General features: G+C 33.8%; 2 protein-coding genes and 1 pseudogene across 3 annotated transcripts; 1 reads left to right on the top strand and 2 right to left on the bottom strand.

The window, feature by feature from the left end:
* Positions 1-2,672: 2,672 nt before the first annotated feature.
* Positions 2,673-3,474, bottom strand: LOC119642436 (annotated as a pseudogene).
* A 17,259-nt stretch (positions 3,475-20,733) lies between these two features.
* Positions 20,734-57,971, top strand: LOC119642325 (dual oxidase). Its single transcript, XM_038041446.1, has 11 exons — positions 20,734-20,780; positions 21,944-22,287; positions 49,638-49,718; positions 52,163-52,717; positions 52,779-53,182; positions 53,240-55,166; positions 55,233-55,356; positions 55,767-56,017; positions 56,081-56,913; positions 56,977-57,105; positions 57,169-57,971. Exons 2-11 carry the CDS (start codon positions 22,152-22,154, stop codon positions 57,295-57,297), a joined length of 4,569 nt encoding a protein of 1,522 aa, XP_037897374.1. The 5' UTR covers positions 20,734-20,780; positions 21,944-22,151; the 3' UTR covers positions 57,298-57,971.
* Positions 57,972-63,152: 5,181 nt separating this feature from the next.
* Positions 63,153-65,178, bottom strand: LOC119642375 (glucose-6-phosphatase). 2 transcript variants are annotated; one of them, XM_038041516.1, is made up of 5 exons: positions 65,072-65,178; positions 64,834-65,011; positions 64,120-64,600; positions 63,770-63,888; positions 63,153-63,719 (listed from the first exon to the last, which is right to left on the bottom strand). In XM_038041516.1, the coding sequence occupies exons 2-5, from the start codon at positions 64,953-64,955 to the stop codon at positions 63,533-63,535; spliced, it is 909 nt and encodes a 302-aa protein (XP_037897444.1). In that variant the 5' UTR covers positions 64,956-65,011; positions 65,072-65,178; the 3' UTR covers positions 63,153-63,532. The 2 variants fall into 2 exon arrangements, with proteins under 2 accessions (XP_037897444.1, XP_037897443.1); XM_038041515.1 differs by having other exon boundaries at positions 64,834-65,178.
* Positions 65,179-72,089: the final 6,911 nt, after the last annotated feature.

Raw genomic sequence — 72,089 nt, 5'->3', positions numbered from 1 at the left:
ACCCAATTCCTCTTATTAGTTTTTTCCTTCCTCACTTTCCTTTTGCTGACAAAATCAATAATTTCAAAATTCTAAGACATTGCTTATTCAATATCCCTTCTGTCAGAAAATCCCCACAGTTACTTCGACAGAAGCGCATCATTCCAACTCGAACTTGATAAAATCGAATGGAAGCATTTGTCACTCATGTTTACTGATGGATCGAAAACTGATATTATCGGCAGCGGCTTTTTTCCGAAATTAACGTACTTACATACAATCCAAAAGGCCATCCGCTTAGAGAGTACTCCGCTTCAGAAGAAATTTCTTATAGTTTCAGGCAGCAAAACTGTCTCATCCGCTTTGCAATCATTTCCCTCAGGTAAAAACCACCCTGTCATATTAGGAATCAAATCTTTACTACCACAGCCTCTTACTTGATGCACTTTGTTTTCATTTCCTGTGGGTGCCCAGTCACATGGGCATTATTGGCAGCACCACTGCAGATAATATTGCATCTTCCAGACCATCACCTTTAATGATCGTGCTTTGATTTCTGCTGATTTGAAGCAATCGACAAGAACCACATGCATTTTTCTTCGCCCCTAACAATAACTCACCTTATCGACCGATATCGATCGGGTTACTGGTCATGGCAGTGGTAACGTTGTAAATTAATTCCACATATTGCTGAGGTTTCAGTTTCAATTTGTCCAAAGTTTTATATGTAGATCCCTAATCGGGTAAATATTTGAAATTCCTTGTCTTTTTGTATTGAAGAAACTGGTGTAAGTTTTTTTCATGCTATATGAGGTATGAGTACCATCGTATTTACTATAAAAATAATTATGAAGTGTAAAACTATTTACTATGAAATCAAATTGAAGTAAAATTAACGCTATTAGAAATATTCCATTCAAAAATATAAATGAATTAAAATATCCAATAATTTGTTTCACCTTGTAATATTTTATTACACCATAATTGTCTCACAAAATTTTTATTTTGCTTTTGCTCAAAACACTTGTAGCATAATTCTTTGTTCAAATCAAATTTCTTTATGTTTTTCAAAAACCAAATTAAAGTAAAATTAGAAAATTTAACAAATATCAATTTATTCAATTTTATTTTACTTGGACAATTTTCAAAGTTTGCAACCAGTTTGACCGTTTGGACCATTGACGACCTTACAACGGTAAACCGCTCTAATTCTGATCGCAGGTTTTTTCGAATAAAGTATACAACACGAACGTCTTTTCATCTATTAACTGATGCAATGTAACAATTTTCCAAACTTTGCGGGCGAAATGAGAAAATTCTTCGGTCAGATTTAAGACCGTCCATTTTTTAAAGTTTGATAGAAATATGTCTCATTATCTTCCGGCTGATCCGCCTGAGTGGACGAGTAGGCAAGACTCTCGACTAGCAACTCAATGGTCGTGGGTTCAAATCTCAAGTGCGGTAGAGTTTTTAATAAAGCCGAAAACCTTAGATGCTAGTGCTTTAAGACTTTAGTCTTAGAATTTTTTCTCTGGCTAAATTTATAATAATAATAATAATATCTTCCGGTAATTCTTCGTTACTTCTTTCCTACATGATACAATGCCAACCGTCTTAAGTCGATTTCATTAACATGATCGCTCTTGAACCATAAAGAAAGACCATCCCACATTTTTCGATGTTCGTATCTGTACTTTTATTGTACTTATATTGTAATGTACTTATCCGAAAAGTATTGGAATTCTTTTAGTTGTCGCATATACTCTTTATTTTCGCAAACAAATAAATTTCCTTGATTTATCAATTACGAGCTCAGACGAAACATTATTCGCCTTACTATCAGGCTTATGTTTTATCGCACAAGATGTAATCTACTCAAAATTAATATAATGAATAACCCTTCATGCGCATGTGGGGTTTTGCAATCTCCTGATCATATTCTATTTGTTTGTTCGAATGTTACCACTTCTGTTCGCGATTCGACACTTCACAAATTGTTCCTGATCACAGCGTTTTTGACATTTTGCGTTCCCACAACTTAACGGCTTACTCCCCAATCTTATCTTGTTTATCAACAAGTTGTATAAACTTTCACAGTCAGATTATGAACCTGCTTCCTTTCACACTCTTTTTACATACGCACTTTTCACTTCTTTCATATGTCACTTCAAACACATGCATTACATTATTTCTTACAAAATTTACTCTATCTATAATCTGTTCTATCCTACTTGGCGGGCGAATGCAAAATTAATAAAAAATATAAGAAAAAAAATCGCCGCGGACGTACAATACGCAAAATAAACAAGTCATTAATCATGTATAGTTTAAATACGAAATGCAAGGAAATAATAAAATAAATAAATAATTAAAATTATGAAGTGAAACTACTCCCAACTTCGTTACGGACCAAACCAAGCACTTTGTGTTCACATTGATCCTGATTTGCTGAAGAACAGAAGAAGAAGAAGAAATAAATAAGATGTCAAAAATAAACAAAAATACAAACCATTTAATACATTCATCTAAAAAAAAAAATTAAAAGAAATTGCAATTTAGTCGCTGGAGTTGAAATTTTGAGATAAAGAAAAATACAAATCAAATATTCATTTGAAATTTCTACATCAACGGTTTAAGACGGTAAGATCGAGTAAATTTCGTAAGCCAGATATTTACACATGTCTCCTTGTATACTAGTAAGCTAATGTTGTTTCCAATCCCAGTATACTGAATACTCCTAATAAGTAAGAATTTATTAAAACTAATATTATTAAAATTTTTAATATGATAATAAATCCAACAACGTCTTTATAAGTAAAGTAAGGGTGAAATGGAATTTTGTCTGCGTTTGAATTTAATCCTGTTGGGTTATTAGAACCAGTTAGAAATATTAATGAATTATTGTTATAGCTAAAACAATACATGGTAAAATAAAATTAAAGGGAAAAATGGAGATGATGTAGCATTATCTACTGCAAATCCTCCTCATACTCATTGTAAATCTTGTCATACTAAATCTTGTTCTAGATAAGGGATTGCTGATAAGACATTAGTAATTACTGTAGCTCCTCAAAAAGATATTTGTCCTCAAGGAAGAACATGTTCTATAAAAGCTGTAGCTATTACTAAGAATAGAATAATTATTCATACTAATCAGGTGGGAGTAATTAGATATGTGTCATAATATTTTCCTCGTCCAATGTGAAGATAAATACAAATAAAGAATAATGAGGCTCCGTTTGCGTGAAGCGTTCCTAACAATCATCGATTATTTACATCTCGACAAATATGATTAACTCTATTAAACGCTAGATTAATGTCGGCAGTATAATGTATCGCTAAAAATAAACCTGTTAAAATTTGAATAATTAAACATAATCCAAGTAATGACCCAAAATTTCATCAGGCAGAGATATTGATAGGAGCTGGAAGTTTTACAAAAGCATTATTAGCGATCGAAAATAAAGGGTGTTTAATTCGCAAAGGCTTGTTCATTAATTAAATATAGGTCGTAAAGGACCTTTTGAAATTTTGGTAATTTTTACTAATGCAATTAATTTAATTAGTAAATAATTTATTAATAAATTGTAATAAAATTTTTTGGGTATTTATATAATTTATTTACAGGTGATGTATTTTCAGATTAGTAAATGTATTTTCATAAAATAAAATAAAATTAAATATTAATAAAAGTGAATAAAGAATTCATAGAATAATTTCAAGAAGTAGTTTAATTAAAATATTAATTTAATTGAAGTATTAGTTTTTTCTTGATATAATTTCTTGATATAATCTTGTTATAATTTAATCTTGGTTTACAAGACCAGGGTTTTTAATAGGCTATGAAAACTAATGATTATTAATTTATATTGAATTTTTCCAAGAATTTTGCTTTTAATATGAGTATTTAGTTTCATTTCTAATCGAAAGAATTTATAATCTATATTATTAAGATTAGAATATTTGGTTCTAAGATTATTTTTTTTATTATTTTTATTTTTAAATATAATTGCATATGAATTATTTTTTAGAATAATATTTTTGACTTTTAGAGTTTGCGAAGGAACATTAGGCTTATCTACTTTAGTGTCTACTATTCGAACACATGGTAATGATTATTTTCAAAGATTTAATATTTTATAATGTTAAAACGTATTATATATCTTATATTCATTTTTCTTACTTGTTTTATAAAAAAATTATACTGTATGGTTCAAAATTTAATATTTTTGTTAATATTTATATTAATTATTATAAATTATAAAATAAAGTAATTTATAAATATTTCTTATTTATTTGGTTATAATATAATTTCTTATCGGTTAATTTTACTTAGAGTATGAATCAAAAATTGCCTGTAGATTGACCATGAAAATACATGGCCGGATATCAGGGCAGGGAAGATTAGATCGATTTACAGAATGCTACTGATTCTAAATCGATTGAAATAACAAAGCGAGAATCTGTTGCACATATCACACAACTTCACACAAATATCGCACAAACTTATACCCTGCATCACAAGAGTACAAAAAGCTTGTGGTTTCTGACTGGAGCTCTTTGTGGCAATTCTCCGTTCTTCTCTTACTTCCAGCGGCACTAAGCTTTAAATTTCATTTACAATTTAAGTAATGCGAATTCGTCCAATGTTATTCCAATTAGTCTAGATTCACTTTTGACTAAGTGAGGAAATCTTGCACCGTAAGTGTTGTTGGATATATTTAGTAGATTATGACTTTATCAAACGCCTTACCGTATGCATGTCATTTTTACATGACTCAAAGATATGACGAACGAAATCCAAAGGATTAATTAGTAAACGTGGTCAGTAATAGAAGTCGATGCCATTCACGAAACTACTACATTACAACTGACAAGGGTACACAAAGGAATAACGTCAGGACCAGGTAGGCATGAAAATTTTAACCATTAAAAAATTTCGGAAAAGAAGAATTTTATATCAGAAAAATACCACAATTCACAATATGTTTAAGATAGCTAGCAACCTCCACGTGCGTACGGTTGCTAAAAAAGCTTTGCGAATAACTTAGAAATAGCCTGCAGCTCAATTGCTTGAAAATCTTCCTTAGAAATGGAGTAAAAATAATAGGTCAACTGCTCTTTTTGCACTTTTTAAAACGTCTATTCTCATAATTTCTAACATATTTGAGCTGCCTCGCTCACCATGGAAGCTCCTAAAGATAATGTCGCTTAGATTTATGGGCATACTACATGAATATCTTCATTGTATCATAAACGAAAGTTGAAAGGCTGTCAAGATAAATTTCGTCAGAATCCGAGTTTCTTGCACTTAACTGGTGTATAAAAAGAATGATCTAAAAAAAATTATGTTGTACTTTGGCATCACGTTCATCCTATTTATACAGCTCAAAATTAAGAGAAAGATATATTATCTTCCATTTGAATAAAGAAACTAACACGAGATATTGATAATTATACCTCCAAAAAAAAGAAAATCATAAAGAAGCGATGAATAATGTGGGGGTCCACTTTATACACGGTATGTTAAAGTTTTCCAGAATGACAAGAATATTATTTGGTTCCATGGGCACGGACGATACACAAATGAAAGTGATATGCTATAAGTAGGCAGATGAACAAAGCGGTAATGTAAGGATTATGTGTAGATGAATAATGTGGGGGTCCACTTTATACACGGTATGTTAAAGTTTTCCAGAATGATAAGAATATTATTTGGTTCCATGGACACAAACGATACACAAATGAAAGTGATATGCTATAAGTAGGCAGATGAACAAACCGGTAATGTAAGGATTATGGGTAGATGGTTTCTCAATGGGACGTAAATCAATTCATCATTATTCTAATAGGAAACAGAGCACAGCTTAGCCTGGATTTCGCTGTACAGCAACCAAGAAACCACCACTGTAAAGTCTAAACGCTTAATATTCCGCGAAGGAAAGTTCAGAAGTATTTATTTCAAATTTGAAGCAAGTTTCTACGAAAACGACAACCTTAAATTTGCAGGCTACAGTGTTAATATACAGACAGGTCCTTTACATAATATTCCAAACCTAAGTGATTGGGCATCTAGTTTATAACGCAGTTTCAGACGGTAGTTTCTGTAGACCACAGTTTTCCTAAGAGTACATGTTTTCTAGCCATGGCCATTTCGAATAAGATTTACCTAACAAATGCGAACACAGAATTTTGAATGAGGAAATGTCCATTTTCTGCGAGACATTAAATTTGGCTATACTTTTCCTTAAAAAGTTGGCTTCAGAACAGGAAAATGAATACCATACCAGAAGCAGCGTGTCAATTGACTACACTACTTGAAGCTGGGCAAATCCAAAATGAACCAAACGAAACGTTACAACGTGCTGAACATTACAACGTGATGAACCTTTACTTATCACAACATTAGTACGAAATCGACGAATAGAGGAATGAGAGTCAGTGTGTGGACGATTAGAAAAAGGCTAGCCGTTTACTCAAGCAGAGGTATTGAATAACCAAAACTATAAACGGGTGTCATGGCCGATGTGAGATTTTGATTCATTGCCGAAAATTATCAGTTCCATGAAGAGTTCGTCAATATGTAATGATCGGCCTTACCTACTGTAATGTTTCTACCTATCTTTTTACTTCTTACAAAAGCACGTAGTCCTGTAAGTATTTTATGACAGTTTTTATATGGGATGTGGCTCAAAAATTAGACCAACGTAGACGAAATTTAGTATATTTTTATATGAGTTTACATTACGGGCCAATTTCATAAAAAAATATTAAAAACTGATCTTTCCCACCATATGAAAGGTTCGTATCCTTATCCTTAGGAATTGTTACATGGGAACCCGCCTGACAGATTTTTTACTCCAATTTAACGTGACGTAATACTTTTATTCAGCGATTTTTGTCGAGCAATTGCGAAAATTGCAAGCTTCTTTCATATATGACAACTTTCCAAAGTGAAACATTATATGGAAAGGGGTCGCGAAAATGGTTTAATCTAATCCATTCTCAATAGGTATAGTCTTTGCACCAACACATATCGAGATACCAAATTCAAAGTAGCTCAAATGTGATCTCATCCATTAGAAAGAACAAGTAAGAAAGTTATATTTGGCGGGGCCGAATATCGCATACACACCGTTATGCTTTTCACATTACACCCTTCGATTTCTTTTATTTGATATCGCTGGTATTATTCAGAAAAAAGTAATCGCGATGTCTAGAATATTCTTTGAAAATTAACCCATTTTTATGCGGATAATATGTCTTCATTTGAGGAGCGTACAAAATAGTTTTAAACATTCTGCCTTGTTTGCCTTATGATAAATAAGCATAAAACCTCAAAAAAGCGAAAAAAAGAAAATTTAATAACTTGTAATTTCGCGTAGCCTTGGCGGTTTTCTTCTATTTTTACATAATGTGAGCTTTCTTGCGAGCGTGTTACATCCAGTTTTTAACGCAGTCTTTTATATCTGCAAAAAGAGGTATAGATTTCACCCCTCCATGTCGATGTTTATGACTTTGACCATTCCAATTGGTAGTATTTCATAAAAATAGGTAATGACCTATTGTTAGATTGTTGCAAATGTTATCAAAATTGTAGAAAGGACTTTATTTTCTATAAGTATCTTTTGTAAGTAGAAACAGTCAGTATGGCTGCTTGGACAGCTCTCGTTAAATAATATTAATATGCAGTTTGCATACTTCGAAATTAGGGACACGTGTGAATTTGTCGTTCTGATACATCTCTCAGTAAGCACCATGAAGAGCTTTGTGCATAGAAACTTGTGGGAAACTGTAATTCTACCGCATGCCGTGGAAAATATGCCACCGCTATAGAAATGGTCTGGAACGTTCGTGAAAACGTGGTTCCACTGCATAACTTGGATTTCATTGAACGGCCAAATCAACCTCCTGACTTCAACACTATTGAGGGAGAACTAACGCGTCAAGTTTTCTGTAGCAATAAGAAAGCATTGAACGAAATATACAAAAAGCAAATTATAATATATCAATAGAGACAGGTCACAAATTAATTTCATTCACACCTAGAAATATGGGAACTGTCCTTAAAAACAACAAGTTATAAAAATGGTTACCTTTAAGTACAAAATATTGCGTTTATTGTTATGTTTTTGTATATACACCTATTTTACTGCTCACTAGGAAAAATGTGATATTTTTGCTTCTTTTAAGATTTTGTTTATCCTTAACGTAAGTCTAAAACGATTTTTAAATGCGGAAATGCTCGTACTTTATAAATAAATGATCAATGTAAAATATAACAGAAGGAAAATGCAAAAAATACCCTTCACCAATATAAAACAACATACGTCTATTTCTCCGTAGAGCAGATTTAATAAAATTTAAACACATTCTCCTCATAGCATGCAGCATTTAGCATACAAAGCAAGCACATCAAACTGAGTGTGGAAGCCAGACAAGTTGAAGCAAAGCAGTTTTGAATGACTTTAAAGGAGCGACAGAGGGTCAAGCATTCCTCCATGACTAGTTTCAACTATTCACATGGGTGAGAATAGAACAAATAATTCGGTGGTATAAGGCTGAGCGTTCACCGCTCTGAAAAAGTTATGCGCAGACATTAAAAAATTAGTTAGCAGAATGAAACTGAGGCAGCATTACCAACTATCCTTTGTAAAAATATAGGATAAGCTGGCATCAGAACATCAACCACTCCCAGAACATTTTGAAACATAAACAATTAAGATAGAAATACATTTTTACTACGAAACGACTAGAATAGTTTATAATACGGCAACCGTTTTAATCCGCGAAAGAAAGAAAAAACTTTTTAATAGAATAACTGCATAAACCTGGTACTTAATTTACGATAATTAGACTGGAAGCTGATGCATATGTCTTTATATATCAATACCGCAGTACCTATAGTAACATGACAACTATATAAAACAGATATTTCAGCCAATTTATTAATCCTAAACCAATCTAGCTTTTAGGGTCAATAAACTAAACTGCCGCGTATCCAACTTTCAAATTAATTAAAATTTGTCTTGATTGCGTCGGTAGCTTTGTGTTAGCCTCACTTGGTTTGACTGTTAATTTGTTAACCAATTTCAAAAAGCACTAATGGCCTTGTTATCCATTTCACAGGTTCTTGCTTACGTAGCAATAAGATCGTTGCCTACACCAGTTGGGATAATTTCATATGAGGCCTGTGCGACTTATAAGCTCTACTTCACTATGTTTTATACATCCTCGTGACTCTGAGAAAGAATTTTATTATTATTTTTATTATAATCGTCATCGAAATATACTACATGCGGTAGAAGTTTTATCTATTATCATCCTCGTAATCTATTCTTTCGCCACCTTCTGAAAGTCGAAACCAAATCGAAAAAGTTTTATTAGAAAGAAATCATCAGTACGTTTTCAAGTTGTGAGAAACGTCCACTTATCCCTTCCATCAATGTTTGTACCCATACGATTAATTTTCCTGGTTCGTAGAAGGACGGCATTTAAGTTTCGACTTTTGGTGAATGTGACTTTTTAATTATTTCATGTTACAAATATGCAGCTTAATACTCAATCAATGTTGTTAATAAGAAAAAAAATTTTTAATTCAATGCATTTGTTTTTATCAATCTATGAAACAAATAAAGCGATATTTTGTTGTTCATTCAAATTGAAACTTTGTGCGTTTTGCTTTTAACTATGAAAATGTCAACGTACAAATCGATTCTAATGGACTAGAAAAACCAAACAAGTATAAGTCAATTATAATCGACTAAAAACACAGACGACAGCATTTTCACAAAATGAAATAATTGCCAATGTATCCATAAAAGCTTTAAGTATAGATCTCGTTATAAAATTCTAGAAATCATTATTCCTTGAATTTAGTCTAGGCATGCAAAACTGAAAAACTAATACTCTTCTTCTATTAGTTTGGGGAAAAAGAAATCCATTATTTTTTCGGTAGATGGCTGCACTGATAGATTTCTCGTAAAGTATCGATCAAACAATTTCAGATTTATGCTCGTTGGATAGGTGACATTTCGCAGTAAAAAAAATTCTTTTGCTGTTTTTTGTTTGGTGCATTCAGTTGTGAGTTACAGCGTGTTAAAAATGGAAGTGAACAAAGAGAAAATTCGGTACATTTTAGTTTTTCTTTGACAAAGGCGAAAATGCAAACCAGGCGGCTAAAATTGTGAATGGTGTTTATGGTTCCGATACTGTAACAGCCAATTATACGCAATTTTGGTTTCGTAGATTCCGTTCAGGAATTTTTGATGTTAAAGATGCACCTCGCACAGGTAGGCCGGTCGACGAAAATGTCGATAAAATCGGAGAAATGATCGAAGTTGACCGGCATGTTAGCAGTCGTAACATCGCCCAGGAGCTAAAAATCGACCATAAAACAGTTTTAAACCATTTACACAAAGCTGGATTCAAAAAGAAGCTCGATGTTTGGGTGCCACACCAATTAACAGAAAAAAACATGATGGATCGAATTTCCATCTGCGAAGCCTTGGCCAAACGGAATGAGATAGACCCATTTCTTAAACGGATGGTGACTGGAGATGAGAAATGGATCACATACGATAACCCTGTGCGAAAACGATCGTGGTCAAAGAGCGGGGAAGCCTCAAACGGTGGTCAAACCAGGACTAACGGCCAGGAATGTTTTGCTATGCATTTGGTGGGACTGGAAGGGGATTATTTATTATGAGTTGCTTCCATATGGCCAAACGCTAAATTCTGATCTCTACTGTCAACAACTGGACCGTTTGAAGATAGCGATTGACCAGAAACGGCCAGAATTGGCCAACAGGAGAGGTGTCGTGTTCCACCAGGACAACGCTAGGCCACACACATCTACAGTGACTCGCCAGACACCATACAGTCCGGACTTGGCACCAAGTGATTATCATCTTTTTCTTGCATTGCAAAATTTCTTTAATGATAAAAAATTGGAATCTAGGGAGGATTGTGAAAATCGACTACTAGAGTTTTTTGCAAATAGAGACCAGAACTTCTATGAGAGAGGCATTTTGAAGTTACCTTTAAAATGGCAACAAATCATACAACAAAACGGTGCATATTTGACCCAAATCGGACAATCCGAAGCATGTTAAATAAAGTCCTGAAGTTCATATAAAAATAATGGATTTCTTTTTCCCCAAACTAATATTTCGCTTACTTTCTTTAGTCAATGGTGGTAGTTTCAAAACTTACAAAATATTTTAAGTGGTGCATTTTAATCATTTTCTACTATGTGCAAGGTAATGTCCCCAAAAATCATGACGCTAGTTAATTGGATTCAACAGGGTTCATACACGCATCTATTCACGTAATCAGCAGTCGGATTTTGTTTATACAATTTAAAACATCATTGAGCACCTCTTTTGAACTCCTTGAATAAAACTTGTCTTGCATGAAGGATTTACACGGTGTATATTCATGGTATACATAGTATGCACTCTACATGCAATTCATTGCCAAAGTCAACCAGAGAATTGTGTGATTATGTGTTATTATTATTATAATATACTATAACACGTAAACAAACACAGACCCGTACACAAAGAGAGAATGAAATAACAAATTTAGTAATTAATTGAAGTTTACAATGTACATTATACGATAAATGTAATGCGCACAAAGCATGCTTGTAGAAATAGAGCTTACTATTGGAGTTTTATATATAAAAATACGGTAGAAGACGGCGGCCTGCGATACACATTATTCGATATGCGATCTAATGCGCGTGGGCAGGCTGAAAGATTAAAATTATTAAAAAATTTTGATGCAATCGGTTATACGGTTTGTCTTTGTCGTTTAAAACCACTTCCTATCTGTTGCTGTTTAAACTCGAAGATGTATACTTGTCAAATTTTGAACAATTTTACTTCACGCCTTTTCTTAAGGTGATAGAAGTGTGTAAGCGTTCGTACAGTTTCTAATGAATAAATGCAGTGCATAGGCATAAGTCTGTTAATATAACTTTACATTTTTAATAATGGTTTTTGTTTTGTTGAGGTTAAACATTAATTTCAACATTTTTTTAGCGAGACAATTTTATTAATGATGTCAAAAGTGAACGCACACGCGACACAAACAACATTTCGTTTTCGGTTTTCTCAAGTGTTACAGTACGTTTGCCATTCACGTTAGTTCCATACTATGAGTATATTATCTTTTTTGAGCGATAAAGCAATGTACAAGAATTAATATTAATGATTAGATAAGATTTGCGGTAATAGGTAAAAGATTCCAGGAATAAGTCTTGCGAAACTCGCCGCAAACGATATTTTTAGCCCATCGCAACTTAGCGGTTTTATATGTACCAATGTTCCAAAAAGTTTCATTACTTGAGTACTGTAATGTGACCGAAGATCGAAGAATTATTGTTTAATTTGTAATGTAAAAACAAAACAAATTTAGGGTTAATATTTCAATCGTTGAGAATAGAAAAAAGCTTACAGAATTTTTGAAATGATCTGATATGATATAGAATTATTTACCGCACATTTTCCAGGCTTTTTTTCAGAGTTGATACACAACATTAGCCATATGTTAATATTGTGCGCATAGCATTAAAGTATCTCGGTATCTGTATTCTTGAAATAGATGAGCAGCATTAACCGTGTGTGTCGGCGTTACTTGATTTACAGGGTAAAACTGGGAAATTTGCCCCTTAAGGGACATCACAATAAATTTTATAACATACAAAGCTTTAAGCTTTCAAGAATGTGTAGAAAAGAACGTGTAAAAATATTTTTTCTGAAAATTACGGGCTTTTTTCTAAGGTGTTCTGAATAGGCCATCTGTATAAAATGGACGCCTGCTGAAAAGGTGCATCTGAATGTTTTTTGCGTGTTTTCTGCGTGATTTCTAACTTTTCTAACACAGCGAAGAACGTAAACATGGACCTTCAGGGAAATCGTTCTTTACTTGAAAATTTTTCTCCGGATCCCTGCTCATGCACTTATCAATTGCTTTATATTTGTAGTACTTACCACTAAAGATGCAAACTATCGAAGCCTTCTATGTCTTTTTCTGGATTCAATGTTTTCAATTACAGCTAACTTTGAAGTTCCTATTTAATGCGATGAGCAGGCAAAGTTTCATGCCGAGCAATACGCGAAAGTCTACAATTAATTGCGTAAGTAATATGAACCTGCAACATACGCAGATAAAAAACTGCTTCCTACATATTTATACTAATGCTTTCATTCTAAAAAATGTTTATCATTTTCACTTTAAAAAGAATGATATAAAATTGCTTTGGATCTAATTTTTATTTTATTTGCCAATCTCATTATAATCGTCAAAGTCCATCGGAACAGTTTTCATGGATCAAGGAAGAAGATCAACACATGATAAAAATACGTGGCCAACTTTTTAAAATTATCTAAGGACTGCGACGTTCTTGCATGACCTACAGCAAATAATATAGCTCCATAAGGTTAGGATCGTCAAAGCAACGTGACTCTAGAGCTGTGGCTTGCGTGAAAAGGCCACGCACTTTTTTTTAACTTATTTCCCATTTGTCGAAAGCAATAAGTTATTTTGATATTTATTTTAATTTTGTTAATAAACTCAACTGAAATAAATGACCTTACTTTACCTTTAACTATTTATTTTCACCGATTTATTGTAGTAATTACAAGCAAGACTATATACTATAGTATATCCAATTTAAGTGTTATTTTTGAATTCCCTCGATAATACAAAATAAGCATAAATTGCTAACTTTCAAAAGCTTCGAAAAAAAAAATATCGTTAACGGAATTATTCCTCACGTTTTTATTTTCAGACGCTAATGAGCACAACATCCTATAATAAATAAAAAAGGAAATACGTAAAAAAGTTGTTTGGCACTGAAAGCAGCAATCCATCCAACATTGTCTAAACCATCATATATAGCAACATCAATCGACTTGATGTTTTCATTGAAACCTATTGGAAAATATGAACATATCAAACAATTTATATCGTTTTCTATGCTGTTCTATGGGTTGCAGACTGCGGAATGGAGTCTTTTAATAGCCACCTTAAAAATTTTAAAACAAAGAAAAGTAGGTTTTCTTTAAAAGAGAATTAGTGTACATGGCCAGATTCATTCAAAATGCCATGATAATAATAAAAAAATATTTACGGAGGTGAACGTGGCAAAACCAACTGCAAAGCTAAGAACTCTACTTGATACAAAAATCGCAATCCTTCTTATATTGCAAAGACGTTAGTTGCATAGAAAGTTACATTTAATTGAGACTAAATCTTTTGTGTCCATTTTACCCAATTACTTTCAGTACAATATATCAGTGTGTCTTATATTTTATCATTTACTGGTAGATGACGTATATTACATATACATTAAAAACACGATTACCAACTTTTTAAACTCAGTATATCGATGATTCTACGTAGCTGAATCCATTCTACTATTCGCTCTAATCAAAATACATTTACTTGAATGTCTTCCTTAAGTTCCTTTTGTTGCCCATTTTAATTTATGAACAATCCTATGAACCTCCAAGAATCCATAATTCGAAGGAATTAGGGTTTAACTTTATGTTTTATGACAGGTTTGTGGTACAATAAGGGTTCAAATTTTGAAAAATTATTGTTGAAAAATACGTGTTAAAATCAGCTCATACAATACAATGGCGATGTACTATACTTCGCTTTATTACCTTTATCTTAAAGCACTTAAGATAATTACTTTCATGTAATCATTTTCAATGACCGCGGACTAATTTGGACAATAAAGAGTAACAATCGATATGATTCTGTCCTAAATGTATTATTATGAGAAGTTTCAAATATTTATAAAGCGTGATGAGCAATCTGCTAGCATTTATCGGATTTGTATACCTTCGAGTAGCGACTCGGTATTCTCTATGCGAGCTATAAAAAAATTCATTTCAAATTGTTTTGAATTTTGAGTGCGAAGATCTTTCGATTGTCTCTGAACGTTGAAAAAGTTGAGTTTGATTGTTGCCGTATTCACTCAATGAGTACGTGTATAACACTTTGCCCATAACTAGTTACATGGAATTGCAGCCATCTCTTAAAATTGAACACCTGATTTACTTAATTAAAGCGATATTTAACGTTTAAATTAATAAATGTAGAAGACATATATAAATCAAAACAAGTAAGAAAATTATATTCGATTGGAACCGAATCACGCATACCCACCGCCATTAAAATCTTTAACGTTCATGCTTTCATTTATGGTCTTAAAATATAACGGGATAAAATTTATCTTTCATCTTTTAGTTCACTAAGACCTATTGTTAAGAACAATTAATCTACCGGGTCGTGGCGTCCACCGTAATTAATTTACAATTATTGCATTTTTAAGCACATAATATATATTCATTTGAGAAATTGATGGAACATCCGACGGAATAATATGACTTGTTGATAGCATCTGATCGGGTTTATTTTGTGGTACGCATAATTTGCGTCTCAGAGTTGGCACTCCTCGAACACCGTGGAAAAGAAAGCTTCCGGTTTCTTACAAAACCCTGGTCAACCCTTGGATAGATAGCTTGACTTCATATGGATCGACCTATCTCCCGGACGACAAGGACAAAAAATTTTTGTTGGTGAGATTAGAAAAGGATCTGGCGATTCGAGACAGCTTTTCTAAGTTCCAGTTTAGCTTTATGAAAAGATGACCCAATGAGAATGCAAAACGGTAGTACACGTTAGACACCAAAAACACCATTTTCATAACAGAAACTTACTGGATTACACAGGTGATGATATTAAAGAAGACGCCATTATAGCAGGGGCGCCAAGAGGCTTCATCGTAGTCCCTTCCCGGGAAACCTCATGTAAGACGGCCTCCTCAAAATGGGGCTTTCAAGCGGAGGTAGATTGGTAGGAGCAAGCGTTAGATTAAGCCGAACAGTTAGATAGCCGTATAAATCCAAATTAAAACTTGCTGCGGAGAAAAGTGAAGCCATACTAGCGACGGATAGGAAGATAAACCAAGTGCCAAAAATAAAGGTTGCAGTATCGAATTTAGATATTATGAAATTAAATAGGAAATTAACTTTTACGGAGCATATTATCAAGGTATGAATAAACCACTGGCAACTACATACCCCCTTTGTAAAATGATGCCAAACTTGAACGTACCAAAACAAGCCAAAAAAAGCTCTTATGTAGTGGAGGCTATGCCCAGCAGCAATTTCCGTGGAAAAAGTACTGCAACATAACCTTCTGCTACGAAAGCTTGAAGCAGTTCAAAGAATGTGCATAATGAGAATCTTATCAGCCTGCTGCACAGTTTCAACGTCAGCAACGGCAGTTCTAACAGGAATGTTACCCATTGAGCTACTGCGTAAGGAGCAGCTATATATCCGCAAAACGAAAAAGGAAACGAAAATAGCTGAAGAAGCTAATGCAGACGTCCGCGAAATTAAAACAGCTATGCGACAGAGTATTTTAACGGAATTGCAACAACGTCGAGAGACCGGCACGAAAGGAATGTAGACCTACACCGTCATCCCAAACCTTGAAGAATGGGTAGGCCAAAAATACGGAGAAGTCAATCTTTTGTTTTCGTCTGTGCGCTTCCATTATGTCCAAGAAAAAGGAAACAACAAAAAGACCGACGGACTTGTCTTAATAAAGAGCTTCATTACGAAAAGACTGTTCATGTACTTGGTTAGAGCCATGTGACTTTCATATTTTTGCTCATTGTAGACGAATCCATGAAAGAATGTTCTAACTAAGCTTCTTTTTCAATAGAGATATAAACAGTGATATCAACCGTCATGAGACGAACTTAGCTCAATGGACTACGCCATGCAATCTGCGCTTTGAATTTCTCGCAAATATCTGAACGGTCAAGAAAACATTATAGCTTATTTTTCTTAATCCTATATTATATTTTCATAACCATCACAGAAGAATGAACACGTATACACTTTATCAAACCACTTGCAACATCCAGAAAGAAATTTCAGAGACGCAATAAAGTAAATATATTCTTGGTAAGAATCAAATTCTGGGAGAATATAGGTGTGTTCGTTTGCCCATTTGTTCGTCTACCCAAATATCGAATGTCGAATATCTGTGGTAAAAATTCTTCTAAGCGCCATGACACTAACGGCTTTAAAATTTGCTGAAACATTGGGTGTTCTTGCGCGCAGGTTTTACGTTTTAAATGGCCCAAATTTGTGAATGATCAGTGCAACTTAAGAATACCTTTACTTTATGGATTTTTTGGTACCATTGCTCATTAATTACAATAGCCATATGAAACAAATTTTCACGTATATTCTGCAAAAATCGATCAATTCAGCCACATTCATCCAATGTTGTAGACTATGGAAATTTAATTTCTCCTTTTTTTTAACGTTTCTTAGGATTAAGGTGGGCGACATAAAAGATACGATCACAGCCGTGTATTGTTTCCTTACTTGTTTATCTTCTGCTTTTTATCTTGGAAAGAAACACGTTTCATCCGCGTTTTATACTCCTCGTTATACTTAACTTTTATTAACTTATTTTAATAAAACTTCCATGCCGAAGCTCTGAATTGATTACTTTTGATGAGTAAACACTGCCGGCAAGGTATTAGCTCAGTTATTATCACAAGACATATGCATTCAAGAAAAATTCTTTATATACTCGACGTTCGAATCATCTAGGTCACGACTGTCCTGAAGTTACAAATTCAAAAATAAATGTGCTAATAATTCGAAGTAGTACGAATCTGAAATTTGATACGGATATGTGGCAGAGTTTCAATGACTCTCACTATTTTTCTATTATCAGTTTCTCTTTTCTAGTACTATACTATGGTAATATTGGCTTTTCTTGCTCGAAAAAAAAATAAACGCTTGTTAAACGCTTGTTGTCGAAACATAAAAATGTATTTTACTAATGTGTACTAATAGGGAGTACATATTAATATATAAAAAAAGAAAAAACAAATAAAACATTATTTCAGTAGACAAGAAATCTAAATAACCTCAACAACTCATAAAACATAGCGTTTTTTTCATATAAGGGAGGGTACGAAGAAAAAAACAGCATATTATTCAAAATTAATGTTTCGTGGGGTTTCCTTTTTGCTTAATAATCTCATTTAAATGTTGTGACATATCTTGTTTAATTTTTTTTGTATAAGAAATAGGCATCTTACTTCATTCTTCTTGTAGTCTACTTCTCAGTTTCTTTTCCTATAATACTATATTTATACCTGTTGCTGAGAGACTGACCAAAATTTTTAGCAATTGTAACTGCGTATTTTCGGAAGAATGAAAACTAACTTGCTTACTTTTTCTCCCTCTTTTACAAAATTTGTCTGTTGAGAGACGGGGCGGATATTAACACTGCCATCGAACAATGTTTATTTATAAACTAAATTAATAGTCACCGTAACCGTCGTTTGTCATTAATTCATAAGTTCTTAATGCAAAAAAAAAAAAAATATTGTGCACATTGCTGCTGGTAATTTCTTTGGATACTCATCCGTTTCGGTATCTTCTTCATTGGAAACTAATTTTCTATGCTAACCCTTAAGGACCTTCTTTTTGTTCGCACCTCTAATGGAAGCATTATCATCTATATCTGGGTAAAAAGTGTCTTTAGTGTTGAATAAATTCGTTTTATTCATACATTTATCGTATGTATTGATCCTTAGTTACATTAGCCTGAAGGGATGTTATGTAAATTTCGATTTACGGCAACATCTTACGCGATTTGCAATTATGGCAGCACCACTCTTCTTTTTCTTATTTCTCAATTCGAAGTTCAAATGCATTGCAACAAGTTCTAATTCTGGCTCGCTCATTCACATCTCCTTTAATTTGCCAGAATTCGAAGATAAATTGCTTACTTCTCCTAGGTAAGTCGAGCATTTTATATTTAATTCAAACTTTTTTGTATCAAGCCTTTTGATTACTTTAGAAATCTTGAACAACTAATGAGGAGGATCTTGTGGAACAAACCATCGAACAAAATTCGAAAATCATAAATAACATTATCGAATGCTGTTTAAAATGTATTCCTTAAGTTTTACTCAACATTCTTGTCAGAGAACAAACGCTGCAAACTGTACGTATGATGACTCAACTCGTTTGAATGTATTTGAACTTCGAATTTGGTATCTTGAGAGAGTAACTAAATGTGCGAACTTCGAATTTGATAACTTGAGAGAGTAATTAAATGAGCGACCACCATTGCTTATCTCCAAGTTTAGAAAGTTATTATTGTTATTATTATCAATTATAAATTTAGCCAGAGAATCAATTCTAAGACTACAGTCTTAAAGCACTAGCATCTAAGGCTTTCGGCTTTATTAAAAACTCTACCGAACTTGAGATTTGAACCCACGACCATTGAGTTGCTAGTCGAGACTCTTGCCTACTCGGGCACTCAGGCGGATAGAGAAAGTTATAGCTCCGATTATAAGCAAACTTTTAATTTTGCTATATACAAATAAAATATTTTTTTATTTTCACTGACTTGATTTTCACATCAATGCGTACTGGATAGAACCTAAAAAATTTGACTCCTAGATTTGCACCTAATGTGGTTATGTGTACTTTGGCAAAACAAATCGAACACATACACAAAATTAATTTAAATAAAAAACCATCCAAAAGAATTTCCGAAGGGCAAACTTACGTCTTTTCTTACTTATGCTTCTTCTGGGCAAAAATGTTTCAAATGCTGTTAAAGGAACTTTCATATAGTATGAAATACAATGTAAGAGAGAGATGTATATTCATCGCGTATGCACAGAACAAAAAAATTAAATGACTTGAGATACGAACTTGCCTTATGTGATTGTTGGTATAATAATTGAAAGCTTACTACAGAAAAAACTTATACTCTTCATTAGCATGGGAAAATTAACGACAATATAGGAAGTGATGCCGAAGTAGTTGCTTTGGGTATAGTGTCAATTATTTATTAAACTCCGGCTGAGTCAGGCCTATTAATTCCACCTTCTTCGTATCTACGAGTTGCAACTAAATTAATCAATAGTAACGAAAATCTTTCATTATTTATTACAATCTCACTAACAGCTCTTCCATATCATCTAAAATTTCTCTGAGAAGCCGAAAAACTCTCTCCACAATATTGAGACCATAAAATATTTTTACGATGGTTCAACAACGTTAAACGGGCCACAGTTCATACGTACTACACAGTAAAACTAAAGTCGAAGTTGACCATAGATTACTAAGATATCTTCATGTGTATAATACTTAGACTGCAGCGTTCTTTTCTATCAGTTCTTCGAATGACGTAAACGAGATATATATCGTCATCAATTGCGAACGCATCTTTGTAACAATGGCCACGAAGAAGGCAGCAAGATATGTAATGATATCATAATTAATAAGAGTAGGAAAAAGGTTGGAAACAAATTCAAGAAATAACATTTATGTTTTATCTACATTCCTGGCCAGTTATAATTTTTGGTATAATTGCATACTTTCAATTACAAGTTTGTCATTCCAAGAAAAGTTTGAGAATCACTTTTAACAAAAAAATGCTTAGTACCGGTTTTAACAGGTATCAAGAAACTCTGATATGGTTGTTGTTGGATTATAAATTCAATCTTAGCTGGAGCAGAATGGTTGTAAGGAAAGAGAAGAGCTTGAAGCAAACATAAAACTCAATTAGACGTTCAGTAGTTAATGAACCATCGACGGTTTTGGTTGAGTTTTGGTAGGTGAATAATCGGTAAAGAGAGCTGTGGGTGTGTACTAACGGAAAGCGGATCTTTTTAAAATAATTCGATAGACCGAAATTGTGTTCTTAGAAGAGCGAACAAAGTAAGCGTTCAAAACAAAAAAGTAAATCCGTTCTAGAAAGTGACTTAATCAAATTTTAGTTTCCTTCAACCAAAGTGTTACTTACGTTTTGGGGAAGTAATTTATAAAATGAATAAATAGCAAAAAATAAAAACTAAATTTGTACGTCAAACACGACGCTTTCTCGCTCGTTGGTCTTCTCTTAGCCTTTTTTATCCGCTATCATTTCCTCTTTAAGAGGTTTCTATCAATATAAACATATTTACGGGCTTTTACATTACACCAAAACAAAACAAAAAAAAAAAAAAAAAAATGAAAAGAATTGGTTTATGGCTGGAGAAAAAAATATTTAAATTTAAAAATGTATCTTAAACTATTCACAAATTATCTGACGTGATCTGTTTTTATCGTCTCTTCTTCATTTACGAAACGAAAAGGAAAAAATAAGTTAGGAAAAGATGAAGAAGAAAAGAAAAAGTCATTGTCTAATTGTGGTATTATACTTTATAAATTTGATTTTGTTAATTGTGGTTATACAAGAGGCATTATATAAGACCAGTTGCACAATATGTGTCTAGATTATCATGGCAAACATTTGTGTTAAATTTCAAATCAGCATTCTACAAGTTGAAACCCATTCACGAGAACAACTTAGAGTTACTCGTAAATGTTTAATATAATAAATCGATTGCCACAGCGACGGAAAAATTTTTTTATTGTAATAATATCACATAATATCCGGTGTTTTTCAATAATTCAGCGTCAGCGTATTGTAGACTTGATATCGGAGATTTTAAATGTTTGATTAGTTTAATTATTTTGTTTAAAGAGAGTTGCTGCCTTATGTCCTAGAACGTATAGAATTTTTTTTTGCGCTCCCAACCGATCTGCTTACAAGGTAAGCATAGTGAAAGCATAGCGCAACCTAATACGATTTTATTTCGCAAAATACTTCAAGTTATTTTGTGCATGCGCAAATAACAATTAATGAAATGAATTAATGTTATTAGTCAGTTGGTCGGCATTCGACTTATTATCATTTATAATAAATGAATCGCTTTTGCGACTTGCGCAGATATCAAAGTCAAGAAAGCTACCGCTGCCCAAAATGAAAAAAGTTCTACATGATTTTGGAATATGATTATCAAGGCGTTCTTTTAAATCAATGAATTTTAAAATTATAGAACGGACGACAGTGCAAAATCACAAAAACATTATAACCCTAATATACCGAAATCACAAAAATAGAAATAAAAATAAAACAAATTAAAATTTTACTTATGCGGCCGCTAGTGTGTTAATAATTATTTCATTTGAATTATCTATCAACTGATTACCCTTGTATATTACGCAACGGAATAAATTTCCTCACATCTGGGGATATCAGGAACAATGTCTCAAGCGTCGTTACAATCACTCATCAGACAATGGATACACTCTATTCCAGGGCTTCATAAAACGATCCAACAAATACAGTTTATATTTGTTTTCGTTCTACTTATCTTCTGTTTAAAAGTCAGTGGTTACGGTAAGTAGGAATTTGTGTGTATTTAAATCAAAACAAAAAAATATGTGTTCGTCCAACCAAAGTTACAATATAAAGACACGGGAGTAAGTACACGTATTTTACACATGTACACTCGAACCTGTTTTGTGCTATTGTGCGATCCCTATCCACCGTGTAACAAAAATACTTTGTGGTGTTTGTAATCTGCTTCAAGTGATCGGTATTCAAACCTCTCTTCAAGACGAACATAAATAACTTTCTTACTTGTTTAATTATTTTATTTTATCCATGATGTTTTGATTTATCTTTAAATTTATGTTGACTTTATCTTAATTTTGTTTTTTTTTTAAATTCTTTTGTTTAAAATAATTTGAAGATACTCTACAGATAGTTTTATGAAATTTTAACTTACTTCAACTTATACCGTTGGCCTTTTTTATGGAAATAGTCAGTGTCACAAAGACTGAAATGGAGTAATAGAATAGAAGTTTCTATAATTCAATTTATTAAAAGTTTTGGCCGTAAGGAAAACATTTTATATCTTTTTACACACATTTTCCAATTTTTCCAACGCAAAACTTATGAAGTTAATAATTTACTGAAGAATTTTTTTTATAAGTCTAAAACATAATAAAAACTTGAAATGAAAAAACATTGTTTACTCTCTCAAGAGAATGTATCAAAAAAAAAAAAAATTAAAACGTTATAGCAAAACCGATTACTGTCAGAGTATACGTTATATGTTACGACATCGTTCGATACCATTCTTTTCATTTACTTCCGTCATAAGGGGTAGAAAATGATCTTTTATGGTCATATATCTTAAGCCTATTTTAACGAAAAACCCCTACAAGGGGAAGGATACAAAAAAAGACTAATGTATTCCATACTTTGTCAAAGTTTGAACCGATTTTCATCGTAAAATATTAATAAAATTTTGTCGACATATAAAGGCTTAATATTATGGAGAAAGAACGTGGCAACAAGTGTTCTATAATTAATTCCATATCATCCAAATTTTACGTATTCACTTTACGAGCGAAAATATTATTTTTCAGTGGTTTTTAGCGAGAAGTATCCAAAGGTAAAAGGTAAATAGAAGAAAAATATAAAAGACAAGTACTTGTAAAAACCACTCGATTTAATCTATTTAATAGCGTTGTTTCGAATTCGTAAAATTCGGAAAATTGCGACTGTAAGTTGAGTCCAAAAATACCAAGACGGGTATCAAAGAAACAGTCACGCTACAACCTATTTAAAAAATGATTCTCAAGCAATGGTATAATCGGTCACTTTCCTTATAGACTGTTATTTTGAAAAAACTTTGATATGTTTCCTATTGTTCCAAAAAAACACAAAGAAAAAGCAAGATTTTAGTAAATTAAAGAAGTGAACAAAATTTAGATGGGGTGGGATAATTTTTTGAACCCATTCCCTCGGAAATCTTTTTGCAAAAATAAACTTCAATGATTCAATCCAAGATACAAATTTTAGCATTTTATAGTGGAGATTGGTCTAGTCAATTCGTATACAAATTTACTGCGTTAAATTTGGGCCACTTTTTAACTCATCCTCCATGCAAGCTTTCTCATGAGAAATGCGCTTTGATATAGTAATAATTTAGGTTATTATGTTCGTGCTATCCGCCGAGTGGCCGAAGGCGAGGAATCTTGACTAGCAACACAATGGTCGTGGGTTCGAGTCTCAAGTGTGTTACAGTTTTTAATAAAAAGCCGATAGCCTTAGATGCTAGTGCTTTAAGAGTTTAATCTTAGAATTTATTTCTCTGATGAAATTAATAATAATAATAATAATAAGTTCCTGCTATACACATACATTGAGGTGTTTGGCAGAAGAAGAAGAGGCTAGCACCATTACATTACGAAATCAACGAATTTTTTACGAGAACATTTAACGTTACCTTTTACATGTTATACAACATTAGGGAGATATACCAAGAAAATTCACTAGCGACACGCCCGCAAATGTTGCAGACCCATATGCCCGAACTTTTTTAAAAACAGATCGTCTTTTCGACTTAGGTCACCCTTTCGATATCGAACTGGCTGTGCAAATACCATTGCCGTTTCTGAAGTAAAGCCAGGAAATATTTCAATATTACGATTTTTTTTGTTTTTTTTTTATTTAATTTTATATAAATTTTCAAACTTTTTCTAATTTTTAAACTTTTTAACAATTTTTTTAAATTTTTTTTCCGCAATTTTTAGCTTTGTCAAACTTTTTTTTGCACCTGTGAAATGGTTTTGATTTCTCGCTAAAAGCGATCTTTTTCTTTACACAGTTTATAAAAAAAGTACTATGTGCGGTGAATGGACAGAGCACAGAGTTGCTTTTAATAAGTAAAACAAAAAATTAAATAAATAAGAGAAATGGTGAATAAAAGATCTCTCTCATCTGATATATGTGACGAAGTAGTGAAAAAATCGTAACAGCTGGATATATAATGTAACAAACAATAATGAAGAACGTGAGAGAATTAAGGAAAAAAATGAAGAGTTGCAATGTCACATTGATGAAACTAGTTGCAAAAAAAAGCCAGCCACACCACAATGCCAAATGCCATCTATTTAACAATCTTTACTTTTTGTAAACATCATATCAAATGCCGCTGAAATACGAAAATCATTCATCGAAGTTTTTACTAAAATCATCCGATTATCATAAACAATTTTCCCATGTCTATGCCCATCATTTGGCTGAGATATCTGGGCTACTGGCCAAACGAGCCAGTAAGCATTGGGGACAAAGAATACCGTTAAAAAAGTTGTCTGTTCTACGAGACGATTTTGAAGAAGAATTTGTTGTCATTGGAACAATTTGTAAACATCAGGCTCATAAACCTCGTATTCTTAAAGACATTTTTGAATAAAGTCAGTTGACTCCAGAACCTCCTCGAACAACATAATGCCGATCCAGAAGATAAAGTAATATTAGAAGATGAGTTGCAACGCATACGTTTGTTTGGCAAGATTACGGCGGAGGAAATTGGAACTGGGATGATATAGATTAGCGTCTGCGATATTATTCTCCTGCGTATTCAAAAACATGCTATTCTTTCTAGAAGAAAACAATGAATTAGAACTCAAAGTCTCCGTATTTGTTAACATCCACCTGTTGCATTGAACAAACGACTATGAATTTGGTCACGTCTGAAAGTAATTCAAAAATAGTTTGGTCACATCTGAGAGTCAGCGTCTAAATTTGGTCACATCTGAGAGTAAGCGTCTGAATTTTTTTACAATTGAGAATAATTCAAAAAGTCAGTCTGTATTTATTTACAATTGAGAATAATTCAAAGAGTTTAATTTGTAAAGTCAGTTACCTCCTCCTATTGTTCGTTGTTTTTTATAATTTTATTAAAATTCAATTATAATTTCCTGCATGTTTATCTGACCGTTGTTGTTCTTATTGGAATTAGTTTTTTTGTGTGCAATTTTTCGACCTTTCTGCCTTTTCCTTTTCGCTTCTTAATTTCAAGGTTTTCAATATTTCATTTCAAGGATAGTGTTACAATATGAAAATGTTTGCATACTATGCGCAAAACATATATTTCCATTAAATAAATGTAACTAAATGTTACGAACGGTTCGTAAAATTCTTGTATCATCGCTAAAAATGTTTGCGCTTTGATGGATATTATAGAAGAAGGTGGACGTTTTGATGTGCAAGATCTTTTTTATTGTGAAAGTGGTCCACAGAAAACATTGTCGCTCATAAAGGAGAGTAAATTGTTGGTATTGATATCCGACTTGGAGCAGTTACAATCAACGCACAGGATTGAAAAGGTTGTTTATTCCTTAGGCGATATAAGCGGGAAAGAAAGTGGTAGTAGGCAGATGTCGCGATGATATAGAAGAAGCAAATCGCTTATTTGGCAAATCAACCAAAGAGTTCGATTATACTAAGTCGCTGGATGTTTGGAAAATACGACGGATTTTACGCATGATGAAACCTACATTAAATATCATGAAGATGGTACAAAACAATCATTTGCATAAATTGTATAACAGAAAAGTATAGTTCGATATTGGTCAACAATTTAATATTTGAGATATCTATCACTGATACTTGCCACACGTATGTGCTTGCGCCTCGTTGGGATAAAATTAACGAAGTGATCTAAAACAAAGAAAGCAAAACCCGAATTTAACCTAAAACTTCGCATATAGTAAATAATAGTAAAAGCCGAGATAACAGCATTGTATTATTAAGTAATTAATTTCTATAGGTTTACTTTACCCTATTTGAGTCTTAACTTCGCATATTAATTCGCTTCTTCCCAATATTGTCGACCTTTAAGAGGTACCTGGCCAAGACTGGTGCTGGTGTTAATGCTGTTAACGTTTTAGTTTTGCGATAACTTTGCGCATCCCATTTGGGTGGATACTAAACGTACAGCGCAGATGTGGTAATAGGGCCAGTAATTTTCTAACGATTGATCCAATGTCTTTACAGACTTGATGGCCCAGGCGATAGTTTATCATCATCGGCGTCTGGTATTTGTGATTTAGCGCTGGTCCTGAAAGAACAATCTTTCTTGAGAATCAAGATGTTATTACGCAGAATTTTGTAAAAACTCTTCTAAGGTAATCTATGACATGGCTGAGATGGTAGTGTCTATTGACCCGTAACAAGTGTCGTCACGTTTAGCTCCGTCGATTCTGATTTCTCGATTGGAGTAACAATGGTAGAGGCATCGCAAAAGGACTCAACATGGATATTAGTAACCACAGCAAAGTAACGAAACTTAGTGTTTTGCCTAACTATTTACTAGAGAGCTTACTTAGTTATTGTGGCTCGGTTTTGCCTATAGCATAACTTGGTTTTCAACCTCAACCAATCTTTAAGAGTTGATTGCAAAAGTATTTAGAGCTTAGTTGAACGTTACGGGTGTTATCTAGTGCTTTTTCGAAAATGTTTGACATAGTCTACCATAACGTTTCACTTCTAAAACGGTAGAGACTTGGATTTTCTGGCACCAACGTGATAGCAATACTACCTATCGGAACGTACGCGAAAACTATTGTTTAACATACATCATTCAAGGGTGGTTAAGGTTTCATCTTGGGTGTCACAGGATGGTCGCCATGGCCCACTTCTGCTTACGTTATTTTTAAACGATTTTCTTACACGTGTCAAGAAATCAAAGGGCTCAATGTTTGCGGACGATATGAAAATCTTTCTTTGATCTGTCACTGGATTGTATACATGTTAAGAAGGGTACTGTTTTAGGGATGCACCGCTAACATCTTCATTACTCCGGGATATGATTTGATACAGATTCAACTTAAGCTGATTTTTATATATTCGTATGATTTAATGAAGTCATTTACAGCTTATTACGTGTTTCCCCATGCTGGTAACATACATATCCCTTTTCTCTGCTTGCTAAACTATTTCTATGTAACTCTGCAATCTGTACAATTCTTTGCATTATATACAGGGTGTGAAATTATATTTAAATATAACTCGTCCAAACTTGCTATTTAGTCGCTGCTTATTTTTTTTTTAAGATCTGTAGGAACATACCTATCACTTTACCCCTTTATTGTACTCTGATGTACAGTTTGGCTCTAAGTTACCCTTGTAGCGGCTAATAATTTTTATGTTCTGATGAATAAATATGTAGATAAATAGAAAGATTTAAGTCTAGAATCAAAAATTGCTCCAAGACAAGACGTAGCATCCACAAAATCGATGGGATTTTCACTTATTCTCATACGTAGGTATGAAGAAAGAAAATATCATATGCATAGACAAAAAATTTACAATCGTCGTTAAAACGAGTTAGTAAAGTCATTCACAAATGAATGGAACCGTAAGCTACCCTTGCGCTACGCTAAATAAAGCAACAAAAAAAAAGATTGACAAAGAAAGAAATTGGTTAGACATAGTGGATCACATGTGCAATTGATTTGTTGATTTAACATTGCTAGCTACAAAGTATACTGATCAGGTAGAATGAATGGAGAAAATTACATCGTTACATACACAGACATATTAAATTCTGTCGGCCTTAAAACTAATGCATTGTATAAGGAACAATGTTGGTTTTATTTACCTTAATGTTTGAACTACCGAGTCAATATATTTTCTTTATTGGATTGTACGAACGCGTTTTAAGAGTTGTAATCCTCATTTAGAATTGCACATAAGCTACGAAATGGATTATACAGAAGATAAATAGTAAGGCAGTGTGCTAAGCACAAAGGAACGTATTGCCTAAGTATCTTAGATGAAACATTGAAAGAAACCAGGGCGGAAATAACACCATTCACTAATTTAACCATAAATAACATGCCCAACATTTCACTACCTTTTCACCATATTTTCATCCCTGAAAAGGATGTCAAGGATGGTTAATTCGCTAAAGCACGATACATTGTGCAGAACGAAGTTATTAATTACATGCTAGGCTTGTAGGCAGCAAGCTAATCCTCGACATAATAATTTCTTACGTTTCTTTAGAATGCATGCATGCGTAGCGCTTAACGTATTCAAAGAATGGCAGATTTTTACGTCATCTTCAAACATTAGAACTTTACAATTCTGAATACAACTAGGGAGATTGTTTACATATAAAGAGAAGAAATAGGCCCAAAATGGCTCCACTGAAGAACGCCAGATAACTCAGGAATTGGACCAGGAACGCAAGTTTAAAAAAGCACCCTTTGAGAACGATTCTTAAAATAACTTCGCAATCATGGAACAATGTTATCAGCACAGCTAAGATATTTTAAGTGGAAGATCAATGGATTATGATCTAACTTCTCAAATGTGTCTCAAAGGTCAATGTAAATGACGTCATTCTGGTTGTACCCCTCGAACACTTTGAAGGTATCACCAGCAAGTACCGACAAGTTAATAAGTTTGGATCTTCCTTTCGTAACACCATGCAAGAACGGAGAAATTGTCAACGCAATCTACGATGTAAGTTGCTTAGTAACAAAAGCTACAAAAAGCTTTGGCAATGCACTAAACTCGGCAAATCCTCTGTAATTCTTTATAACATTCCTTGAGCCATTCCTATAAATTGCAATAACACTGAATACACTTCTCACTTTAAGTTAAAGAGAATTGTTATGGCTACAGGCAAACAACATGGTAGCACAGTTAGACATCCATATGTTTGGCCTTCGTTTTCTTTACTAAAACAAGCATAGTCACGCATAAATCCTTCTTTCTTATATTTTTAAGTTTCAATAAAAATATAACCCTTACGATTTGTCAATACTGCTTCTTGCGCTTCATTATAATTGCATTAATTCTTTTTACTACCTGAAATTTTGGAAGCACAGAAATGGTTTTGCGTACATTCTTCATCTTAATCTCCATAATCTGTTCAAACTTGACAAAATATTTGTATTAATCGTTCAATAATTTGAAAATTTGCCATTTATTATTCCCGAATTCTGAATTTGTGGAAAATGATCATTATACCTTGTGTTTTCATTTACATACACAGCACAAACTAAAAATCAGAGTGCAAAATTATTATAAAGAAACAGTAATTCGATAAATAACTTGTAACGGGCTATCTCTGTATGCCTTCAAACGTGTGTCCAAATATTGACTACCGACTTTATTAATTTAGAGGCATTTTAAAGTGCCATTTGAAGAGAGTCGGAGGCTATAGAGACAGATGTCCATGTCATTGCTGAGCTAAATAGTTCGGAAGATATGAGGGGTTTTAAATTTTGGTCTCATGGACACTCAACAGACGGTTACATATGCGTGCTACACCTTTGCAGGAATAAACCAACTTACCGAACGGGGAGATCATAATCCCTGCGCCGTTTCTGTAACCTACCCTACCTTTGATCACCTTCGGCCCTGGGAGACCCCGAAGTTGGGTTCGATAAACTTTCTACTCTGCTTTCATCTCATAAAAAACTAAAACTATAATAGCATTCTTATGTATTAAACAACGTATGTATGTAATTGTAGGTATATAGTTGATAGTCACTTTACATGGCTACAAGACATGTTTATATAAAAGTGCGTGAGACAATATATTTAACCATTACGCTATACGCTTAATTTTGAATAAGCCTAGAGATTAATGTTAGCGTCTATTTATTGTTCCCTATGTTTTATATTTTCAGCACGTTTTCTTCTTAATACCTTAACTTTCTCTATATCGAATTAATTGCGATTTTTTTTATTTTTTTTTTAACGCTTTTATAAAAAGGGGTAAGAAAAGTAATTAATTGTTTCATTAACGCTTTGGTATTTTTCCGAAAAATTCTGATGGACTTTTTTCAATCTATTTCCATGCAAATCGTAATTTTTTTGCTAGATTTACTTGTACAAAGTGAAATTTTTTTTTAGATCTTCTACAGTTATTTGGTGCGATCTTTTTATAAAGTTTTTATTGTTTAATGGTAAAAAAAATTTTTTAGGGACATTAACAACTTAAAATTCAGAAAAGTTAATACAATTACATAACCGCTTTTCGCTGAAACTGCGTTTTTTTTTTCCATCGATCGCTTAACCTCTCCAGAAAATGGCCAACCGCTTCTTATTCCGCTTCCCTCATCGCTATCTTCTCTTTTTCTTCCACCTAAAACCACCACAAAATGCTTTCCAAAGTCAACCATTTATTTAACGAGTGAGATTAGCAATCCAACTCATGTAATGCCGTATCTGTAACAAATGTTACAAAATGCAACAATACACCAAACTCTTTACTTAAAAAAAAAAAAAAACCATATGATTTATCAATTCCCGTGCCGTAAGTCTCGCAAGAAGTCGACAAAATTTAAATCCCACACCGAAAATAAGGAATTTTTATGTTTTAGAGCAACCAACTTTCAGAATTAACACAACATGAAAAATTCATAGGAAGAATTTTCTCCAAATTTAAAGGGCATGATTGAACCTACTAGACGAGCGTAGAAATGAAAAAGGTAAAAATAAGCGAATATATAGAATTTAAATTAATGTTGACTTTATTTTCAGTCTTTAAATCATTGGAAAAATCAACTGAGATGCAGAGTATGTTTGCATTGACCATTTTTTTACACTCATTTTTAAGTTTTTAAAGTGAACTTTTCGAAATGTTTGTATCTTTTTAAAAGAAGTTGCTGAAATATTTTTGTGTTTTTAAACCAAGTCTTTGAAAAGCGTTTTTATATACCTTATACCATGTGTATACAATTTGTTCTAATTGTTTCTTCTTTTCTTTGGAGATCCCTTGGATTGTTGGTGAAAGGTAGTTTCATCCACAAAATCAGTTAAATCTGAGTCAACACTAATTTCTCTCCTCTCTCTATTGTGCAGAATGCAGCATGCAGTTATATACGATGCATTTTCATGGTTACAATCCAAAATTCTTCGCTTAATTAAATACAAAAGCCTTGATTTGAGGATGTCGAAGTAGGAAGTGGTCGTTTTTATCCTTCGAATTTTTCAGCAATCTAGTGAAAAAGGTTTTTTTTGTTATTTTCTATCCCTATTTGGTCAGGACTTTCATTATAAAATTTCGTAATTCTTAATACCCGAGAAAACGTGAAATAGAAATTTTTAAAACGACATTAATAGCTATTAATAGCTAATGGAAAAAAATTTGTTGGAATTTTTTGTTATCGAGCATTGGAAGCAATTGCATACTGCAATTATTCATAAATAAGAGCAAGCATGAATTGTTTGATTTAGTAGAAAATTATGCATTACTATGTATTTTGTTTAGCAATAATTGAAGTAAAAATAACACGAATTCGTAAACGAAGAAACGACGTTTTGTTTTATACTAAAATCCGATTGGACCAAAGCACCCCATTATAAGCGCAGGCAACTACATTGCCTATTAGAGTGCACATAATCATTTAAATCAACAGCGACGTCAATGATGTTTCAAGAAGCTAAAATTTTCATAATGAAGTAACGGCTACACGATAGCAAAAAGTGTAAATTACATAAAACATAAATTATACGCGTTGATTGAAGCAATTGCATTGAAAATACATCAGAAATTTAAATGTCAAGCCAGCATGAGCTACCGAGTGTGTGCAATTCAACAGCTGTCCAGTGAGATAGCTTTTAGCAAATAAGGATAATCTATAGTAAGCTCATTTTTGAAGTGCTTCATGTGAGCAAATGGTTTACGTTTTCATGAAAAGATATGTGATAACAAAATTTCGCATACATCCGCACTAAAATTTTCTCATTATTTGTGTGGGTAAAAGTTCTATTAATAGGTCTTTGGTATGTTGTCACATTCTCTCAAACATTTGCATAGCAGAAGGACATACTTTTCTACCTTTTTAAATGAATATACGTTTTTAAGTAGTATAATAAATTTAAATATAAAAAGGTCTTGATGATTGTGGTTTTATTTTTTAATTTGTTTCCGAGAGGATGTTCGTTAGAGTTCATTCTTCTATGATCAGAAACGTGTTCCTCCTTTGCGAATAAACTTTAATTTTGCCAACTTTATAACTTCCGCAAGCAAACCACGGATTAAAAACACCATTTGGGTAGCTTGAGTGTTGTTTGTAACCTAATGTTTAATGATAACTGTTTACAGTAGTATTTAAAATCCCCCTCCGAAAACTTTTTTTAATATGTGGTTGAGTTTAAGCGAAGAATTTAAAGCGAAAAAAAGCTTTTCGGTGTGTTACGAAATAGTCAAGCTCAACGGTGATACTGCGTTTTACAAAAATTCGTTCGTTTGGCTTGCTAGCTATGTTGACACGGATGTCGAGTTGTGGAAAAAACAAAGAGTACTGTGCGGTATAAATTTTTATTCACGCGTGGTTATCACATATTATGTTTTATAACATACATTCTTAAGGTTATATCGCTGTGTCAATACGTAGCGGACAAAAGCTATTTGTCAGGTCCTCGGTATGCGTCCACAGTGACAGATATAAGAAGAAAGATCAGACAAACCGACTCAACATTTGCATAATGTCATCTGTGCAAAACGGATTCCAGTTGCCAGTTGAAATCGAGACACTTTTGAAGAGATTAATAACAAGAGATGAAAAGTACAGCGATTGAAGCGGGAGATTGAGGATAAGCAGATACTGACCCATCCGTCTAATTTTCAGAGTGCGACTTCGAATATAAGAAAACATTTTATCGCAGAAGCAGTAATAAATGTACAATTGATAAGAAATCGGAAAGTCTTTGATCGCAGTGTAATATTATAGCTCCACCCTAATTCTTTATCTAGTCTCATGCATTATTTTCTTTTATTCATAAATAGTACTAGCGTAAGCATTCATTGCACACATAACTTAAATCACATTATTTTCATTTAATACTAACGCAAGCGCTTTTGCTAATTTTATTTTTACTATATATATATATAAGAAGCGTTCAAATAATAAAACAATCAATCAAGACATTCAGACTAAAGCTGAAGACTGTCATTTCTTGTTTTTTAGATTTACCCTTTTAATATTGTAGTTCTCTGCCAGTCTCGTGAGACCAATTTTACTGCGTTGCGCGAATGGTAATGTTTAAAGCTACAACATAGACTTAATCAATTTTTATAATATAAGCCAGTCTATGAAGGTTTCTTAGATGTACAAACCTGGCGCCTTCATAGTAGAAAAGTCTAACGTGCAGATTTTACTGTAAAGTGAACGGGTTATCCACTTGTTGATTATATCTCACTGTAATTGCTTATTTTTTAACACCTACCTCCGCCTTTTCTTTCATTACGTTTTTTATACCATCTACCACTGACGAAACAAGGTATTTAAGCTACAGCTGTTATATGCACCCTTTATTATACCAAGCGATTGACAATGATTTCCTGTAAATTCGAAAATGTTTCCAAACTATCCAAATTTTTCATTTATATGCTGTAGAGTCGATTGTCGTACTACTCGACTCGATAAGCGAATGTTTAAGTGTCTTACGAAATTACTACTTTAGAAATATATATTCTATTTAGTTTAACCCAAAAAACGTTCTTTGTCATCTTTATTTGAGACACAAAATTTTGTATGTCTTGAGTCCAGGCAAGCAAATTTTTCTCAAACAAGTAATCTGATGTGAAGGACGAACTACTTATAATTTATATATTAAGTGTAACATGTTTAACTTAAAACCCAATGAAAAATATAACAAGCAAATACTTTGCCAGGGCGATGAAGGATAATAGAGGTTATTTCCACTCAGTTGGGAATAATATAATAATAGAAGTGCCATGCTTAAACGAATAAAAAGACACTATATATTAATGCATAAACTAAGAAAATTTAGTAAAACAATTAAACACAATTGTATATAATGTCTTCTCAATGTTCTTATCTCATACAAGAAGAAGAATTAGGTTCCTTCGTTATTGACGAACCATGTTATGTAATATCACAAAAAAAGTATTTTTAAACTTTCGAATTTTTCGACGGTCGCAATACTGATGACTCCACAAAATTTGTGTTTAGCTATTAAACGAGGAAAGATACTTTATGCACCATGCACCAATTCTAACTCTTTAAATCAAACATGGCAATATAAATTACATACATATAGGTTGCTTTGGTACGCATTGGTTTAAGAACCAGTTGACAAAATCTACCGAGAATTGAAACAATTACCAGACGAGCATTGTTTAAAGGTATGTGTCGGTTTTGCGTTATACTGCAAGTGTACTTAAGAGGACAAGGACAGGCGACACAAATGTTAACCAAAACGTATGTTTACCGCAATACAATAATGTAACAAAAACTAAAATAGCATGTTATTTGTGAATTAGTTTGTAATATGGAAGGATGACTGGTGTAATGGCATAAATATACTGTAAGCGTGAAGAATAATTACTAGTTTTATTATTCTTATAATCAAACATCCATTTGTTGAATTACAACACTTGTCAGCAGCTTTTCTGAAAATATTATAAAATTGAAAGTAGATCTTTTCATTATTATATAGGCAGAGATACAAAGAACTGGCTCATCCAATTCAAATTTTTCGAATGAATTAGGTACTACCACTCAACGATTTTTGTTAACAAATTTTGTAAATTGCGAACTCTTTTCACATATGGCGGCTAGGTCATTTCCACTAGTACTTAAAATATATATAAAAATAAGAAACCGATTGATTCTTGGAAAGTGAACCTTAAGGACAGAGTTGGACTTAGAAAAGAAATACATCCCTTAGGACGACGAATTGCCAATTGCCTAAAGATAAGCACGACGTGAAGACAATAGCAACCATCACAGTACGTATGCTTTCAGCCAAACATTTCGCCATAGATGAATGCTATATGAAACTTTAAGGTCAGTGGGTTGCAATGCAGGAAAAACGAAACAACAAAAATTGTTTAAACGAAGCTCGTAATTGAAGGAATTGTTAACTTATTATTAGATTTTGATAACAAAACTTTACCTGTTGGCAAATCCATGCCAGTATAGCTGATAATAGGCTCTGTATCGTTTTTGCGACATTCTAACTTACATTCCAGCGAATTCTTTCTGTAACGAAAAATTCATTTACCGGCAGGTTCTGTGGCTGCTTTATTTAATTAGTTCACTTGAAACCATGCGTCGACTCGCTTCTGCCCACGGTCCAAATCCATTGTACTCTGAGCCAATCTAATACCAGCACAGGTTTGGAAGTCAGAAACGTTTGTCTCCTTCCCAAATCCATTGTAGGTGAGCAAAATCTGAGTTTTCCAAATTCGCCATACTCTTTCTCATCTATAAAAAAAACGAGAAGCAGTTAAATATTATACATTTTAAGACACTTGTTGATTCGAGGAGAGCGGTACGACTATCCACATCAAATACCTCCAGTACGCACATAAATAGGGCTGTGAGGCCCTCTCTGTCTTCTGGTTGTATCTTTAAACCTGTATTATGAGCCTGCAGTCTGCCGTACAACCCTGAAACTCTGAAATGTCTAGATGAATAAAACGTGAAATTGTACGTGATCCCATTAAATGTGGCGCTAATTTAGCAGCAAACTTATCCGCCACCTTGTGTGCAGATTGGTACCTGACGGAGTTTGCAATCTCTCGCCTAGTCCTTTAGGGACCATTCGAGGCATTTTCTTGAAAATTTCTAATAAAATGTCGACCATACCCTACGATTGTTTGGCTTTGACCAACCCATTAAGGCGTTCTCATCATATAATCATCACATACTCGGCGCTGGGTGAGATGCGCCGTGGAGAAGTTTGTACTTTCCGATACTACGGCAGTAATGGCTAATGATAAAATTAATCAACTAGAGTTGAAACAACCTGAAAATGCGTTTAGTTAGTGGCAAAAATAAAAAAAAATAAAAATCACAAAAATTTTTCCTTAATTTTTAAGAAAATAAATTAATGTATTTTACAAAATCGCTTCTTGAGTTCTACAAATTTACTGCGTACAATGATATAATTCTTCAAATACATATAATATGTCCCATTATATTACAAAACATGGAAATCCATGAAATACGTACTTTTAGCGTTTAATCATAAAAGCATTTGCTACGTGAACAATCAAAAATTGCATTTGCTACGTGAACAATCTCCTTAAAAACATAGACCAACGCCGTTTTTTCATATATACTTAGGCGGCAAAGTATGATATGACCTTCTAGGTTTTTCGTCTGCAAACTTTGTTTAATGCGCCATTACTACGCCGATCTCTTTTATTTGCCGTTTTCATGAGATCCCATAATGCAACCCAATCATTGCGGTCAGTTCCGCAAGATTTTGTGGGAGTTTCTCTTCATAATTATCCTGGAATTTATTACGGCAATTTATACGATAGCGACCCATTTATCTATTCATCAAGCTCATTCCTCCCATATGCATATTTTCTCTTACACTATTTGTGGAAAAGAAAACAGATTTTTTACTTTGGTGGCTTATAATATCTATAATATTGTCTGCAAGTTGCGAGCGAATATAAGTAGACTACAAGGTAGCAACCTTTTTAGGTAGGCAATCTATTTTCGTTGCATAGTTGCGAGACAATAGATTAGCGTTAAAAAATCTTGAAAGTAGTAATAAATGTTCTTTTTTTTAAAATTTTATTTGTTAAACAATTATGGTTACTTTTGACGGCTACAGACTAAATCTTGTTAACAAAAAGATTTACTTCTCCTTTTTTTTAAATATCTGGTTTTCGTCCTTTACAATCTAAAGTGCAAAATTTTTTTTCTTTTAATTCGTCTTTTTCTTGATAATCTTCAAGCATCACCGTTGCTTAAAAATGACTTTCAACTTTTGCTTACCTGTACCGAAACCTGATTACCGCTTCGAATGACACTTACTCTTAAATTAGCTATAAGTATAGCGTTTCGTTAGGGTTTTCTTTTTTATTTCTTGATATCTTTTTGTTATACGCACATGTCTCTATGCGTTTATGTGCATATGTCCGTACCAATGCTTTATGTATGTTTGTTTTACTATTCAAATTTGCGTATTTCCTTTTTTATATCAATGATTAATTTTCTATAATCTATTATCTATAATTTTCTGATGTCTTCAGCAATTCTTTATATTTCTCGTATCACTTGATGGTACGTGGCCTTTACCGACCCAAACCTCAAGTCCTTCCTCTGGTGTCATTTATAAAGAACAAGTCGGTGTTCTACAGTGTCAATGGAGGTTCTTCACACAAGAAAATTTGTTGTTCCCGTTACGATCTTTATCCCCCTTTGACATATAAGCGAGGCATATACAGTGTATTAACTTATTGAGTTCTTCTTGAATAAGTTTATTTAATATGTCCACGTCGTTTTAATCAATTCTATGCTTTACATTACATTCACTTACCCTAAATAGATATTGGCTTTCATAAGCCATCGGACATATTTTTCTGTTCCCGGATTACGGATGAACTTTGCTTACATCATGGAGCGGTGTTAGTACTCCGGCTACTAATACAAAAAATTTACTTTCTTTCAATAGCTCATGGAAGAAGAAGCATGACAGGTCTCTTCTTCTTTTCGCTGGTTACATTAAAGCTGACGCTATGACAACCAACATTAAATGTCCACGTCCATGTTTCGATTGTAAGGGGCGCTGAAAAAAATTTTTCTTTAGCTCCTCGATGAGTTTAAGACGAACAAGAATTCTAAATTTGTGGCATTCTCAACATTCAAAAATTCATTTTAATCAGTTAATTCTTTCAACACCGCTGCTTTTTTTGTGTATTTGTTCGATTCTTTTAACAAAACAAAAAAAAAGGCAATGGTAACAAAGTTTACTTGCATATGGATGCACGGTTGGCCACTGATTTTACACAAAAATTTGCTAGGTTTTTTTTAAACTAAGATATCACGTTCGTATTTGTGGCAACGGGCCTTGATAAAAATTAAATAAATTGTTTAATTTTAGGCATTTTAATTAATCACGATACCGACAGCGGTTTTGTCTTTGTTAACAATTAAACCGATTATTTAGTTTGGCGATTAATCATGAAAATTCAAATTTGATAAAAATCACGTCAGTGTCACCCAAATATGTTTTGACTAGCATAAGCTTTGTTATATAGAAAGAAGTGGGAATGCAGAGATTGCAAGAATTCCTCATATTATTTTTGGAGCGAAAACCAAGGACCGTATTTATTACTTCAACGGCCGAACTTTATGGTGGGTGAAAAGCAAATGATTAACGTACATGCGTGCATATGTTTGCAAGCGAGAAGGAAACAACTTTTACTTACCTTAAACTATCTTTACTTAATTTAAAAAATTGAACAATAATAATATTTGCATGAATAAACACAACTTATATATGGCCACCAGTGTTGCGCAAAGCGATAAATGATACATATCGGATAAAAAACGATTATCGATAATTGAGGATTCAACTTTAGTGATTAAATGGTGGAGATGACTTTCACTAAGTAAATGGTAAACTCGCCTTCTTTATTGAATGAAATAAACCTCAATGTGCTTAAAAATTCTTTCAAAATTTTCATATTCCAAAAGTTCCTTTGTGTAAATATGAAAGTTCCTTTGTGTTTTGCACTTTCTATAATTCCAAAATGTTTTTAACGTATTTCTTAATATTGGTTGACAAGCTTTTAGATTTTTCCTGACAAACCCCTAGTGTAAAGCGTATAAATAATTTTTTACTTTCTCCTTTTTTTTGCCAAGTTTTCAAAACTTTTTCTAGCGGCTGTCGCTTGGACGTCGTCAACTCTGATTTCAATTAAGCATTTGACTTAGTAACTACAAATTATTGATCTTCAAACTCCAGGCCTCCGGCTATTGTTTTCATAAGAGATCATTCACAATTCTGGTTAACTCTGCTTCATTTATGACTATATTGATATGGGGGATATATGCTGCTCGGAGTTGATTAGTAAAATTCCTTTTAATTCTCCTAGCAGATATACTCGCTACCATGTACCAATTACACTATCGCAATGTCACACTAACTATGATCTTCACCATAATTTTGCTATCCTTTGTAAAATGTACAATAATGGTTACCATTTAACCGACGTGGCCAAAGAGTAAAATAAAACCCATAAATATTGTATATTACGACAATGATTGCCAAACTTTTACTCGTTTTTGCTTGTGTATGATTAATTTTTTTATGCAATATTATTAATAAAAGGTTAATATTATAACTTTGAGTATATCGTAAAAAGTTATGTCTTAATTCTAAAGTTCGCTGAGTATATAATATTTGTAACGAGCAAGTTAGTCTTATAATAAATAAATAACTAAATAAATAAATTCTGAATATATTTCGCATTAGCAAATCAATAATAACATGTAATACCGATATTAGTTAAAGCGAAGAAAAGAATTTTCTTAAATTTAGACTTAGTTTAACGCCTTAACTGTAAGATTTAGTTAAGAACTGCTTATAATGCTACCTAAGCATTCAGCATAAATTGGGGGATTCTTGCAACTTGCCTAAAATTATGTGGTAGTTCCTGTACGCCATAACTTAATTTAAGTTATAATTTATAGTTTAATCATCATATAAATTATTGTAGCTTAAGACAATTGTGAATCAGGTGATAATTACCAAATTTGCGACTTCGTATTGAATAAATAAGTTGCACATTTTTCCAAGTGTTAACGTGTTATTGCCTTGTACTGCACATCCGAATTCATAAGGAAGTTTTTATTAACTTTTGACAGAGATTATAAATTTTTTGCCAATTAAATATATGATTAATTGACTCATTTACAAGGCATTTAATGTGCACAAGAATTTTATAGATTTAAACATACGATTAGTTAAAAAAAGTTTGAATATTTTATACGTCGTACATGAATCAGCAAGTTCCGGTAATGAAGCACCTACATACACTTCAATAAAACCGAAACATTTAATGTATATGTCCTGATATTTATAATACAAAGAGGAAATTAAGTTAAATGTCATTAATTGAAAAGAAACCAAAAATAATAATTTGCAGTTTTCAGAATGTGACCAAACACATGAAATCTTGAAATATTGAAAACAATGAGCAAACACACAAAGAAGTGCATTAAAAGCCTGAGCAACAAGTGACGTTTAGTGTTGATTTGACTGTTTGACTGACGTGGTGAAGTAAACAATTAAATAATTAATACAATACAGATATTAATCGAAAACGCAAAAATAAAACCCGGAATCCACATGCTGTGCAGTCGTTACGCCTATCAACGTACTGTGGCGTATATTTGTGTACACACATTCGCTAGGTGATAATAAGGTAATAGGAAGTAATAAATTCATGTTACTAAATAAGTGAACAGGTTTTCAAAGTTTCTCCTGTAGGCATGAACTCAGATTAATAATGTTTACAGCCTCATTTTCAAATATTTGAGTAAGTGGTTTTTATATATTTTCGTGTTTTCATTACTCAAAATAATGCTCGTGCATCACCGCTAAAGCAATAACATTTTTATGATGCTTTCAATTCTAACAAGGCTTAAATAGTGTCGGAATGATTAAAATAAAAATTTTTTGATGGACTTGATCTAAAATACCTATCGAATTTCTAGTTAGACGCTTATATTTAAATTATTAAAATATTTGTGGGTATGTATATACGCGTTTGATTTTTACCACACTTAACTAGTACTACTTAAGCAACTCAATTCACTTCCAAATCTGCAAAATTGTTGCATTGTTTTGACCAAGAGTATATAAGCTAACCCTTAAGAAACAAGTTTTGCGAGAAAATCTAAAAAGGTAGTCATAACGTCCTCGATACAAACAGTTTTTACTTTTAACTCTTAGGTAGCTCCCCACTTTCTATAAATCCATTGTCGTTAAAAGCAACATGCACTCATGATTGCATTGATACCTTGCATTTAGGTACAGAAACTTAGCAATTTAATTATTAGACGCACCAGAAATGCCATAAAAAGCGTATATATTGTTGATCAACGTGACTGCTAAGGTAATATTAATTCTATTCATGTGCCTACCAAAAAAAAAATCCAAAACAGATCTAAACTAAAACTAAACTAGATTAAATATAAAAAAGTTTCTTTAGCTTTGGCTCTATATTTACAGTGGGCAGGGAAGTGAGAAAATTACTTTAATTTGCTGAAAATTTGTGCCGTGAAATTTTTTTTAGTTTTTCTTTTTCTTTTTTTTTCTTCATAAGCTACTTTTGTTGTTTTCAATGGACATGGATTGCTTATTTACAAAACGTCGTGCAAAAACAGGCCTTGAATCTGAACGATTCATTTCTTGTTGGCTGTGTGATCGTTTTGGACATGCAAAGTGTGCTGGTATTACCGGCCGTGCTGCTGATGCAGTACTTGACCCTTCTAAAGGTTTACGATGGTCATGTCCTGACTGTAGAAAGCGGGACGTTGATTTCTACAAGCTCTTCACGGAGACGAGGGATTGTTTCTCAGATTTAAGCAAAAGTCTCAGCTCTTTGTGGGAGAAATTTGAAATAATCAAGACTAGGTTTGATGAGTGTCGTTATATTGCGCAGTCATCTTCCTCCCCAGCTAACAAAGTTTCAACTCGTAGCGTAGCGTGTGGTTCGTTGCTTCTGAGTTCTCGTAAGTCCGTTTCGTCCGCGCAAGTTAGCGATTCCTTAAAATCTACAAAGAATGTTACCGTTTCTGCTACGGCTGAGCCGGTCGGTAACATAAAAGTTACAAAAAAGGCGGGAAGTCCTTCTGGCTTGAGCTATGCTGAAGTGGCAAGGGTATCTCCTCCCATTGATTTCACCCCATCTTCACAGGCGTCATCGCCTAAAACTAATAAAGATGACAGTAAATCGTCCTCTCCTCCTGGCTGTTCGAGTGTAAACGCTGGTCGCCAAGCTGAGCATGTCGCACAAGCTGCTCGTGCAAGTGTAGTTAACCCTTCTATATTTTCTCCAACTCATAACTCCCCGTCCGTGAACCCTGCTGCTCCTAATACCGATGACAAATGCTTGAAGACAGTTCCTCCCAAAAAGGCAATATTTGTGTCAAGACTGGCACCAGATACATCTGTTGAAAACATAAGGGGTTATCTGGCAGCGCAAGCCCCTTCTGTCAATTTAAAGCGAGTTAGTATTTTCAAACTGGGTCCTTCTCAATCTAGAGCTATCTCATCTTTTAAAATTCTAGTTCCGACCGAAAATATGGATTTGATTTTAAATAAACCATTGTAGCCGGTTGGATCCTTAATTAAGGAATTTATCCCCCGGGACCGACCCCGTAATGCGAATGCAGTAGCTCTTTCCCCTTCAAAAAACTAAATATTTCTTCAGTCTCATTTTCTCTCATTTATCAAAATGTTAGGGGCTTAAATTCCAAAAATTCGTTCTACCTTCCTAAATTCAGTGAGCACGGAGTTTTCCTGTTTGGTCTTCACTGAAACATGGCTGAAGCCAGTTCTACATTCGTCGGAACTTTTCCATAATTCGTTTCAAGTTTTCAGAAACGATCGTTTGTATCGCAATGGTGGTGGTGTTTTAATTGCCATTTCTTCGGCACTCCCCACCTATTCGTTTGAATTTCCAACTACGATGTTGAATTTATCGCCATTCGAGTGAAATTTCCTAATAAACACTTATATGTGACCTGCTCTTATATTCCCCCAAATTCGGATATCTCTGTATATAAGAAACAAGCCGCCCTCATTTGTGAAGTGGACAAGCAATCTAAACCTACCGCTATAGTCATTGCGTTGGGTGACTTTGCATCAAGTCACTTGGTGTAACAATGATAGTTCTGGCTGCTTGATTCCTACTTCAACATCTGGTAGAGCCGTTGTGTTCTTCAATGAGTTATTTGATCATAATTTAATTCAATACAATGGTACCCCAAATTGCAATGGTAGATTGCTTGGTCTTTGCTTTGCCAATTTTCCTGTGATTTGCGTTAATCGTTGTCTTCCGTTTAGTTTACTTGAGGATCCATATCATCCAGCATTGGGTATTTCCTTTCATTACAAGCATGTTGGTTCATACTTCTATAACGTTATAAATTCAAATTTTTCATATAAATTTTATGATTTCCATAGAATCAATGTTTCCATGCTAAAATCACATCTTTCTCATATTGTGCTCGATTTCTCAGAGGGAAGCATTGATAGCTTACTGTCGTCGTTCTACAATATATTAAATCAAGCTATTTCTGCATCCGTTTCGATCAAGCAGTCTCGTCCTCGAAGCAAGGGTCGCCCGTGGTTTAATAAAACAATTAAATACTACAAGAATAGGAAAAACAAGCTTTTCAAAAAATTTTCGAAAAGTGGTTCTTCTTTCGACTATTTCGCTTACTCTGTTGCAAGGCATAAATTTAATTCCCTCAACCGCCAATACTACTGCAGATACCTTCAGTTTATTAAATCCTCCTTGTTTGCTAACCCTAAATACTTTTTTAAGTTCATTAATTCCAAAAGAAAAATCTCCATAAATCCCTCGCATGTGTCTTTTAATGGCACGTAGTCCTCGGATGATTTTGAAACCTCAAATTTCTTTGCGGAATACTTCCGACAGAACTTTTCAACTGCCAATTTTGATTTATCGGTAAACTATCCATATCCGATTTCTAGTTCGATTTCAATTCCTAACTTTGTTATATCTGAAAATGACGATTTTGAAGGATTGAGCTCTCTGAAATATAATTGTTCGCTTGGACCTGATGGAATCCCCTCATGCGTACTTATATCTTGTGCTGGTGAGCTATGTGGTGTTATCTCAAAGATTTTCAACAAGTCCTTGAATTTAGGTGTTTTTCCTATGTGTTGGAAGACTTGTTTCCTTATTTCTATTCACAAAAGTGGTACTAGGCAACTTGTAGAGAACTACAGAGGCATTGCCAAGTTGAGTGTCTTGCCTAAACTGTTCGAGCGAATTGTGGCTCAGCATATAGCCTTTTCCAAGAAATGTATATTTCTCCCCTCCAACATGGTTTTCGAAAGGGAAGATCTACGGTCACAAGTCTGTTAGAGTTTACTTCTCATGTTTTCAAGGCTTTCTCTAGTAGCTCTCGCACAGATGTTATATACACTGATTTAAGCAAACCGTTTGATTTGGTTAACCATAGAGTACTTATCTTTAAACTCCAAGCCTCTGGCTTACCTTTCTTCTTAGTGGAATGGTTAAGCCCTTATCTGCATGGTAGATCATTCAAGGTTTTATTTAACCTCATTAGCTCAGATGAATTCCCCGTGACGTCTGGCGTTCTTCAAGGTAGCCACTTAGGACCCATTTTATTTAATTTATACATGAATGATTTGCCCTCCGTAATTAAATTCAGCTAGATCTTAATGTATGCTGATGATGTGAAACTGTTTTCTTGCTTTTCCGTAGAATCGCAATCACATCATCTTCAAAATGATTTGAATAATTTGGTTGCATGGTGCTCTTTCTATCTTCTCAAACTAAATCTAAATAAATGTAAGAAGCTTTCTTTCTCAAGAAGGAAGTCGTTCAGTACTCAGTATTTCATTGATTCGCACAAGTTGGAAGACGTCGATTCGTTCACAGATTTAGGCTTTCTATTTGATTATAGGTTACGCTTCAATTTGCATATTGAGCTCTGGTTAAGCAAAGCTAGGTCCGCGCTTGGTTTTATAAAGAGGTGGTCCAAAGCGCTTGATGATCCCTACATTACGAAAAGGCTGTTCATGTGTTTGGTTAAACCCATACTCGAGCATACTCAAGTATGCCTCTGTTGTGTGGTCTCCTTCATATAGGTGCTATGTAGATTCAATTGAATCTGTTCAAAAGCAATTCTTGCTGTTTGCCCTTAGGAATTTGGGTTGGGATCCGATTGCCTCTCTTCCTCCCTATGAAAATATGTTGCGTCTGTTGTCCTTACCGTCTCTCGAAAAACGTTGATTTCTTCTTGGGGTTTCCTTCGTCATCAAAGTAATAAATGGTGCTATTGACTCGCCTTCATTACTTGGTGAAATAAGCTTTAATGTCCCTAACCGCTTCTCTAGGCACTTTATCTTGGTTAAGCTTAGTCAATGTAAATATAATTATGAGCTGTTTAACCCTCTCAGACTAGTTTGCAAGAACCTAAATGATGTCTATCATCTATTGTCATTATCGGACTCTTTAAAGTCTATTAAAGCAACATTGCTTAATACGCGCGATTTACCTATGTCGTACTTAAACTAAATTTTAACTCTAAAAGGTGATTATGACTCGAAAATTAATTGTATTATCGGTTGCCAAGCTTATTCATGTTTGCGATGTCTTAGGGGTTCACTTGCAATTTGATCCCTCAAGGAAGCGAGTTGATTTGAGCCACTGATTATATTCTTAACAAAAAAAGAGTAAATGGACCGAAAATGGCAGCGGTTCCATTTCGCAGGGTAGTAATCTACACATATGTATATAAATTTGTTCAATATATTAAATCATTTGTGGTTCACTTTAAGCTATTAGAGTAGTAATAAGAAGACAGGTAGCCATAAAAGCCCGCATTTGTTAGCCTTTTTAAAAAAAACTTATAATTAAAGTGTTATAAAGTATTTACAAACGAATAGAAAATAAAAAAGGAAAAAGCTACAACAATGGGTACAATGTCCAACTATGCAAAAGTTCAGTTCAGAACTCCTCGGCTTTGAAAATATCTGACTAGGAAAGAAGAGAAAACCTTATCCTTTTTTTCACATATCTTGCTCGGAGACCCTGTATAATATTCAAATGGCAAGAAGTTTTTAACTGTGCAATATTCAGCTAGATGAAGCGAAACAATATTTGAAGAAAAAGCAAATTTGCTTATTTTATGCGTGTTATCCTTCAGAGAAACATATTTTGGCTTTCCTTACCTAACGCTCGACTCCCAAATGTTGTGCGTGCGCGTAACTTATGACAACGCAGAGTGAACCACTTGTAGAGCAATTTTTTAAATAATTAGATAGTCGTGTCCATTTTGATGAAGATGGGCATAACTCGGATACGTTTAATACATTTTCATTTTTGTTCAGCATATCTATCAACTAATGCGTGCCAGTTGAACTTGGGAAGAAAACAGCTGTAGAATGTACAGAAATAATGCGTGCCAATGGAATTCGGAAGGAAAATAGGCGTAAAATCTATAGAAATAAAGCGTGCCAGTTGAATTCGGAGGGAAAACAGCTGTAGAATGTATAGAAATAATGCGTGCCAGTTGGATTTGAGAGGAGAACAACTGTAGAATGTATAGAAAATAAGTGGATACTGCCTTTGTTTGAAGATATTGTTACGAAAATCACTTGACGATTTAAAGTTTGCCTGAAAAAATTGAAAATACAAATACGCATTTATAACGTTTCACCAACATTTAGCAGTACAAGCGTTCAAAGCACAAATGTCACGGTAAAGTGTTGTAAAAAAAGAATATATAAAGTTGAGTCGTAATATTCAACCGAACGAAACCAGAAGCATTTTAAATATAAGTTCTTGTATATAATTTTTAAACATACGATTTTTCAGTATCTCTTGCATCTGCAACGTCCGCGTATATACGGGTCGAGGGCTTCTGTCGGCCGGCTTTTTCTATGCTCTTTACAAAATGATTAGTATTCTGTATAGTAACGGAATTCCGTTAATCAAAATTTCTTTCCATAATCCTCCGCGCATTTAAAGAGAGGACTATGGGAAGAGAACAAAGTTCAAAGTCCGTTTGTACAGCATAAGGTGGCTTTTGCACAAGCAAGTGGCATATTTTTTTTTGATCATCCGGATAAGAAAGAATACGGACGAGCTAGATTAAAAGGGTGAGCAAAGTCACCGTCTGATGCATTATCTCGATTATGTCAAAAATGTTTGAACGGAGAAATTAAGTAATTTTTTTCTAGTTAAAAAAATAACAGCTTTTACAAGATAGGGGAGTATTTAAGGAAAGGTCTCTGAAAATAAGCCAACTACGGAATTTTCTTTTAACAACAGAAAGTGTAATCTGCAAACCGAAAATTTTATATCTCTCTCTGTAGTTTTCAATTGATCTATGCAATCATATTGATTATTGATCTCGAAACAATTAAGCATTTTCTTATAGCACTCTTTTGCATTTTACACTCCTCGACTTTACTTCTCTGCGAGAATATTACCTCAAAATTGTTCTACATTTGTAAGCTGGCCTAAAATGTTCACGAGTATTGAATGCATTAACTACTCGAGTTTATAATAAGATGAGGAGAATGTCGAAAGCTAACCACAAAAAATGTTCATATCGGTGCATTTTTCGCAATGTTGTTGGCATAGTAGTTTGAAATGTGCAGATGACAAGTGTACTTTTAAATGTATGGTTTCATGCTTTACCCCATAAACACTCCGCACACGATTACGGCTACCGGAGGTCTCCGTCGACCCGTGGGAGACCCCGAAGTTGGAAGCAGTTAGAATCCCTTGTATTCAATTTATACATTAATGACTTCCCCTCGGTGATTAAATCCAGCCGGACCTTAATATACGCTGATGATTTTAAAGTGTTTTCCTTCTTCTCGTATCAGCTTCAAATTTACTTAATTTACTTAAATTAGGTAACATGGTGCACGTTAAGTTTGATGAAATTGAATCAAAAAAAATGCCAGAAGCTTTCTTTCTCAAGGAGGAAGTCAATCAATACGAAGTATTTGATTGATTCACACAAGTTAGAGAGCGGTGATTTGTTCATCGACTTATGGGTTCCATCCGACCAAAGATTATAATTTCCACATTGAACTGCTAGGTCGGTGCGAAGTTTCAATAAACGGAGTGTCCAAGAGTTTAATGGTCCGTCAATTACAAAAAGGTTTTGCGTGACCTTAGTCAGGACAGTATTTGAGTTTGGGACCCTCTTATCTCTTTCCATCCTTATGAAAATATGTTGCTTCTGTTATCCTTACCGATACTTGAGAAACATAGATTTACTCTTGCTGTTTCCTTCTTATTCAAATTAATAAATGTTACTATCGATTCGACCACATTACTTAAAACTTAACGTCCCTAATCGTTTCTTTAGCCACTTTATCTTCATTAAGCTGAGTCAATTTAAACATAATTATGAGCTGTTTAACCGGTTTAAACTAATTTGTTTATTTATTTATTTATTTATTTCACTTATACAAGAAACTCAACTAAAAATTTTAACAGTCGAGTTCAATTGACTCTTAAAGTAAATCTTAAATTAATTAATATTAAAACTTAGTATAAGTACAATAAAACAAATAAGCACAATAAAACAAATAAGCTTGCGCAGATGCAGCACGAAAACTGGCTTAAGATATTTATAGAAGTTACAATTTTCATCATGTCTTAATACAACCTGGTACACTGATATGGTATAGTCCAACGGCAAACTCTGATGAAAATACTCCTAATGTAATGTCCTATTTTGAAAACGGTTCTATATGAAAAAAAATTGCAGCTTTTAATATCTCTCGTTAAAACTCAAGTTCAATTTTGACACCGCCCCCTGTAGCGGAATGCCCAATATTGTCGATATTAAAATATAAATTGTATTGTTAACGTTGAGAGAATTTGATAGCCAACATGGTTAATATTATATATTCACATGAAAATTGGATTAAATCTTACATCCAGTAAAGGCTAACTTTTTTAATAGCACGTTGTAATGTGTAAGTAGAAGCTGAAGCTCCCGTCCTCACAGAACCCGTAGAATGCTTAGTTTATCATGTTAGTTTTCCTTTTTGCACCTATTAAACTAATGTCTTACAATTCTTACTTCCTGTTCGCGCTCTTGCAACGAAACTTCGGCACAATCCTCTAGGCATCCCTGTGACGACGTCTTCCATGAACGATATCAATTGCCCTACAGCCAAGCATCCCTTTGGAGATATTATGTATTAAAACAATATAATACAAAGACATCTCATATTTGTCTTTTCCATTTAGCATTTATTTCTATAGACTTGTATTTGATTTTACACACAATTCCGCGCGTTCTTTATCTAACAATCTTATTCTCATACACAACTTATAGTGGTTTTAATACGACAAAATTTTCATTTAATCAATTTTTTTTTCCTAATTACAGAAAAGATTTACAGTCAGATGGAGAAACAACGTTACGATGGCTGGTATAATAATTTAGCTCATCCCAATTGGGGTTCTGTAGGTGAGCAAAGAAAGTTTATTAATTTAATAAGTTGCTCTTTCTCGTAAAGGATGTTGTAGACATTGTAAAGGGGCGACGTGGTTAACCTACGTATATTCCCGTATTCATATCCTCCATATCTACTGATAAGGTAAAGACTTTGTGATTTCAGTGGAAAGCAACCACGTTCTGAAAATTAGTGAGCAATCTGAAAGAATTAACTACTCTTATCGTAACTAAAGTAAGAACGTTTCGAAGGTTTATGCAAAAAATTTCCGGTGTGATTAGTGAAAATGCTCTATAAAAATAGTTTATGCACTTCCGCTATGGAGATTTGAATAATAAAGGCGATCGTTAGTAAAAGCAATGAAATTCTTCAAAAAAGGGATTCAAATTGATATATTCTGGCACTAAGTATCGAGCAAAACAACCTTAAACAATTTACATGAAGCTCGATCCGACCTTACTGTGAAAAGTCTAAATAACCGAATTTCTAATCGCGAGCCGCAGCTGGCACGAAACAATTTCAGGTCACTTGCCAAGACGATTAAAAACTGTTATCACGGCAATACCAAGCCACATATATCTTTAATGGCTCGGCGAAGATTGCACTTAGCTCATAAGTTTTGATACATCTTCGGTGTAACCCGGACATTGCTCCGTCCTATTTCTTGTGCTTTTTGCGGGACTCACTTAGTGACCTAAAACTGACTTCAATAGAAGCCAGTTAACATCACTGCATCCAGCTTTTGGCCCAGAAATCTCAATATAGTAATTGCATAACGGTTTTACTGAAAAACGATAAAAGATTATCGGTCAATATTAAACGTATTTTATTAAATAATGGTCTTTTAAAAAATGAGGACAATATGTGCGAATTTTAGTGAAAAACGCTACAACATTTCCTTTTACCTAGTGTATTTACCAGGCATAATTTACTACACACAATTGCGTACTAACATTACTAGTTTTCTTTATATTTCTATTCTCATAAACCTCAAGTGTATTCATATCTACACACATCGTTGTTATTAAATTCGTTTACTGCAATAACTAGTTATAACAGTTATTATAAATTTATAGTTTATCATATTATTTAATAACTTGCTGGCCATTTTCATTTGTCCCATTCCACATATTAGTTATTGATGTTTAAGCTTGCGGCTTCACAATTGATGCCATGGATGGGAAAGATGACTTAATTATTTACTGTTAATGAGTTGAGGTAACTGCGACACGTCTGATCACATATAGACGAATATACCTGTAATGCGGACACAGTCCGCATACATACAAAAGTATACTCATAGCATAATACACAGAAACATCTACGCAGACGTATCATGATTAGAAAGCGACTTTTACGACCAAACCATAGTAATAAACAAATACACACTTTTGGGTGATACTATTCGCCTCATTAAACCCATTGAAAAATCAAGGACAACAATGAAAGCTCTAACAGTAAAAGTGAAGTTCCCCTATTATATATATCCAATTGCCGCCACAGTGCAATAAAAAAGAGGAAAGTCTGATAAAACTAAATAGATACTAAAGCAGTCAGGATAAGATTCCTATATGTCTTTTCATCTCATTTCCCTTTAAAACGTACAAGGTGTTACCACATTCTTGTCATATTATATGTGCGGCCAACTGCCAACGAAATAGTTGGTATCTACAGACGTCGGCTGCTCGAGAAAATGAAAGCAAAAAATATAATTTTAACGTAAGAAAGCACTCGTTCTAAATGTTCCCAACAACGTCAACTCTTCAATAAATCCTAATATGTGCAAAAAGTAAATTGTGAGATTAATGGCTATCCCGCAAATTCTTAACCATTCATTCCACCATTTAATGAGTTGGTTCTATCAAGTTCGTACGTCTTTATGACAGTTCGCTGAAATCTACGCGTTTCTTTCCTTGCTAGTTATCATGGCTTTGTTTAGGTAGTCATTACTTCCCATTGCAACAGCAATTTGGGAAACTACACATATATAAATATGTTATGTTCATACCTTTGTCATGAAATAATGAAGAACAACAACAAATTTATTCATGTGTTCATAGTTTTTGTTAAAAGCTGTTCAGATTCTGTTAAAAGTCATTGAGTCAAAAGTCGTTTAGTTTCAGTTAAAACGCGTTTATATTTAGATGGGGCCAAAATATGGCAAGCCGATTTTGTATGCGAACATATGTTTCTCTTCCAACGACAATGCTATCAATACCCCGTTGTGTTCATTGTACTTAGATACATTTTTGTTACAAAACAATGGATTATGGAAAAATTTCTTCTGGATTTTTAAACAGGATGTTAGGACATTTTACTTGTTATAGGAGGGATTGTGTAAAAGATGTAGCATAGCATTTGTGTGGTACGCTTGTTTCTACGGTCATCGTAGCACTTGCATTGCGCGATAGGTCTGAAACAGTACTTTTTTCAACTGTTGTTGATTGAACACTTCTAGATAGCCACTTGGTCCGGAAAGCACCGCCGTCGTACTCTGATGGTGTTTATGCTTTGGCGGGTATAAATCGTCCTTCTACTAGACGACTAAGCCGTTTGTTTATGAGAGGACGAGATGGCCTGGGATCGAAGTATAATCGAACCGCATTATTGGCATTTTTTGGTCAGGTTGTGGCCAACGAAATTGTGATGGCATCTGAATCGGGATGTCCCATTGAAATGCATCGCATTGAAATCGAAAAATGTGATGAAATATACGATAAATCCTGCAGGGGAGACAAATATATACCTTTCCATCGCGCTGCCTATGATCGGAATACTGGTTCGAGTCCTAACGCTCCGAGAGAACAAATTAACCAAATGTCGGCCTGGATTGACGGTAGCTTTATATATAGCACTTCAGAGGCTTGGCTAAATGCAATGCGTTCATTTCACAACGGTTCCCTACTGACAGATAAAAGTGGAAAGTTGCCCATACGAAATACCATGAGAGTTCCGTTATTTAATAACCCAGTACCGAACGTTATGAAAATGTTGAGTCCTGAGAGGTTATTTCGTAAGCATGATCAAGTTGAAAACGCAAGAAATCTCCTCTAAATGTATCCTTTAATTTGCAGTACTTGGAGATCCACGAACCAATCAAAATCCGGCAGTACTTTCATTTGCAATATTGTTCCTGCGTTGGCACAACACGTGGGCTCAGCGCATTAAACAAGCGCACGCTGGATGGAGTGATGAGGATATCTTTCAGAAGGCCCGTCGTTATGTGATTGCCAGTTTGCAGAATGTTATCATGTACGAGTACTTACCAGCTTTTTTGGCTTCTGAGATACCGCCTTATGAAGGTTACAAGCAAGATATTCATCCGGGTGTGGGACATATTTTTCAAGCTGCAGCCTTTCGATTTGGTCACACTATGATTCCGCCCGGTATATATCGCCGAGATGCTAGTTGTAATTATAAGGCCACAACAATGGGTTATCCTGCCATAAGGCTTTGTTCCACTTGGTGGGATTCAAGCGTAAGTTCGCATAATTATAAATATTTACCACCACAACTTACATAAATTACCTAATAGGACTTTCTAGCAGACACCAAAGTCGAAGAGATTCTCATGGGCTTATCTTCGCAAATATCAGAACGCGAAGATCCTGTTCTTTGCTCCGATGTGAGAGATAAACTATTTGGCCCTATGGAATTTACGCGTAGAGATTTAGGCGCTCTAAATATAATGCGCGGTCGAGATAATGGTTTGCCTGATTATAATAGCGCTCGCGTAGCTTTCGGTTTACTTAAGCACAATAATTGGACTGACATCAATCCTGACCTATTTTCGAAGCAACCGGAATTGCTGGAGAGTCTTGTATCAGCTTACAATAATCGATTTGACGACGTTGACGTGTATGTGGGTGGAATGCTTGAATCCTATGGTCAACCGGGTGAGCTATTTAGTACGGTAATCAAAGAGCAATTTCAGAGACTCAGGGATGCCGACCGTTTCTGGTTTGAGAATGATAAAAACGGTATATTTTCGCGGGAAGAAATCGAAGAGATCCGTAAAATACGCATGTATGACATTATTGTAAACAGCACTGATATTAGCCCGAAGGATATTCAAAAAAATGTTTTCATATGGCATAAGGGTGATCCATGTCCGCAACCAATGCAATTAAACGCTACTGAATTGGAGCCATGCACTCACTTAGAAGGTTACGATTATTTTTCCGGGTCCGAACTTATGTTTATTTACGTTTGCGTTTTTCTGGGATTTGTACCAATTCTATGTGCTGGAGCTAGTTATTGCGTTGTCAAATTGCAGAATAGTAAGCGTCGCAAATTGAAGATACGTCAGGAGGCTTTGCGGTCTCCTCAACACAAGGGTTCTGTAGACAAAATGTTAGCTCGCGAGTGGCTACACGCAAATCACAAACGCCTTGTTACTGTTAAATTTGGACCGGAAGCTGCCATTTACACGGTAGACCGTAAGGGAGAAAAGCTGAGGACATTTAATCTTAAAAATATCGGTTTAGTCACAGTAGAGGAATCAGCTACAAATCATATTAAAAAGAAACCATATATCCTGTTACGAGTGCCCAACGACCACGACCTGGTTCTGGAACTTGAGTCCTATGGAGCTCGCAGAAAATTCGTCAAAAAACTAGAGGACTTTTTAATATTGCATAAAAAAGAAATGACTCTGGTCGAAGTAAATCGTGATATAATGCTAGCTAGAGCCGAAACTCGTGAAAGAAGGCAAAAACGACTGGAGTACTTTTTTCGCGAAGCTTACGCTTTAACATTCGGTTTACGACCCGGAGAAAGACGACGTCGTTCGGACGCTTCCACAGACGGTGAGGTAATGACAGTAATGCGCACCAGCTTGTCAAAAGCAGAATTTGCCGCTGCTCTCGGCATGAAACCGAACGACATGTTTGTCCGTAAAATGTTTAATATTGTCGATAAAGATCAAGATAGTCGGATAAGTTTTCAAGAGTTCTTAGAAACGGTGGTTTTATTTTCGCGAGGTAAAACAGACGATAAACTACGTATTATTTTCGATATGTGCGATAATGATCGCAATGGAGTCATTGACAAAGGTGAACTCAGTGAAATGATGCGTTCTCTAGTTGAAATAGCTCGTACTACAAGCCTCGGCGATGATCAAGTAACTGAACTGATTGATGGAATGTTTCAGGATGTAGGGTTGGAGCACAAAAATCATTTAACCTATCAGGATTTTAAGTTGATGATGAAAGAATACAAGGGCGATTTTGTAGCTATTGGCTTGGATTGCAAAGGGGCTAAGCAGAATTTTTTAGATACCTCGACAAATGTAGCCAGGATGACTTCATTCAACATTGAGCCAATGCAGGAAAGGCCCCGCTATTGGATGGAAGTGAAATGGGATAGTTACATAACATTTCTAGAAGAAAACCGTCAAAATATTTTCTATTTGTTCTTATTTTACGTTATAACAATTGTTTTGTTCGTTGAACGATTTATACGTAAGTATAAACACATTGTATGGATCATTGTAAGGAAAGAGAACTGATTGAAATCTTTAATTTCAGATTATTCATTCATGGCTGAACATACAGATTTGCGCCATATTATGGGTGTTGGCATTGCTATCACTCGAGGTTCAGCTGCCTCATTGTCATTTTGCTATTCCTTGCTGTTGCTTACGATGTCCAGGTCAATTCAAAATATATTTAAGATTTTAGGATGTTATTTCTCCTAAGCCATAAAATCACTAATGCACTTACATCTATTTGATATGCGAAGTCTGAAACCTGTACTTTAACTGACCCTACTTTCCTTTAACTAACCGTGATACCCAAAGTATAAACTAAACTATGAACTCATCAATAATTCTCTTGCTAACTAAAGGTGGAAATCTTATTAGATTAGGTCTAATTTATAGAATAGGAAGATGAATTCCAATCTAGGCGGATGCAAGCATAGATTTTTCAAAGTCTAAGCATAAGCTAGTTCAGTCCACCGTATTATATTTTAAGAAGTCTTAAATTCAAAACTTCATATAACTTTAATTTTTTCTAATGGAATTTATTAAATATGAGATTTTATTTTTTTTATCATTTCAGAAATCTAATAACAAAATTAAAGGAATTTCCCATACAGCAGTATATTCCTTTAGATTCGCATATACAGTTTCATAAAATTGCTGCCTGCACGGCTCTTTTTTTTTCTGTACTACACACTGTGGGCCATATTGTTAACTTTTATCATGTGTCCACGCAATCACATGAGAACCTGAGATGTCTAACTCGTGAAGTGCACTTTGCATCAGACTATAAACCGGATATAACGTTTTGGCTCTTTCAAACAGTGACGGGTAGAAGAACAAAAAAAACAAAGTTAACTACAAAAAATAACCGTTTTCATTCTCCTCTTCCAGGTACTACTGGTGTCCTGCTGTTTATTATTATGTGCGTCATATTTGTTTTCGCTCATCCTACCATTCGCAAAAAGGCGTATACATTTTTTTGGAATATGCATTCACTTTACATTGCTCTGTATTTGCTAAGTCTCATACATGGGTTAGCTCGGCTCACAGGTCCGCCGCGTTTCTGGATGTTTTTTCTTGGACCCGGTATAATATACACGCTGGATAAAATTGTTTCACTGCGTACCAAGTATATGGCTCTGGATGTGATTGAAACTGAGTTGCTGCCATCCGACGTTATCAAAATAAAGTTCTATCGTCCGCCTAACTTGAAGTACCTTTCTGGCCAGTGGGTTCGACTGTCATGTACTGCGTTTCAGCCTCACGAAATGCATAGTTTTACGTTGACATCAGCGCCTCATGAAAACTTTCTCAGTTGCCACATTAAAGCCCAGGGTCCTTGGACATGGAAATTACGCAATTATTTCGATCCATGCAATTATAATGCTGAGGATCAACCTAAAATACGTATAGAAGGTCCGTTCGGAGGCGGTAACCAGGATTGGTATAAATTCGAGGTAGCTGTTATGGTAGGAGGCGGTATCGGAGTCACGCCATATGCTTCAATTCTAAACGATTTAGTATTTGGCACAAGCACGAATCGTTATTCAGGAGTGGCCTGCAAAAAAGTTTATTTTCTTTGGATCTGCCCATCACACAAGCACTTTGAATGGTTTATAGATGTGCTACGTGATGTGGAGAAGAAAGACGTAACTAACGTTTTGGAAATTCATATATTCATAACTCAATTTTTCCACAAATTTGATTTAAGAACTACAATGCTGGTATATGCTTTCACACGATATTTTTCTTGCAATTAAATTTTAAAATTTTTTCTTTGATTTTAGTACATTTGCGAAAATCATTTTCAACGTCTTTCTAAAACATCTATATTTACTGGCTTAAAAGCTGTTAATCATTTCGGACGTCCGGATATGTCTAGCTTTTTGAAATTTGTACAAAAAAAACATTCATATGTAAGTTCTTCTCGTGCTGAATTTACCAACGATTTTGTAATCATTTGAAATCGTTTGAATCAGGTTTCCAAAATCGGTGTTTTCTCTTGCGGACCTCGACCGCTAACCAAGAGTGTGATGTCAGCTTGTGATGAAGTCAATAAAACGCGAAAGTTACCCTATTTCATACATCACTTCGAAAATTTCGGTTAAAGTTTCAAAAATGTCCTTAGTAAAAATTTATTTATTTAGAAAAAGCGCAAAAATGAAGAAAATTACCCAAAACAAATAATAGGCATTAACTGACTTTCAAAAAACTTTTGTAAAATTTTCGAAGTTAGTTGATAAGTAGTTAAAATTTTGTTTTAACAAAAAATGGACAGCAGTTGCAAGAGAAAAAACTCAATAACTGAATCGCTCGAGAATGAATTTTTAAAGCTCGTCTGTCAAATCTTGAAAACTTTATAAGTTCACGTTTTGCGGTCGCCCGACCATGGGATGCGAAGCATGTACTTACATTGAGAGGAATAATTTTTGATATTTCATCATGAAATTAAGTGAGGAATTGTGATAGGCGAAGTGCTTTACAATATTTAATCGTCGGCTTTGCCCGACTATACTATTTTTCTTGTGTTTTCTTAAATGTTACCCTTACACAGATAAATGGTGTTTAAATATTGCGAAGTATGGAAAGTTCTGTATTTGAAGAAGAGGAGAAAAAATTCTTTTATTTTTAATTTTGTAAGATGAGTCTTCCATTCATTCTGTTTAATTTATTTATCAACATCTTTTTATTCTTGTTGCTTATGGCGTAATTGTTAATTTCTCTAATGCTGCAAATAAATCATTAGATCGAAAGGTATTGAAAACAATAAAATAAATAATGTTATAAATAACGATACATTTCGCCTTCATGCGGACAAATTTGAAAAAGTATATATGATACACAATTACTCACTATTTAGCTAACAAAAACTTCTCCCTAATTCTTGCGTAGTCTGAATTCAAAAGATAACCAAATATTTTTTATAAAAAAAAAGCGGATTTGTACACAAAGTAAAAAATCTTTTTCATCGAACAAGATTACCTAGCGGAGTTAAATATCGATCTTCTTTATAACATAAAATACCTCTCCATTTCCTAGGTAAGTGGAAGGTATAATGGTATAGAAGATGGATAGAAGATGGTCTCTGAAGATTCCTTTTGGGTATGTTACATATATTATGAAAAAAAAAACAAAATGAGTATACTTCCTTTTTCCAACAATGGGTATTGCAGTGTAATCGCTTATCGTTATTATGCATCCACTTTGAAGTGTGACACAATCAGCATAATTCTTTTGCAAAAAGAAAAACGAAAGTTATGTCTCACTTCAACTGGCTGAGAATTGCATTTCGTAATGCAATACGACGCAAGGCGCCCTAATTAAAATGAACCGTAACAATTATTATTTTATGCTTACGCTAGCAATGAGGTATTTGTAAAATTTAGTATAAATAGTTATACCAAAGCTTAACAAATTCAATTGTCATAAAGCAATGCAAAAAGCCTAACATATTAGCTAGCGATTGCTTCTTAGTATTGGCACCAAAAAAAGTACATTGACTTGGCGGACTGAAGCCGAGCAGTATAGCAAGGTATTCCACGACAACACTCTGGTCACATATGAAGAGCGATTCATAAGGAATCTTTCCAACACTAAATAAAGATTCATTCATTTACAATTTGAGAACATATAAAATCTTCATTACAGTATATTAAAATAGTTTCTCAGGGCAAAATTTAATAAATTTTAAATAGATTTGTTTACTATTCACTTTGGTAAATGAACCGAGATGAATAAAAAATATTAATAAGAGTGAATACATCATAGTCGTTGTTTCAAACTCACTTGTAAACCTCATCAACTCGGTTGTAAAAATTTGTGGTGTTATATACACTCATCCGCCACAAAATTTGACTTTCATAGTTTCCTTATACAAATCCGCGTAAAAGTTTGGATTTATTCTTTTTAATGATATGGACGAAAAATAGGACAACAAACAAGTTGCTTTAAACCCTTTTTTCTGTTTTCCTATAGAAAATGACGTTAAGTTTCATTTGTGTCGCAGAAAAATTATTTATTCCAATTAATTTACTGTACTTTACATCGATTTCAGCAATAGTAAATATTTGTATGAATCTCACTTCAGTGTTTTATAGTCGCAGTAATAAAAGGAAAGACAAAAAGACGACACTTTAGGGCTACTAATAAATGCACAGAAATAATTATGGTGACTAAATCCAATAAGCCAGAATATGGTGTAAGCCCGTATAGTCGACCTAATTTACTGTTTGCTTTTTGGAATGTATTTGTGAAAATATAACAGAGACTTTTTACATCTAAGCACCAGTTCGCTTTTAGGGAAAAACATAGTACCATTGATACATGTCGTCGTACTGTTTCACATATCTATTGGAAGAAAAAATTATTGTGATAATGTATTCCTGGGTAGGGAAAAGACCTTCGATTAAGTCCAGCATGACAGCGTAGGTTTCAAAGTTAAGAAATTTCTTCCGATTTCTATGTATTTAGTGCTTAAATGCTGCTTGCAAAATAGACATTTCTATGCTAGTAATGGCGGGTAATATATAAAAATTGAAAGTGGAGTTCTAAGTCTAATACTTTATACAACTTTCACTTCACACTTTCTCTTCTGTATGAATCGAATGAAATAAGAAGATTGAAAGGACATCGTATACTGGATCTTCCGTTTACAAATTATTTAATTTTTGTTGGAGATGTTGAGTTAAAACGAACCACGCCACTAAAGATGTGACTTATATGTCCAGATAACAAAAAGTAGTAATTATTGGCGAGAAATATATATAAAACACAACAAAAAAAACGCTGCCGTAATAACATAAGCGGATATTTTAATATAATTGTAGCAAAAGGTGTTGGAAACATTGACTGAAAACAAAAAAGTAATGTTATAACAATATTAGATGATTAAACGCAAACAATAAAAAAAAAAGTAGTTTATCACGCATTAAAAAGATTAATTCTCATTTCTAATAAAGCAAATTAGTTCCCCAAGATGACGTACATTTTTTGCGGCAAAGAGATCGGGGAGCCCATCATGTAACTTGAAGAAGATAAAAGAACTCCTAATACCATCAAGCCTGTGACATCTGAAAATTGGACGCACAGCAGGCACCGTGATATTGCAAACTTCACAAATATCACATGGTATAGCTTTTCATTTTATAAAAAGCCACAGTGACCAGGTGTCCAAACAAGGTAACAGTCATCCACTTGAGATTCATGTAACATTCTGTATATATCAAACACGCATTGATTATCTGAATCTCTTTTATTTATTAGAAGTAGAGCTGACTTGCTATCCGGAAAAATGGTAAACTATTTTATACCATCAGTAATAGCCACCGTAATAGCATGTCTGATGGCAAGCAATTTAATAAAAGTCGAGGAAAGTTACTCCGCCACTTTGACGTTATACACATCATTGGCATACTAATCATAGGAAACAAGTGTTCAAATGTCTGAAAATTTCCAGAAACATGTGTGCAAGTGTCTGGAAATTACCGGAAACAAAATAAAAAAAATAACAAGAACAAAAAATTGAATATTCGAGAAGGAAAATTCTTAAAAACTGATAAAAACTGATAAAAGGGTAGTTCCAACAAAAAGTGTAAAAATAACAAGAACGAAAAATTTCATAGCCGTTATAGTAATAAAGAAAAAGCTTTTCTTGACATAAGAGCCTCATACGAGAGAAATTGACATTTGAGATGGAGATCTATTCAAAAACGTTCGTGAAGACTCTACAATGGTTGGTAGGAAAATACCAGTGAGGAATTGAATTTATCTTAAGAAAAATATGACGCTGTTTTTAATAACAAAACGTGTAGCTGCAAGAGACAATATCACTGAGTGATATAACTTTCTTGAAAAAAAGGATTCATTATCTTGTCAAGTGTAGTTCAAAGAAGATTTCCTTTGGACATGGGCCATTCAACAGAAATAACATTGAGTATATGTTGAAGAGTTGATTTTCAAGCGTGTGTATACGTTTCTCAATATATTTTGGGAAATTACAAGCTGTAGAATGCAAATTCAATCTTAGACCTGACTAGGACTTTGTACAAAATCAAGGGTTTTTTGGGGAGGCAAGACTGATTGATTGTTAGTCATATGTTTGATAATATTGCATCCAGATTGATAGTCTTTGAAGGCTTTTTTATAATGTCCACGAACAGTTAGGCCGTCAAATTGTACCAAGGAATCGAAGAGATTTCAGCTGATTAACTATAGTTCCTTTGAGCAAGAGCCTCATTTCGCGTTTAGAAGCTATGGCAAAATAAATAGTGTTTGTTTTGCTGGCGTTAAAATATAAATTAAGATCGGCGCATGCATTGAAAAAAAGGTCAGCTTTTATTTAGTATCCACGGACGTATTTGAAGAGGAATTGAGAATTCTACCAAGCTTAATAAAGTTGACACAAGCACTAGGTTTATAGTGCTGATATTCAAGGAAAGCATAACAACCACTTTACCGGCTTTTTTTAAGCTAGGTGTGAGAAAAGACAATTCATCAACGCACATATTCTTAGATTTGTGTTTTTGATAGCCTTTAAAACGAGCTGGAATAATGTTCCCAGTTTTCTGGAAATCCATTAACCTCTCCTTAACTATAAGGTTGATAATATTTATGAATGCAGATATTAGCGGAATTGGTCTGAAGTTACTTAAATCATTTGAGTCTTTACCTATCTTAGGAATGGAAACTACTTTCATAAATCGCAAATCTAACGGTATAAAGTTAATAAACCAGCAGCTATTAATTGCATGCAGGAGGATACTTAAGCTTCCTTCAGACAGTACTCTGACCGTGTCATACTTAACTCAATCACAAAATGCAGTAGTAGCTCTGTAAGAAAGGAATGTAAAATGTACATTAGCTCACGCACTGAAAGGGGTGTATTGTTGAGACTACTAAAAGGAATTGAAGGTATTGTAATTAGATTGACATTTGAAACATAGCTCTTGAGCATATCCAAGCATCTTTTATTATCGTGGCCATTCCACAAAGCACAGGCGTTTAATTTTCGATTAGAATGTCGACGACCGTTGATGCAATTTCAGAAAAAACGCGAGAAGCTATTGCCACATAACTCTTTAACCGTGGTACCACTCTGTGTCCTTTTCGCCTTTCTAACTGCAGACCTCCATTCCTATAGTGTTTTCATATATTTAATGAACTTGGCTGTATAGGCATATTTACTCATTTTTTTCCTTGCAACTTAGTATTTGCGAAGAAGTGTTGACAGGGAAGAGTTCCGCCAAGGTTTAGGTGAGAAAGTCTCAATATCAGAAAAGTTGGTTTTAACAGACTTGATCACAGACTGAAAAGCACCTTGAATTGATGATAAATCGGAAGGAAGCTCAATTTTAAACAAAATAAGGAAGTTTATCAAACGAGATCATGTTTTAAATAAAATCAGAACCCCAGCGGGTTTACCTGTAGCACAAGGCGGTTGATCGTAGCGGGTATTAGCACAGTGAGACATCTTTCCTTCAAGTTCTTTAATAAGATTTTGAGAGATCCTTGGACGGATACATTCTTTAATCGCAGAGATTAATCTATCATGTTGCGAGGAAAGCGAATTGTTGTTCGAAATTATTGAGTGCTGAGAACTTGTTACAGACGGCGGGGGGGATAACATGTGAGAAGGTTTGGAAATAATAGATTTCCTTTTAACGACCGCAATATATTTTTTCTTTGTTAAAGTCTTATTAACGTTTTCATTATCATTCTTGCTCAAAATGACGAACGCGTTCCCCAATGGAAGGAAATTCTCATTGTAACCTAACGACAGACTTAATGGGAATATTAGACACTGCTTTTTTAATGACCTCGTTTATGCCATATTCAATGGGAACGTTGGGAATAACTCCGTACCTTTCTGCGACAGATCTCGGAATATAAGCTTTTAAGTTTTTTCTCTTAATTATAATATACACATTTAAAATAAAAAAAAATTTTTAAATTTTATTTCTTTTTCAAACTTTTTTTTTTTTAATTCTCGTTTTCCGCTCTTTTTTTTATTCTCCTTTGTTTTTTGCTAACACCAAGAAGACACGAAAAAATTTTTCAGCCGCCGTTTGGCCCAATGTCGTATTGTTTTAAGTATTGATGTCAAACGAATGAATTATTTAATTATTAATTATATTTAATTAAATTAATCTGTTATTTTTCTCGTTTTGCTACTAAAAAAAAGACCGGCCTGTTGCTGTGAAAATACCACATTTGATAATATAAGTCTGCATGAAAGCTAGCCGCTTTCATGCGTCTGTATTCGTATGCTTTTTAGAGTTTCCAATACATATAACACTGACTTATAGATTCAAAACATAAATATCTACACTGCGATTCATATTTTTACTATGTGATCAACTTTGGTAAAATGGTTAACAAAGTAAAAGAATGCAATAAATTTCTAAGGCATTCGTATGCGACAAATATGAAACGCCCCCTAGTCTTTGGAGTTTCTAGACGAGCCCAGTAGTTGATAATCTCAACAGATATCATTAAAGGCAATCGTTTTATCCGGGAATTGGAACACTCATGTCTGTAATAAAGAAAGGTAAACTAAATAATGACTTGTTTAGGAAGGTTTACCGTTTGAATAAAGGAGCTGAAAGTGCTACACCCATAAGATAACCAAAATCACGTCCTAACGAAAATACGGGGCTTGTTTCATGACACAAATTGCTGGGTTCTTGACACCATTTAAAAGCCTAAAACACGCGGAGAAGAAATAAAATAGAAATAAATAGAAATAAAAGGTGCAAAAGTGTCTCTCAGACGAGCCAAAATCTTTTCTTTTTTTTTTTTTGATCTTATGCGTATGACATAAAACAGATGTAATAACTTTTTTCTTTGCAACAGGCGATATTAGCATTGGAAGACGGCCAATAGCACATCAAAGAATTCACGATTTAGTTGATCATCAACGTTAAGATACTTACCATTCTCACAGACCAATGTGGGTCAACATGCATACTCAACATAGAAAAATATGCCGTCACTGGTATACTGCTGCAACATAAAACGCCTGTTACCAACCATCGACGATTCAGCGCATAAAAGAACGAAGAATGACGATTGAAAAAATGCAAAAACAAAAAAGCTATTAGTGAACCCAAAATGCATTGATGTAAGAACTCAGCCAATAAGTACATTCGGCTGAGCCACATTAACGATGAAAAAACGATCCACAAAAAACTACTAATCAATTTTAAACAACGTTGGTCCATTTTGAACTGATGACTGATATATGACATCGAAGGACCCAAAAACAAATGCACAAAAACTGTAAAAACCGTAGAATGTGCAGACGGAAACCCTGCCGAAGTTTCACAAGTTGATGGATATTGTTGTAGATCGTCAAAATGGTGGACAGCCTTGAATTCCTTTAACCACCAATATGGACGATATTCGGGACAACACCTGTAAGCAGAAACAAAAAAAGAAAATGACATTAAACTCGCATTTATGGAAACTGCGATCTGCTTTTATGACCAGCCACTCAGGAGATAAACTTTTGTTTAATTGCGACTACATTAGCAAATCAGTTGAGAGCGTAATTATTGAAATTTCCCTTTCATTCTCTAAATTGAATGAAAAACTGCGCGGTGAATGTTAAAATCAATTGTAACTATTAAGAGAAATTGATATTTTACCATTTTATTAAGGAAACAGATGTATTTATTATACTCAAGGAGCACACTAATCTCACGAATAACTGGTGATTAAAGGCTCCTACTAGTGGGACTAAAATATCCAAAACCCTAGATGGTTCCATCCATTTATTTAATGTCAGGAATAATAGCTCCGCACGTCGAAAACTGTAATTTTAAACTAACGTTGTGAACAAAATATTAAAAATATTTACCTATTAAGCTTATTACTTTCACTTACTATTTTTGTAGCATATTATGTAAGCAAATTTCATGTTCTTGCACAAATGTTAGAAGACCTTGTGAAAACATTTTATTAATTATGCTTCCTTTTTCTTAGCTTGAAAAGCAGAAAATCCAATTTGTTCTTATACACATATTATTAAGGACTTCACACGCATGCGCTTCCCACGACAGCCGTTGTGAAGACATAAAACTAAGCTATATTAGTAAAACCAAAATCTTTTCCGAGTTCCTGTCAAAACAGGGAGAATAGAAATTTTTTTTTTGTCTGAGGAGATTAACCGGACTAATCTAATAAGGAGATGGACAAATAAAAAAAAAATAAGTTAAGGAAAGAAAGTTTTTCTTTCTTGCAATTTAAAAAAGTGAACTGCCTGTTCTGGCGACAGTCACTCAATTTTGCCTTTACAATTCTAAAGATAACAAAGCGTTCTTTAAATTTCAAATAATCAATTATGTTTTTTTTTTCCAAAGATTTTTTTTTTCTTTAAGGTGTTAGGGAACTAAGTTTGTTTCAGATTTACATTTGTATTAGATATATTTTTAGAGGAACTCTTACAGGGTACTTCCAAATAAATTAAAAAAATGAGAAAAAGCTAATACTTCCAAACAACACTAACAGTAAATAAAAATAGCTTCTTCAATCCATTCCTTAAGTAAGTCTGCCTCATATACACGCGTTAACCGCAGGTTTGAGGATTGTACTCAAAGCGTTGAAAATATCTTGAAAATCACTCATTACTAAAGAATGCGTTGAAAACATTTAATTAATAACATTTTACAATATGTCTGCAATGTATCAAGAATAAGGAAAAGTTCAGTCTTAGTTGTACGTAATTTTCGTACAGACATTCTACCGGCCCAAAGTCTGCTTGTGTATGTACTGTCACCTTCTTCAATTGTTTTACATAAATGATTTGATTGATTTCCTATAGTTAAGTGTTTTTCGCTGCACCAGGTTCTTTGGAAAATTTAAAAAAAATCTAATGGTTTCACTAACACTTTATGAAGGTAAAGGTCGTTCGGGACGGATGAATGCTATAAAAAGACGCGATATGCTTTGCATCTTATAACGTTTTGACAGCACTTCGTTCTCTGAAAACAATAACTTGTAACTAATTTATTCATTGTTTGGGCCGTAATCAAAAATTTAAAGCCATTCATTTAGTTGAATAACTTTAAGATTATTTAGGAATTTGAGAATCCCTTTCCTATTAAATATTGTATATTAATGTGGGAAACATTTTATATCGGAATTAAAGAAGCTACAAACATGGAATTTTTTTTTTTTTGTCGATACTATTTATTTTTAACGCTGACTGTTAGATTATTGAAAATCATAAAGTGTACATACATATTAAGAAACACTTTGCTTAAAATTCAAACGAAAATATGTTTCCTTCTCATTCCCACTTCATTCATTCAGAGTGAACCGTAGTTCAAAAGGGAAGATGAAAGTCTTACATAAATTCAATGAAAACCAATAACAACAGCTCTGACTAAAAACGAGAGGTATAATATTCAGATAGAGATTATGTATTAACATTTTTTGGAGTAACTGCCTAAACAAATCCATAAATTAAATTACGTGGAAAAGTTTTATGCTCTTTAACTCTTCAATTCTAAGCTAACCCCTGATTTATTTTAAGCCCCCCATAATTTTTTCTTTCTTATATTCTTCTCTTCACATGAAATCTGTATGAAACTAATCTTAAGTTTGAAAGCATCAAAAACTTTACAACATAAACAGTAACAATCGTTACTTAATTGTTATACATCAACGAATGTTATATGCACATTATGCATATTTCGGGGTTTCTTATAGTATTTGTAATATGTACATATAAAACATTTGTATATATGATGACGCACATGGGAACTCTACGTGCGCCTAGGTAAATTTTTCGAATCTTGGTTGGCTATATTTTTTACCTACATTTTTTAAAACAACTTTTAACAGATTTACGGGGTTATCTAGAAGTATGTTTTTGTACCCATATAGAATATTAAATTGATGAAGTTCAGATTAATTTAATTGATGAAATTAAGGTTTGCATGTGTCAAACTGTTCTTATTGCTAATGCTCGAAGTATCGCGTGACAATTTTATATCCTACATTTTGTATTGTTCGAAATCTTTTATATATTGTTGAAATTTAAGACGCTTTTTTTTAAATCCAAAATGATGGGCTCTGCAACGTATTATGTGAATAATAAATAAAATTTAAATATTACATCATTAATTCTAAAAGAAAATCCTTGTGCGATATGTACGAAAATTTGCCCATCGTCTGTCACCTTTCATTTATTTTATTATTTCATTACTCTCAGATGATTGTGAATCGAGGTGGATTTCAGGTGCGCTCATTACCAAAAATCAATCCACTGTTACTTCAAAATGAACAAAAATCAATCCACTTTTATTTCAAAATGACCAAAATCAATCCACTTTAGCAAAGATGCAAATGCATACATTTTTTAATAAAAGTGAAAAAAAACTCAGAAAAGCTCTCGCTCAGACTTTTTATTTTGTCTTTACTAGAAACGCTTATAGCATAATTCTCTGTTAAAATAAGTTTTCCTTATCTTTTACGAAAAGCCAAAGTACTAATAAATGTGAGTTTAAAAATTAACACGATGTTTGTATAAAATTTATGTGGATACAAGTTAATTAAAAAGCTTCGCTAAGATTTTATATAAAAGAATGTACAGAATTAATTTACTCTTTATTTCGTAGAAGAATATATACAATTATAAAAAAACGGTATCTGCCAGTCAACCTTCATATTGCTTTCATCCATCGAACTTTCCACTTTTGCTTTTCACGCAATCACAAATTATTAGAAAAATTAAATTATGTGATGTATCCACTGTTTGGCTTTTAGAAAAGCTTTCAATATTTTACTCTTCTTAAAAATAAAAAATATGGTTACCTTCTATTGATGCAAATATGATGAAGTCCTTGTTCGCTTTCTAATGAAGGACTTTCAGTGACCACTTCATTACATTTACACAGTGACATTAAAAGAGAGAGAGTTTAATTTAACAGCTACACACTGAGATTTCAGAGTCTTTGCAAAGTCAGACAAACTTTTTCGTTAATGTTGTCCATGCCTAAATTAAAGTCTAGTTTATTATCGAGTGTTATTCCAAAACATCGCAAAGACTCCAAGATTTCAATATTCGTACCAGATATTAGGAGTGACGACATTAGGTCCAGCGCGGTTGAAAAGAAGAGCTTTTGATTTACTCATTTTAACCGAAAGAGAATTTTTGAACAAGCAAGAATTAGTTCTTGTAGGTGATACATTAACTTTACTTTGAAAGGAATCATTAGTGCACTGATCACAGCTCAATGGAATGAAAATATCGTCGGCGTAGTTAAAATATGTATACCCGTCTGCCCCTACAACTTCAGTTAATTTATTCAAAACAAGATTAAAAAGGATCGGGCCTAAAACTGAGCCCTGAGGAACTCCAGAGTTCACTTTAACTATCCCAAACGAGACGTTGTTAACAGAAACGAATTGCTTGCATTCGATTTCAAGTTTCATGATATGATGTTCTGCAACTTTGTAAAAGAATGGCAGAATACGAATTGATCTTAAATTATCCAAGGCTAATGAATTTCAATGTCTCCGTGTTGGTCTAATTTTGGCTATTTTCCAATCCTGTGGGAACTGTGATGTAGTAAGAATAGTATTTACGAAATGTAATAGATGATGGGAGATAAACGACAAATGAACTAATTCTTTAAGAAAGTTCAGTTGGTTATTTACATAGTTGGCCGAGTACACAAAGGAAGAGTTAACCGCACATTAGTAATAATGTCATTTAAATCCGCTGCGCTGTAATTAGTGAAAAAGCTGTAACATGTGGTTGTATAATGTAAGAGTTATTACATATACAACCCCGTAATATGTGACTTTGAGCAAGAAAGGAAAAGATGGTCTCGAATGTGGTCGGATTTTTAATTTGCAGAGAGAGAAAGGAAATTTGTTAAAACTAAAAGTAAAAGCGGAAATAGTTTTGTCGGTAAAGAGTAGAATCCAATGTAAAAGAAAGGAGATTTTCTTTGAAAGTAATATTCGTTATAACTGAAATAAAACTAAAATATATAAACAATATAAAACAATAGAACGAGATTAAACGAATCTAAGCCATTCAAGCATGTTGCAATTAAACGCATACTGAAGAATTCCTACGGGGAATTTACTATTGCCATAGGGAAGTTCTATAAATTAAGTCTAACAAATTCGTTTAAGTGAACATCTAATCTTCAAAAGAGAGAAAAATCGAACGGTTTATATTAAACAAGAAAAAATCGCTGCGTTTTTGTTAAATGAGAATTTGAGGATTATTCAGTCACAAAATTTACAACATATGCATTATCAACTGGTTTCTATTGACTGCTTTTAAACAAACCCAATTGCTTCAAATAAATCAAAAATTCCAAAATGCAATTAACACTTCAAAATGTATATTTATATTTTCTTATAAATTAATTTATATAAACATTTTCCATTTTTGTGTTTTACTCGGTACACATTGCAAGTATAATCAAAATCTGTCGTTCTTCCAACTGTGTGTAGACAATCATTATGTATAATAATCCCTGGACCGTATTGTGCAATCGTCAAATGTCCCGTTACTCCTAATATCGAAGTTTCGGATATGTAGAAGGCGATGCCTCCTTCCCTACTCAGGGTTCGATCATTTTTGTCATTGTAGGCTGGTAATAAGCCCGCATTATTAGAAAATTGCAAGTCTCAAATGCAAAAATTTTGAAGTTCAATTTATAAAGAACGTTGGTAAGTATGTCCAATTTAGATGAAGTAAAAGTGGGGTTAATGCTTTGACAGCTTAAATGAGCATTACGATATGTGGTGCCGCCACTTTTGGATAGATTTAGCGAAATACATTGGCAGTAGGTCTAAGGTTGTTGTTAAGGGACATAAAAATGTGATATGCGATTTGAGCATTGAAATATTTTAGAAAAAGCAGTCTGTATAGTCAATATTAACAGACTTGCGAAGATAAAGATGTATAAGAAATCTACATTAATAAGCAATAAACAACTTAAATATTTCAACTTTAAATTCTAAGAAAATCTAAATCAAACGAGAAAGAAACAATTACGAAAGTTACATTCGGCGGGGCCGAGACTCGCACACCCACCACTATGTTTTTCGCATTCTATTTTTCAAACTCTTTTATTTGATGTCAATATCGGTAGTATTATTGTGTCTACTATATTTACTTTAGGATTAACCCATTTTTAAGCAGATAATACATCTTCATTTAATGAGTGTGCAAAATAGTTTTAAACACTTGGTCTTTTTTGCCTTATGATAAATAGGCATAAAACCTCAAAAGAGTGAAAAAAGAAAATTTAATGACTTGTAACTTTGTGTGGGCATGGCGGACGTTTTCAATTTTTGCACGTAAGGAGTAGAGTGCTTCGTAAAGTGGGCAGACCACGTATACTTTATAGGGTCTCTGAAGCTTGCGTTAGGATGTTATATTATGGGCAAGACCAAATTAATATACCCCCGTGAAATATAGTATCCGATAAACCAAGCTAAGCTAACAAGTGAAGAAGGCTGTAATGGGGAATCATTGTTTTTGAAACGAGTTATGAGTTGTGAGAAGTAAAAAGCTGCATGGTTGTCATGAACGCCGTTGTTGGATTTGAAATAGCCGACTTATATTGAACCGCATTGTTAGTCGTTATAAATTCAAGTATTCCATTCGCTCTTCTAAATATGCAACTGTATTGTTTGCAACGGGCTGTTTGATAGGCTCAAGAAATTCAAATTTCAAAGAAAATCGAGAACAATAATAATACCAATATAACAAGACAATTATTTATGATAAGAACCTAATAAATGTAGGAAAGATTGAACAGAAATTGTGGGTTTAACCATTGGTGGCCTCAAAATTTGATTGGGTGGTTTTGTTTGCTTACAGGCATGTAGCGACGCAGCCTAAAATTGACTTAGCCGTTTACGGCCAATCGGCACTTAATGAGTGCTCATTAATCCGTTTAACTAAATCAATAAGAAGATCGGACGGAACCCATAGTTTCCATTAATTTGGTCTTGAACGGCGTAGCCCACAACATACTAAGTTCTGATGAACTATTTAAGCGGAGCGTGATCTGCAATTATTATATCCGTCCACATTACCGTGGAAATTTTTGATTGCAAGACAGACAGCTCTTGTTTGAGACAGAATAGTTTTTTGGCCGTTATTAGGTTTATGTAACAGATAGGCAGTTGGAACTTCTCCTTCTTTTCAGCTAACAAGGCACCCAATCCGAATTGACTTGCGTCAGATTTAATAGAGAAAGGAGGAATGAAATCTGGATAATCGATCAACAGTGTAGAAATAACTGTTTTTTAAGGTCGTCAAAACACTTGATCATTGGCATTTTTTCTTGACATATCTGTCAAAGGGCAGATATGGATGCAAAATTGCGAGGAAAACGTCAATACCAATCGCAAATATCTAAAAATCTTCGTAACAGATTCCGGTAGTGGATAGTTTTTAATAACCTGAATCTTATCGGGATTCGTTTGGATAGTGGATACTTATGTCCGACTTATATCATTTATTTTTGCAGGTACTTACTCTTTTGAACATTAATAGTTTAGCAAGTTTTACGCATACATAAAGCAATGTATGTCTCAGAAACCGTTGGCAAATCATCTAAGTAAGCAAACAAAAGGGAGATGAAGATTCATTGAAAATACTAGCCTTAACTTTATTATACTCCTCTGTAAAATTATTTAAAGATTGAATTAACTCGTGCTGATTATGTTTTGATATTTTGATGCTCTCAGCAGTATCTGGTTGGGTTGAAATGCTCTGAATTAAGATTGAAGTCTTTTTAATGGCCCCGGACTCAAAGAACTTCCTGTTTAGTTATTTTTTAGAAATTGGTTACATTTAGCATAATTGGCTTTGCAAATCTTTGAACTGTCGCAACCATAACAGAAAATGCGTACTTCTGCT

The sequence above is a fragment of the Glossina fuscipes genome, unplaced genomic scaffold (assembly GCF_014805625.2).
Source record: "Glossina fuscipes isolate IAEA_lab_2018 unplaced genomic scaffold, Yale_Gfus_2 222, whole genome shotgun sequence".
Lineage (NCBI taxonomy): Eukaryota > Metazoa > Arthropoda > Insecta > Diptera > Glossinidae > Glossina > Glossina fuscipes.
This window is presented reverse-complemented; position numbering and strand designations above follow the sequence as displayed.

Excerpts from the sequence above, each read along its gene's own strand:
- LOC119642325 (XM_038041446.1), top strand. The coding sequence starts at position 22,152 with ATGTCTCAAGCGTCGTTACAATCACTCATCAGACAATGGATACACTCT. Across the intron at positions 56,018-56,080 it reads GCTCTTTCAAACAGTGACGG|GTACTACTGGTGTCCTGCTG; the intron begins GTAGAAGAACAA and ends CTCCTCTTCCAG. Across the intron at positions 57,106-57,168 it reads TACAAAAAAAACATTCATAT|GTTTCCAAAATCGGTGTTTT; the intron begins GTAAGTTCTTCT and ends CGTTTGAATCAG.
- LOC119642375 (XM_038041515.1), bottom strand. The coding sequence starts at position 64,955 with ATGGAACCATCTAGGGTTTTGGATATTTTAGTCCCACTAGTAGGAGCC. Across the intron at positions 63,889-64,119 it reads CACATTGGTCTGTGAGAATG|GCTTTTAAATGGTGTCAAGA; the intron begins GTAAGTATCTTA and ends CGCGTGTTTTAG. Across the intron at positions 63,720-63,769 it reads TCAGCTCCTTTATTCAAACG|ACATGAGTGTTCCAATTCCC; the intron begins GTAAACCTTCCT and ends TCTTTATTACAG.